Below are 67,999 nucleotides of genomic sequence, written 5' to 3' on the forward strand. Positions count from 1 at the left end.
CATTCCCATAAGTCTACCATTTTAACACCCCTAATAACCCGTATCTTGACATACCCAACCACAGCATAACCTGGGCGCAGCAGGGTTTGTCGCTTAATGAGAGCTGAAGCTTAGTATGTACCATAAACATTTACAACATAGTCTGACTTCAGGAATGCACAGTTGACGACATCTAGTGCATTGCAGAAATTTAGGGGCCTTCAAGAAGTAAATGTTGCAAACAATTCAAACACTACAAACTAATATTACGGTGGTACTGGACAGGGCAGTACAGTTCATAAGACCTGTTCACAAACAGAAGTTGCACGGAAACATATTTTGCCATTGGACATATTTGTCCCTTAATGAAAGATGAAGCTATAAGCACACACTAAAATTACGGCAGTGGGTTTTTATACATTCATGATTTATGGTCTATTCCTAAAATCGTATGAAAGTAATCGGGTGTTTTCTTTTTTTACGAGAACCTATCACTTCCCCAATGAGCGAAAAGGAGAATGCTTCTGCAACACCCCCAAGTTGCCCCAGCACAGAGTCATAATTTATTTGCTGTTGCTGCTGTTTCAAAAATGTATACTGAGGTAAATGAGCACTTCAAACACGGACAGACAGGGGACAGGACAAACACTGTGCTTCACAATAACCATTTTTTAAACAAAAAACAAAATGAAGAAATGCGGCAAGAGACACAGCCAGATCTCTAGATGGGTCCAGCGAACCAGAAATCCAGCAAACCGGTAGAATGTGGGAAGGGAGTTGCCTCAGGACAGAAGCCGCCGATATTTCGAACAGAGACTGTTCTTCTTCTGTTTCAGAAGAAGAAGAAGTTCAGAAGAAGAACAGTCTCTGTTCGAAATATCGGCGGCTTCTGTCCTGAGGCAACTCCCTTCCCAGCCAGATCTCTAGTAATCTATATTACGACACTACATGTAACTACTGATAATGACAACACACATGTTAGTTCAGCAACATAGTGTATTAAAGTTTAATATCAGAACAGCAGAAATCTTCCAAGCTTTATTTAGTCGGTCTCATAAGTGTTCGGCTGCAACCCCACATATTCGTCTTGGTCAAAACGAATAAAAACCATCTGACATTCGACATCATTATCCAAGTAAACACACTACCCTTCAGAGGCCGGAGGGTGGTCACACTTTTGAAGGTGTGCAACATGGCCTAGTCCAGAAGGCAGAATAAGCAAGCGTTTGCAGAGTAATGCTACCCTTTCAATCTGCTCACGAAACACAAAAATGTCCTTCACCTCACAACAGCTTCCATCAAGCATCCTCAAGTAGCAAGAGCAGGTTCTTTCAGTACGTGTGTACTGAGATGCATGTACTGTTATGCCATTAATGCATGCCCTGTGAAAGTGCTCCACCATCACCACCCTGCCAACCTTCTCAAAAAGCAGGCTGGCAGCTGCCTCAGATAGCTCTTTGTTACATACTGCAGCACCTAGTCCTCGACAAGTCATCTTTTGCTCTTTAATCTTGAACAGCTTCTCCGCACATGTCTCCAGGCGCCCAGCAAGTGGAAAGGCTTTGAGTATATCACGCAGTGGGTCACTCATGATTAGCCTCTCAGCGATCTGAAGGGGAACACCCTCGGCTGCTGTCACTAAGCTCACTATCCTTCCATTGCTGCCTTCAAACGGGAACATGGAAGTTGCCCAGAGCGGCCCAAGCATGGTTACACTTTTCGTAAGGTGCAGGAGTTGATGAATATTATATCTCACAGCACTATCTCCATAAAGCCTTGCAGTGTCGTACACAAATGCCTTAAATACACGCTCTGCCTCTTTGATGTCAGCTTCCGTAACAGTGGTCTAAAATAGCAGGAACAGCCCCTTTGCCAGTAGTGATGCATGCATAAAAAATGGTGACTGAAAATGCCATATAATGTAGGCAATATATAGTACAGAACCCAGTTCTTCCATTCTGACGCCTTCCACAGCGCATGCTCGGAGAGTGCACGTGTCAGCCTTGTAAAGCACACAGGAGGCCTTATACCGCACAAGCGCCTGTTCACAATGTGTATTTTTCGACCGATGTGGTATTCTTCTCCAGTGGATGTTAGCCAGAGCTCGGTTAGATGCTTTGCCACACCAAGCAGAACACAATGCATGTAATCGTGGGGTACACCCCACACTACATCCAGTCCTTTGAGCTTCACAACAAGACTTGGGCCCTTAAAGGGACTATGAAGTGATTTTTTCTCGTTTTCATCAGAAAGTAAACCTTTTTCCGAGTCTATAACCAAAATTTTACCTTCATCACGCGAGGAGTATTCTCGGGAGCGAATTTAAACGGAGCGGCGAAGGGAGGACAGCTGGCGCCGCGCCGTGGCGAGCTGCCGAGCGGAGACACAGCGGGCAACTTGACGGGACCACAGCCGGCTCGGCAACACGTCATCGTGACGTGTGGCCGAGCCGAAGGCTCCCGCCAAGAGCATGAGCCGTAGGATCCCGCGTATGCGTTCATCGGGAGTAGAAATCTCCATGGCGGCAGCTTCCGCGCGATGGTCGCAGTTTATCGCAGTCGCATCCTGTGGTTTTTGTCGACACGCCGAGACGGCGTTGGATAGTCGGTTGTCCTAATTTATGTCAATACTCGCCTGGTATCCAGTGTGTCATGCTTCCCAGTGACGAGACGGACAGCTTTTGATGCCACGAAGCAATCGGACCGCAAGAAGCATCGGAGTGGAAAGACGATGTGGTGCCATCGACTGCTCGTGTTTTTAGCGGACATTCGCATGATCGAATTTACGAAGGGTACGCTGAATCTCTTCAACGTACTGGATAACGAGCTCAGTGTCGTCTGAATCAAGGTGTAGCAACCTGCCCACACCGGGGAAAGAACATCCACTTAAACGGCGCAAAGGCGTGAGTATTTTTCGTTATTGGGGCTAACAAAGGTCTATCAGTCCGTGTGGTTCAAATGCTATAATATATTTCAGGATTGCGTGAATGGGTTAATTAACATCTGCGTGACTCTGAACCTTGCCGCCGCTTACGGCACAGAGAGAGTAAAAAAAAAAGAAAATAGAAGTTACCGAATCTAGTCTCTAAACTCAGGTGGTGCACTGTTGATAAAAGTACACTTCGTTTAGCATGATCTTAGAAACCATACTTCAACAGAATATTTATGTAATATGTTGAACATACGTATTCGTTCTTTTCTCTTCACTCAGCTACTTTTATGTTCACAGGTGACTTCCTCAGCGGAGCCGGAAACCCCTCAGATGAGACAGCATAATCATTGTAATCCACTATTCAGAGCAGACAAATGCCTGTGCACCCTCTTTCCAGATTCCTCTTTAATGCAGTGTCTTGACTACCATTCGGGCTCTGTATATTGTTCACAAGTTTTTTTAACCTTTTTTGTCATTTGATTTACAGTTTGCTTTATCATGTGCACAAATATGATATTGAGGGGGACATTTTCTTGTTCACACTCCTTATCTTATAACCATTGCTCAGTTAGATTACATCATTTCCATTCACCGGAACTGGCCCATGTGTATGGCAGCTGAAGTCCTTTCCTCCCACGACGGTAACATACCAGGACAACTCCAGCAAGTGCTCTGCAGGTCACCTCTAAATTAAAGGAACCTACCTTTGATGCACTATGTCCTCATGAGAGTTTGTTCCTGCTCTCTCTGCGCTTTGTTTCACATTACCAAAAAATAACCCTACCAACCATTATCATACCGGTGTACTGCTGTGTTCAACCAGTTCAACTTGCTCTGGGCATCCTGCAAGGCCGTGCAGGTACTTCAGCCCTTATTTGCTGGTAACACTGGTGCCAATACAGTTGTTAGATGAGGTGTGTGACAGTGTAAAATAGAACATATCCTGTGTTCTATTAAAAATAAAAATTATGCATGTATAGCATATAATGTGTATATGTAGATGTTAGGTCTTAGCTATTGTACTATTTGAGCTAAATGTCAACATTTCAGCTGTTTGAGCCTGATGCCCTCGTCCTTGAGGCACATACAAGTGTGCCCACACCCTCGGAGGAGCCTGCATAGCGAGGACTCTGTCCCAGTGGCAAATGGAACAGTTCTTTCACAAAGAAAGCAGATTTCCGCCAGAAGACCAACAAGCAGTTTTCTTGAAATAGTACCAATTACTTGTCGTTTTTCTAATTGCAAAATATTGGGCATGCTACGTCGGTACTGTTTTTTTTTTTTTTTTTGCTTCTTTCCAGTTACTGGTGACTTCAAGCTTACGTAACACAATAATATAAGAGGGCATGAAGCAGGCGAACTGGTGTCGTGAGATTGTGTCCCCCAGTCTTAGGGTATGTATTACACAGTATTGGAAACCTGGTTGAACAATAAATTTGTTAAACGACAAACACTTGTCAGATGTGCAGTGACGATGTGCAGAATACTCTTACACAATACGCTACAGCTGAGCTTTGTAGGCATGGTGGTTGGCAATGCTAAATGTTCATATTTATGACGTGCTCAACGTTGAATACAGAATACGTGACGTACTCATAAATAAATTCTTGCATGAAACATAATCTTAAGCAAACAAGAAGTGCTTCGACGGAAGGAAATACAGCCATCTGTAGAACAATAAATGCAGAGTAAATCAAAATCGCCTGAAGGCGCGAAGCTGCTTTGAATAACAACAGTAATGATGACGAAGAACAAGAGTTGAAACAAAGTAAAACAAAACATTAGACCACCCAGTCTTTGACGATAATTTGTGCAAACAAATCGAGCAACAAAGGGGGCATCTTCCAAATATCACAGTCGCATTTCACAACGCACTTCCTTTGTTGTCAGATTGTCAACACGTAAACATAACTGCAACTGACGTAAATATAGCTGCAACGCCAAGCAACCACCAGAGACCTTCAATTGGTGACGGCGATACAACCAGTACACGTTGCGGTGAATCGCTAGAGGCCCACGTAACTCGTCAGCAAAACTCTCAAAGACACAGAGGTACTTGAGTTCCTTGTTGTGAACGGCCGCAGAGCAGAGGTCGAATACATTCGATGAAAAAGTACAGCTCACATGTCATACTTGCCATCTCAACTGTAGCAAACGATTCACACGCAAAAAGCTGTTCATTATAGCGTGCTATCCGAACGCCTCCAGGCAAGAAAACGTAATGCTCCAACTACAACCCTCACACGCGACCAGAGACCTTGTGACCTTCTATGCGCAACTGGACGGCGCGAGCCACAGCGCATCATTACTTGACATTGCGCAACACCGGTGACGTAACGGGTAACAGAAGTGCGGTCCGTACAGTTACACCGTCGACGGGAGAATGTGCGCGGGAGAGGAGGAACGCGGAAGAGACATTTGGAGCGCGCGCTCCTCGCAGCGTGGAGCGATTTCGTCCGAAAAAAATTGTGGGATATTAGTTTCTCGGCGGGAAGAACAGTTTCCAGCGAAAAAAAGTATGGGGGTTCGGGAAATTTCATAGTCCCTTTAATCCCGTCAACGTCCTTGCCACGGACCACAGCAAGCTTCATCGCCCTAATGACCCCGTCATGTGTCCTCTCTATGAGAGACTCTCCTGCTGCTGCTGCATACTTCAGTGTGGCTACATAAGAATATGAGGTATCATGCCCTTAGCCATTACACATAAACAATAATATCAATTGATAAAACAGCATATATGCAGGTGAGCTGATGGAGAAAGTCCATAATGAAAAGAAAAGTCTGAGTTTGGACAGCACAGACAGGAAGCACAAAATGACTTCTGTGGCACTCAGGCTTATTTCAGTATGAAGAATATAAAGTTCTTTCAGCTTGTACTTAACATATATCTGTCAAAAAATCCATAACCATTTAAGTATCTTAATATAAGAAAAAAGAAAAACACACCCTAGGGTCAAAGTACCCAATCAGGTGTATTTTAATTTAGTTTTGGGGACTTTTGTGCAAGATGCAATGTCATGTGGTCCTGGTAACGATAACTTAGTCTCCGGATAATAATCCTGCCCTTCATGTCGACTGTTGGATGATCCTGAGCACTGCAGCACGTACTATACTCTGAGGCTTTGGCTCGAATGTTAACGCAGGGTGCAATATTCATAATGTAAATCTTAGCTCAAGCTACCAAGTAGCACCAAGGGCATAAGGCAGAGCCTGCAAACCACAAACGAATATAGAAAGAAGGAAAGCACGAGAAGTATAAGTTAAAAAGCACAGCTTACCATCCACCAATTCTCCTTTCTTTAGACACCATGAGCAAACGTAGAATCCATTGTATTGCTTCCTGTTCAGAATTGAAGCTCGGGCTGGAGCATCGGCAACGCAGCAGGTTGCATAAACGCATGAGGTAATCATCCCATTCTATGTCTTCCAGATAACCGGTCTCATGCTCATGAAGTGTTGCACAAACGCTGTCAAGAATAGGTGGACGGGAGGATGAACTTTTGAGAACCACAGGCTGCAAACAGTCATGTTCCTCCACCGTACCCTCACTGGCAGCTCGTTAATTGTGAACTGTATTGGCCACACTGAACAGTTGTTCGACTCAAACGCAGGTGATCCATCAGTACTGAAGCTGACAGTCAGGTCACACCATCTCACTCCGAGCTTTCAACGCACGTCTCTATACAGCAAACCGTCTGTAATGTCACTGTATGTTCCCTCTGCATCAGGACGTGAGGCAAGTGTGCGAAGACGGTCTATTAGAACCGTGCCAACATTCTGCAATAGCAACTGTAGCCGTTTCTTGATGTCCAAGATAATAAAACAGCTCTTAGAAGTGAGTAGCTTTTCCTGTGTGTAGTCAACATGGCAAAAAGGGCATGTGAATTTGCAACCCTTTGCATATCTTGCGCGATCACCAAGGAAGGCAAAGCAGTCGTTGCAGAAATAGTGAAGACGCAATAGGTGCCCCTGCCGCTTGTGCCATATTTTCCTGAACATGTATTTTGATCTTGGAAGGACATCGCTTCCAAACAGGACATTAATGACGTTCAAAAGACCATCCAGCTGCGTCCATGAAAGGCCGGCTGTTACCACATACGTAAGGATCAGCAATATGGCTTGCGCCTTTGTAGTAGTCCGATGCGGCAAAGTTTGTTTGTTGCAGTCCTGAAGGAAAACAAGGAATTCGTCTTCAGTGCCGTTGTCGTCATCATTCTCGCCATCGTCACTTGGTGTTTCTTCTGTGGTATCACTCATGATGGTATCGTTATCAAGAAGTTTACTTGGTACGTCGGAGTCACCATCAGCTTGCTGACACTCGGTCGCCTGAAGAGGTTCATCCAGATGCCCAAGGGGGGTTGAACTGCTCGTTGATGCAACACCTGGGACAATTCCCTGAAAGCGGCTACGACTACTTTTTAGTGTGTTATGTAATATCACAAAAATACTCCACATTCCGCAAATTACGGGAGTGAAACTCTCAGTCAAACACTCAAAAAGGTGAAATGCTAAAAAAGGCCAGGCTCAGGGCTGAACTCATTTGCCAAGAGTCGCTGAGTAGCCTAATGCATTGGCGTCCGACAAATGAGCTGATATGACCACACTTGTACTCATATGACATACTTACGTCTTGTTTTCGTTTGTTGTCGTTATGCTTAGTCTGCCGTGGAAGTTTTCGTTCTGAATGAGTGGTTTTCAAGTTGAGAAGTGGCGCTACGCATGCTGGGTCTTCGAACTTCCGGTCCGAATTTGCGCTCAATTGAAGCAAAGCAAAACTTATACCATCTGGCTTAAAAGACAGCCAAGATGAGGTTTCCTGGGAATGCCAGCACCTCAAAGAAGTAAGGTACTGTAGCAAATACTTCGCACGTACTTTTCTTGCGACAAAGATGATATTTCGTGACACATCGTGCATGTTTCGGTTTGGTTCGGCGTGCGCTTCAAAATCGCAATATTTTGCCGCGGGAAGTGTTCTGTTACAATGCGGTCAATTTGACGCTTTAAATAACAAAGATAACAGACAGCATTTCAGATATGGCACAACTAAATGTGCAGGCAGTATTTTACGCTGCAATCTTCGGCACTCTGACGATAGTACGCATGTAATCGTTTTCTGTTAGTCTGGGAAGAAGCTGTGGCTTTAGTAATATTCTATTCACATTATGAGTTGATAATCTTATCACAGCCACGCACAATTCAACGTGATAAGTACACAGCACGGCATTTGGTGACAAGTGCCTACACCCCCTAGTTCAATTTTCGTTTACGTTGACAACATTTTTCCAAAGGCGCAGGATCCAAGGGTATGCGATACATTATATGTCCCTTTTCCGCAGAATTAGTGCATTTACGCCCGGAACATTAGCTTATTTTTAGGTTGAAAATCGCACTTACTCTATAAGACTCCAGCAGAACTTCGGACCGGAAGCGTAAATCCACGTGACATTGCAACTTCCCTTACGTCATTTTGACAGGAAGTTGCAAACCACCCATTCGGTTCCATCCACTTTCGGTAAGGTCCTCAACGCCTCTTCTCTGGGAGCGAGCTCATACTTGTTTGTGCACTGATAACCGAAACCGTTTGAATGGACGAGTTGTGTTTCACTTTCTGAAAAAAGAAACACAACTACGCCGTTGTGGATCAACAAAGACAAGCTGCGCGCTCCATGTTTTCTTTTCAAGTTGCAGAGAGAGCCAAGCCGTAGAAGACGTAAGAAATACTGAAGCCAGCAGGTCAGCGTACAGTGCAGTGTGCTTACAAAAACCGAACAGACCGAACAGAATGATGTAAAAAGACTAGAAATTATTTTGTCACAGACATGGTATTTTGAAAGCCGAACCAACCGAACCCTACCCGCGCAATCCCACTTGCCGCGATTTATCCGCGTCTCTAAAATGCGTGACATTCGTGCGGCAACACTGTGCCATTGTTTTGACACTTTCGGCTGGTTGTGTTTTCCGCTGGTCAGTGTGCTCGGTGTTTGTAGCGTCGTCCCTGCTAGAAATGATCCCACTGAAAACATTATGAAAATCTCATTGGACTAGGTTGGAAATCACACATGAAAATCTAATTGAATGTCCACCAGAAAGTCCACTTCTTAATAGATGATTTGGAACAAATATTGTATTGAGAAACAGAGGCATTTCAATGGGTGTCAATGAGCCACCAGTTTCGAAATTAATGATGCCTAAAAGGAATTTGGACTAAAAAGCCCAATTGGTTGACACAGCAGTTTATCATTGGGGTAATGTGCCACAGCACAAAATTTTCTCATTGGCATCATCTTGTAATTCACATTGGCAATGTAGACTTCAAAACTGGTCTCCCATTAAACTATTGTACTTGTGCAACTTGTATCAATGATGTTTATGTATAGGAATGAATGAAACTCAATGTGACATGTGTATGAAAGTTTATTGGGAGAATATGCAAAGAATGCAGCATGTTTAAATAATGCATGACCAGCACTTGTAGCCAAAATACAATATAAAAATACTCACATAAAGCTTGCATTCAAGTATTACACTTCGCGTATGCCACAGTGCCACTTGCCTCTACGCCTGCTGAAATAGCATATCACAGTTATTTTGACTAGCTCTATATGCAATGCAGCATACCATATGAATAACGCTTGAAGACCGACAACACAGCATAAAAAACGTGTCTAAAATGTCTGAAGTTGGTCTTTGTAACATACTCTTAACATATATCACTCAGGCCCTCATATGGATAATGTATTACTATTACAGGTAGCTGTCAGCATATAGAGGACGAATAACAACCTGCATAGGCCAAGTAAAAGGATTATACAAAAATATCACATTTCACAAGTGTTGTGCCCGTTGTACTTCCACTTTCAACCTGATGTAAAAAAGTTACATCTAAACGTGATAACATAAATAACGTGATAACGTATAACATAAATATGATAAAGGAAACAAGAATCACATTGGGCTTGGTCTGTTGCATTTATCATGACAGTGCAAATGGGTACAAGGACCACACAAGACAAGCACATTCTAACAACTATGTTTACTCAAGGACACACCCAACATTTAAATCATCATAGGTAGGACAACAAGCGTCCCCCCACTGCTGGCATATCGCAGAACCAAAGACGGGATTTTATACATTCCTTAAGAATGGTAGCTCTCGCTAGAAGAGATCAGCATACGTTAACGTATCCAATGCACAGGACCTTGATTATATCCTGGCTTCTCTTAGTTTCGTGCCTGTCCTATATCTTGACCTCTGGAACTTGACATCTCACGAGCATCCCACGACATGGTTAGGCAAAGGCACATACTCGTTATTCAACAACGGGCTTGCATGGTCCCGTAATCTGTCATTTACACAACTGATTTGTCTGATGTGTAGATAGGGCCCTGTGTGTTAGTTGAACCCAGTAGAACCCGTTTTTACTGCAATTTATATCATCATCAATTAGACTAATATTCCTCAAAAACTAAATTGGTATATCACAAAGTCAACTACCACTACGGGCAATAGAGGACCCCAAGCACAGCGTGCTCACCGCAGTCAAGGTGCCTCACCATCACTGGGTATCACACAAGATTAAGAAAGCTGGTTGACACTTCACGTGGGGTGGTTTTCGCGTGTGAAAGTACGGTGTAAATGCTGTCCAATGCTGTAAACAAGATCAGCAAGCAACAGGTGGAGATGCATAGCAATACATATGTGGAATGCGGCCAGAAGTAATTTATAGTGTCGACCTTTCCTGCAGTAGTGTACACACCGGACAAACCAGATGGTGCGTGACAGATTAGGGCCTCATGCAAATTCGTTGGTAAGTAACGCAGATGCGGCTTTGGCTAGCCACGTCATGGGATGCACATGAGGCGTCAAGTTCCAAGAGGCAGAGATACTGAATAGGCACCAAGATATAAGGACGGGAGATAATCGAGGCTCTGTACTTTAAGAACAGTAATGCATACATAAGAAGGCCATCTACTGATCTCTCCGAGCGAGAGCTACGATTTTTAGGTGATGTATAAAATTCCATGTTGAGTTCAGGAATGTGCTAGCCGGGGGAGATGCTGTCCTATGTTGATTCAGACGTTGGTTGTCCTTAAGCAAAGTCAGTTGTTAGAAAGCACTTATTTTGTATAGTCTCTTGTCCCCATTCTCGCGGCCACAATGACTGAAACAGTATCAGTGATTTGCATTACCATATGCACTGTGCCTTAACATGCACATATGAGTAAAAACAGAAAAGAAAAACAGTCTCTACCGAAGCACCTCCCAGCGATGACAGGGCTGGCATCTGAAAATGCTCCTCGTACCCGCAAAGCTGGGCAAATCTTGGGATGCTCCTGGAGATGTGATCTGTAAGAGAGCACATCAAACCTTAAAGAAACAGTTAAGAATGCTACATTTGCAAGTTTTATGCAGGGTGTTGGCAAGGTAATTACATATAAGATTTTTAGACGCGTGTCATTATCATATACATACATCTCTATACATCATATACATCTCTACGCTCGCATATTAAAGCAATCCGCATTCGTCAACATTTGGTGATGCTTGAAATGTAAGTACTGGAATGTAAGGCCGTTATCTTCTTGGTCTGGTGCACAGCCTGCATTTCCCTTCCACTATAAGCCCGTATGAGACATGCAATACATAGTGCTTTTAGAATACATAGTGCATGACTGAACATGACAAATATTTGCCTGCGCACCTTTGTGGAAGTGCTGCGGCAAGCTCAGCATTCTCATCAACCTCCAAAAGCGATTACTGTTGCGAGTTGCTTTAAATGCGATTTCTTGCTCCTGCCATCAACTGAAAGAAATATCTAAGGCAGTGTAGCTTGAAACATTGTTCGGCTGGTACCAAATTAGTATTGCGACATAATCCTGATGGAGATGTGTGATAATATGCAAAATAAATCTGGAAGATTTCTTCTGAACCTTTTGTAAGTTATTTTCATCTGTGGCAGGATGGGGACCGCACAGGCATATTGCATTAATGAGAAGACTAGCTATTTATATGCTTTAACCTCACATCATAACATGAGTATCATAGCAGATGTTTGAACAATAGACGATATCAGAAAATGCCGCATGACGCCGCGTAGTGGCGTGGTGTGCGCAGCCTCGCAGCGCATCATGGGAGATGCACTCCGGGCGAACGAGCGGCTGTTTTGGTTTTCGCTTCGCCTTGGCAGTGTGTTTTCTTCGCTCGGTCTGAGCTTTCTTTGATTTGCTTCATCTACCGGACGTACTGGACGAAAACAGCTGATCGAAGGTAGGTGAATTGTGCTCTTTCCTCTATCGTGATGGTACGTGTGTGACTAGCGGAAATTTTGTCTCCGACTGTTAGCTAAAGGGGAGTCGACAGAGGAAGCTAAGCCTGACGACGAGTGGGCTTCGCGCGGAAGCTCGCCACACATAATTTGTGGGTTGTATGCCTCGCTCTTTGCATTTGCAATCCGTGGCTTGTAATGTCGGCATGAAGTTTGCAAACGGGAAATTGGCTTGGGATAGTTTGACTTGTTTGTGGTTGTCCTGATTCGGTTCGAAAGGCGAACGAGTGACGTATTCAGCACTTCGAAGACCACCTATCACGATGTCTTTCTGTTTTTTATTCCCTTTTTTGTCTGTTGCTGTACGAATAAGTATTCCTCGGCGCGTGTTGTGCACACTTTAACAGTTTAAAAAAAATATTTTTTCGTTCTCCTCAGAGATGACATCGATCCCTTCGCAAGGGACGAGCCCGTGCGTTGTACCCAGCTGCAATCATCGTACTGCGTACAACAAAAAAACTGTCGTGGCACTACTTTCCCAAGAAGGATCCCCTGCGCAAGCTCTGGATACAAGCCCTTATCCAGAACACTGTGCTACCGGAGTCCTGGGAGCCTAAACCAAAACAAAGGATCTGCGGCGCACACTTCAGCACTTCAGGAAGAAAGGAGTACATGGACAAGTTGCCACGCTACTTGACGCCTGGGACTTTCATCCAGTCAGGTATGGGAGCTATACCATGTTCGTCAACAGGACAAAAAGGGTGATATTTCTTTATCTCTGTTCATGGAAACCATTCAGCCATGCTAGATACCGCTGTGGAGGATACCGTGGAAACATCCTTTGACATATCCCAGTGTGAGCCAAGATGGGACTGGTGCAGTGGCATTCGATCACGGTAAGAGCATTTCTGTGCTCGGTTATTTCCCACCTCTACTTGCAGAGGTGAAAATAATTCCATATCTGATTCCAGCACCTACAGACAGTGCAGTGGTGGAAGCTGCACCTGAACATTCAAATGCAACAAATGGTACCAACCCCAGGCAGCTCGAAGATGTAAATGCAAAGCTCACTGAAGAATGTTCACGGCTACGAGAAGCAGTTTCGAGCCTTCATGAAAAGAATGCAACGCTGCAGAACGTGAACGTAGGGTTGGCACAGGTAAACAACGACCTGCGTCAGAGGAACCAGCAGCTTGAGTGCCGTATCACTGAACTCGAAACAGCTGCTGAACTACAAAGCCATGAACTGGAAAAGCTCCATATAACACTGGCCACAGCTGGTGAAAAGTTCTCCAAGTAACAGCAGGAGTTGAAGTCTTATGTTTGTGACTTGGAGATGAAACTAGAACGGAGCAGTTCCACTCAAGAGCTCGGTACCACGTGCACCCCGCCCGTGCTCTCTCCGACGATGAAAAGCTTCATTTTTACACTGGGTTTAATGGTCTGGAGCGCTTCAAAAGGTTTTGCAGCTTTGTTGAGGCAGGCTATGAAGACTACAAGAACGCTTGCACCGAGAGTCCATCAAACAGAGGTAGGAGTCGGGTGTTTTCTGTGGAGGAGCAGCTTATCATTGTTCTCATCAGACTCAGGGTGGGACTACTGGAACGGGACCTGGCATTTAGATATGATGTCAATTTAGGGTACGTTAGTGAACTGTGCTCATTTTGGACTGAATTCTTGAGCAACTACTTGGAACAGACACCGATATGGCCTTCCAGAGAGACCGTGAATGACTTTATGCCGGAAGTATTCAAGGAATCATACCCAACAACTAGAATCATCTTGGACTGCACAGAACTCTTCATTGAGACCCCGAGTGACCTGCGGGTTCAAAGTGATACTTACTCGTCATATAAGTCGCATAACACAGCAAAAGGTCTCATCGGTATTGCTCCAAATGGGTTTGTTACATTTGTAAGTGGCTTGGCACCTGGGAGGATCTTAGATAAGCCTCTGGTTAAACAGAGTGGACTGTATCAATTACTTGAACCAGGCGACAGTGTTATGGCAGACCGGGGATTTCTTATTGTTGACGACCTTGCTGCACTGAATATTGGCTTAAATATTCCCCCATTTTTAAATGGTGCTCCACAGCTGACCCTGGAAGATGAAATAACAACACGAAGGATCGCTAGAGTTCGCATTCATGTAGAATGTGTTCTTCGGAATGTGAAAACGTTCAGAATTTTGAAGTACGTTTTTTGTAACTCAATGTCAGGGTAGCTCAATTTTGTTTGGAAGACTTGTGGATTGTTGTGCAACTCCTTAGATGAACCACTGCTGACAAGGAAATAGCTTGAGGGGCTGCCACTCTGTGCGCAGCATCTGTGGAAGATGCGTGTGTGACGAGAGGGAAGAAGATGATGCCGGACTGTCTCGTGGTTTGGGGCAAAGAAAAGAGAATAAAGTTAGATGTGAACTGGGACAGACGTGGACTCGCTCTCTGGTCCAAGAATTGACCCGTGACGGTCTACAACGTCACAACTTGGCGCCCGAACGGGGACCAGGGAAGGCAGCGCTAACGACTACGTTTATGCCAGGTGAATGTGGGGACGAAGATCGTTAAAGCCAACGATTCTTCCACCTCTTCAGACTGAGCCACGTAGGCCTCGCCGGAACGTTCCATCAGCCATGACAGAAGACATGGAAGCGTTCCTTCACTTGGATGATGAAGGCAAAGCTACAGCGTACAAGAACGCATTGGACAACGTCTCTCTCTTGACAATTCAAGTTGAGGAACTCCATCAACGTTTGACTTCGTTGGAACAGTCACACGACAGAGAGCCTAGGCAACAGTCTGGGTCTTCCACTCAAGCTCAAGATCATGCGAACGGAGAGAACATCATTCAGGCAACGGAAACCCTTATTTCTTCACTCCTGGCTCCTTTGATCGGGAGAATTGACCACCTGGAGCAGCAAGTATCCCGTGAAAGCAGCCTCTGCGGCACCGATGAGGAGTCGGAGCCAAAGAAGAAACCTGCCCGAAAGCAGAAAGGGAAGGCAAAGGCAACCGACCAGATGAAGTTGCAGAATGAGGGTGCGGTTAAGGATCAGCGTCTAACGACAGCGGCAGTGAGCGCTGCGCCGACATTGACCAAAGATATCGTCGGCTGGTTCCATCAAGTGGATTTTTGGATGAAGATTTACCAAATCCCTGATGAAACAGCTGTTCCACTGCTTATTTCGAAGCTCCCTGCGAAGGATTTTGCGTGGATGCGCTACGAGCTTTTGAGAGAGAAGGTCCAGACTTGGGATGACATGAAGCGTCTTTTCCGTCGTCGTCATCACTTGGACAGCCCAGTCGAAAATCGGCAGAAGATGTTCGCACGCTGTCAGAAGCTTGGTGAATCCTGCACGGAGTACGCAGTTGAGAAGCTTCAGCTCTTAGAGGACTGCTCATTTGACGGCACAGAGGAAGAGAAATGCACGATAATTCTTTCCTCACTGGCAAGTCAACCCAAGCGCCATTACTTCGACAAGACCTTCAAGTCGCTGGATGAGATGATGTCATCTTTCCTGAAGTATGACCGGAATTTCGCACCCTCGGAGAAGCCGAAAGAGAAGGTTCTGCGAGTGGAGACTCAAGACAAGGGCAGGGCGATGCATCAGGACGAAGCACGCAAGCCTACGCACACAGCGAAAGGGAACGAAAGTCCGAAAGCACCGAAAGGACCACAAACCTCTAAAGCTAGGGCTTTTGTCAGATCTGATACCGCACGTTCGGACCGGTCCCAAAAGAAAGATGTGGAAAGGTTATGCCTGAACTGCAAGAAGATGGGTCATTTTGTCACCTGGTGTCCTGAACCTTTGTCTCAAGAGTACCTGGAGTGGCAGCGCCTGTTCTCACAAGCAGCAAGTGGTACTGTAGCGAGAAACGACCACGTGATGCCTCTACCACCTGCAGGGAGGTATCGCAAGTCCAGCGCATAACGTGCTCCAACTCTGCGGGTCTGAAACGTATCCCAATACGACTGGGTGGATACAGCTTTCCAGCTCTTCTGGACTCTGGATCGTCTCGCTGTTTGATCAGCGACAGGGTTCTACGGAGGCTACCCCTCGAAATGTTACCAACCACAGCTCACCTGATAGCGGCCAATGGACAACCCTTGGGCGTTGTCGGTGAAACGAAATGTGAAGTCGAAGTCGACGGTGAAAAGTTCACGCTGGCCTTCATTGTGGTTTCGGGGTTGGAAGACGACATTCTACTGGGAGACGACTTTCTGCGCTTGTCCAAAGCAGTTATCAACTGGGCCACGAACTCTTTCGGGGTTTTCGGCGAGCCGACACTGAGGGTCTACTCAGTTTCGCAACAAATCGTGCCTCCCTTGACAAGAAAGTACATACGGGTACGCGCCGACTTTCCTTCAGCGACTGGTGACCTCTACGAAATCAGCGGAACCGGAGCAGCCCTTCGTCGTCAACTACTAAGTGTACAGCCCGGTATCACAGAGAAAGATACGTTCCAGGTACTGATGATGAACACGTCCTTGCGTCCAGCAGTACTGATGGAAGACACAACTGTTGGCGTGGCTGAGAAGGTGACAGCTCTGGAAGAGGTTCCCCTCACTGAAGAAGACATGCAGGTCGTGCATAAAGTTGCATGCCCTCCACTGGGTGAAGAGAGAGAGGACCCTTCGATCGTCCGCTCGCGAACAAACGAAGTTGACATAAGTGGCATCATGTTCAACATCGGCATATCGTTGTCGCCGCAGGAGGAAGAAACCGTGAGGGCCTTACTCTCTCGTAACCAAGGAAACTTTGCCAAGGATTCTATGGACTTGGGATGCTGCGATCTGCATCACCACTCCATAAATACGGGGAACTCTGCTCCTATTTCCCAAAGACCACGGCGGTTGTCGCCGGCACAGCGGGATCTGACCATGGCTATGGTAACAGACCTTATGAAGGCAAAGATCATTAAGCCATCCCGTAGCCCATGGGCGTCACCCTTGGTATTGGTGAAGAAGAAAGACGGCTCCACAAGAATGTGTGTGGATTATAGAACTTTGAACTCTGTGACAGAAAACGACGTCTATCCCCTCCCACGCATTGATGATGCCCTTGCAGCTCTTAGTGGAAGCAAGTACTTTTCTACGCTCGATCTTCTCTCGGGATTCCACCAAATCAAGATGAATCCAGAAGACGCAGCGAAGACTGCTTTCATTACGCAGTGGGACCTCTACGAATACCTCAGAATGCCATTCGGGTTAAAAGGAGCTCCTGCGACATGCCAGCGCGTTGTTGACAATATCATCGCCGGCATCAAGTATAAGAGCGCCCTCGTATACATGGATGACTGCGTGGTATACAGCAAAACATTCGAAGACCATGTATCCGACCTGCAAGAGGTTTTCACACGGTTCGCTGAAGCCAACCTGAAGTTCAAACCAAAGAAGTGCTTCTTCTTCTGCGGTGCCGTTGCTTACCTGGGCCATATCGTTAGCCATGAAGCCATGAAGGTATATCCCCTGATCCGGAGAAGATGGCAGCAGTCTCAAAGTTCCCGACTCCGCGAAACCTGACCGAGCTTCAGTCGTTCTTGGGACTGACTTCATACTTCCGAAAGTTCATCCCCAATCACAGTATGATAGCTGCACCTCTCCGCAAGCTATTAAAAAAGGATGTACCATTCCAGTGGAATCAGGAGCAAGAGGAAGCACTTCAAGCTTTAAAGGCAGCGTTATGTGAGCCTCCTGTGCTGAAGCACTTCTCTGACGATGAAAAATATGGCGTTCAAGTACACACAGATGCCTCGCGACTTGGACTTGGAGCAATCCTAGTACAAGAGGATCGTTTTGGGGACTATCGTCCAATCGCGTACCTCAGTCGCTCTCTTCAGCCGGCGGAGGAGAATTACACATCCACTGAGTTGGAAGCCCTAGCAGTCAAGTGGGCAGTGGAACAGCTGCGACCATACCTAATGGGGAGGAAATTTCAGGTCGTGACTGACCACCATGCGCTGTGTTGGGTTTTACGTTACAAAGAAGGCAATCAAAGATTGTTACGCTGGTCCTTGATTCTCCAGGAGTTCGACTTTGAAGTGGTCTTCAAGTCTGGAGCGTCACACACAGGCCCGGACTGTCTTTCGAGGATTTCACCGCCACAGAGTGACCCAGTTGAAACTGTACTAGCAGTCTCCTGCCAGACTCTTCAGTTGGACCTGGTCAATATATCTGCAGAGCAGCAAAACGACGGATTTTGCAAGCAAATTACGGATATTCTGGAGATGAGATCGGGAACCAAAAAGCAGCAAAAGAGGATAGGAAATCGTTTCGTTATCTTCGACGGGGTACTGTACAAGAAGGAGTGCAAGGTCACGCAACAACGTTTCCTTCTGTGCCTGCCCGAAACGCAACAGCTCAGGGTTCTCGAGGAGTACCACGCAGGAAATTTTTTCGGCCACATGGGTATACGCAGAACATTCGAAAGAATTCACGAACGGTACTTTTGGCCGAATATGTACCGCCACGTCAAACGCTATGTCAAGGGATGTGACCTCTGTCAGCGGAGGAAGTCCGCGAGAGCTCCCTATGGGTTGTTGCAGCCGGTGCAAGCTGAAACAGCGTTTCACACGGTGGGTATCGACATCATTGGACCGTTCCCTTCTTCACGGAGATACAAGTATGTGATCGTAGCTATCGACTACCTCACAAAGTACGTCGAGGCTAAGCCTGTCACCAACATAGAAGCCTCAACGATACAGGCTTTCATTGAGTCCAGGCTCATCCTCAAACACGGGTGTCCTTCGTCCATTATCACGGACCGCGGCACACAGATGATGGCGAAGTCGACGGAGAAGTACCTCGAGCACCGAGGCATCCACCACTCCGCAACTACAGCATATCATCCTGCTGCGAATGGACTTGTGGAAAGAGCCAACAAGACCATCAAGCAGATGATCAGACTGTTGACAGCTACCGGAGAAAAGTGGCCGGACGTACTTCCTTACGCGATCTTCTGCTACAATACCGGCTATCAGGACACCACCAGGTACTCTCCGTTTTACTTGGTGCACGGGCGGGATGCCGTTCTGCCTCTCGACGTAGTGTACAACCGAAGACAGTTGGCCGAACTGCACGATGCGTCTAATTTTGCTGCGCAGGTTCGCGAAAACCTTGCAAAAGCGCGTCAGCTTGCAGGTTAGCACATAAAGCTAGCGCAAGAAAAACAGAAGCGCCTTTTCGACAAACGTCGGATCGACATATCTTTTGAGAAGGATCAACTGGTGCTACTCAAGACACCGCCAGTTGGTGTGAAGAAGAGAAGTGTCTACGAGGGTCCACACAGGATTGTTTCGAAGCTTTCCCCTGTGAACTACGAAATAGAGTTCGGCAGCAACGGTGGGCGAGAGATTGTACATGTGGATAAGCTGAAGCCTTACATTCAGCCTTTAGCTCAGCTACCGCAGACGTAATTCTGTGCTTGAACTTTGTGTAGGAACTGCGGTTTGAGAGTTCTGAGAAGAACTTACTGGGACAGTTTTTAATCATTATTGTCATTAGAACATGTCTAGTAATGTAAATATATTTTAGCTATTTTAACATCGGGTCGATGTCATTCAAGCCCCCGCCATGTGTGACGAGAGGGAAGAAGATGATGCCGGACTGTCTCGTGGTTTGGGGCAAAGAAAAGAGAATAAAGTTAGATGTGAACTGGGACAGACGTGGACTCGCTCTCTGGTCCAAGAATTGACCCGTGACGGTCTACAACGTCACAGCGTGTTTGCAATGTTCCACGTACGAAACAAGATCCATCTGTTCCTGTAAATTTGAACAATACTTGCAGCGCATTCACCTTTAATGCTGAAAAAGCACCTGCAGATTGTGTGTTTTAAATGTCGGGAGCTGTTACTTTGTCACGATTGAGCATATGATTCCTACACACTAAATCTGGTGACGCTTAAAATCACTACGTGTACGTGACGCCCTTTCAGCGTTAAAAAAAGGCACTTATTTTTTTAGAGCTAAAATGTTCCGGGTACCTTTGCTCCGTAGGGTAGCCTTTCCAGTAACAGAAGTTCGGATTCATTTGGAGGAACCGACATTCAGTGGAGAGAAACAGTCTTTGGCGTAAAATAAGTGCCTTTTTTTAACGCTGAAAGGGCGTCACGTAGTGATTGTAAGCGTCACCAGATTGTAGGAATCACACATCAACCAAGTGTGTAGGAATCATATGCTCAATCGTGACAAAGTAACAGCTCCCGACATTTAAAACACAGAATCTGCAGGTGCTTTTTCAGCATTAAAGATGAATGCGCTGCAAGTATTGTTCAAATTTACAAGATCAGATGGATCTTGTTTCGTACGTGGAACATTGCAAACACGCATCTTCCACAGATGCTGCGCACAGAGTGGCAGCCCCTCAAGCTATTTCCTTGTCAGCAGTGGTTCATCTAAGGAGTTGCACAACAATGCACAAGTCTTCCAAACAAAATTGAGCTACCCTGACATTGACTTACAAAAAACGTACTTCAAAATTCTGAACGTTTTCACATTCCGAATAACACGTTCTACATGAATGCGAACTCTAGCGATCCTTCGTGTTGTTATTTCATCTTCCAGGGTCAGCTGTGGAGCACCATTTACAAATGGGGGAATATTTAAGCCAACATTCAGTGCAGCAACGTCCTCAACAACAAGAAATCCCCGGTCTGCCATAACACTGTCGCCTGGTTCAAGTAATTGATACAGTCCACTCTGTTTAACCAGAGCCTAATCTGAGATCCTCCTAGGTGCCAAGTCACTTACAAATGTAACAAACCCATTTGGAGCAATACCGATGAGACCTTTTGCTGTGTTATGCGACTTATATGACGAGTAAGTATCACTTTGAACCCGCAGGTCACTCGGGGTCTCAATGAAGAGTTCTGTGCAGTCCAAGATGATTCTAGTTGTTGGGTATGATTCCTTGAATACTTCCGGCATAAAGTCATTCACGGTCTCTCTGGAAGGCCATATCGGTGTCTGTTCCAAGTAGTTGCTCAAGAATTCAGTCCAAAATGAGCACAGTTCACTCACGTACCCTAAATTGACATCATATCTAAATGCCAGGTCCCGTTCCAGTAGTCCCACCCTGAGTCTGATGAGAACAATGATAAGCTGCTCGTCCACAGAAAACACCCGACTCCTACCTCTGTTTGATGGACTCTCGGTGCAAGCGTTCTTGTAGTCTTCATAGCCTGCCTCAACAAAGCTGCAAAACCTTTTGAAGCGCTCCAGACCATTAAGCCCAGAGTAAAAATGAAGCTTTTCATCGTCGGAGAGAACACGGGCGGGGGTGCACCTGGTACCGAGCTCTTGAGTGGAACTGCTCCGTTCTAGTTTCATCTCCAAGTCACAAACATAAGACTTCAACTCCTGCTGTTACTTGGAGAACTTTTCACCAGCTGTGGCCAGTGTTATATGGAGCTTTTCCAGTTCATGGCTTTGTAGTTCAGCAGCTGTTTCGAGTTCAGTGATACGGCACTCAAGCTGCTGGTTCCTCTGACGCAGGTCGTTGTTTACCTGTGCCAACCCTACGTTCACGTTGTGCAGCGTTGCATTCTTTTCATGAAGGCTCGAAACTGCTTCTCGTAGCCGTGAACATTCTTCAGTGAGCTTTGCATTTACATCTTCGAGCTGCCTCGGCTTGGTACTATTTGTTGCATTTGAATGTTCATGTGCAGCTTCCACCATTGCACTGTCTGTAGGTGCTGGAATCAGATATGGAATTATTTTCGCTTCTGGAAGTAGAGGTGGGAAATAACCGAGCACAGAAATGCTCTTACCGTGATCGTATGCCACTGCACCAGTCCCATCTTGGCTCACACTGGGATATGTCAAAGGATGTTTCTACGGTATCCTCCACAGCGGTATCTAGCAATGCTCAATGGTTTCCATGAACAGAGATAAAGAAATATCACCCTTTTTGTCCTGTTGACGAACATGGTATAGCTCCCATACCTGACTGGATGAAAGTCCCAGGCGTCAAGTAGCGTGGCAACTTGTCCATGTACTCCTTTCTTCTTGAAGTGTTGAAGTGTGCGCCGCAGATCCTTTGTTTGGGTTTAGGCTCCCATGACTCCGGTAGCACAGTGTTCTGGATAAGGGCTTGTATCCAGAGCTTGCGCAGGGGATCCTTCTTGGGAAAGTAGTGCCACGACAGTTTTTTTGTTGTACGCAGTACGATGATTGCAGCTGGGTACAACGCACGGGCTCGTCCCTCGCGAAGGGATCGATGTCATCTCTGAGGAGAACGAAAAAAAATTTTTTTTTAAACTGTTAAAGTGTGCACAACACGCGCCGAGGAATACTTATTCGTACAGCAACACACAAAAAAGGGAATAATAAAACAGAAAGACATCGTGATAGGTGGTCTTCGAAGTACTGAATACGTCACTCCTTCGCCTTTCGAACCGAATCAGGACAACCACAAACAAGTCAAACTATCCCAAGCCAATCTGCCGTTTGTCAACTTCATGCCGACATTACAAGCCACGGATTGCAAATGCAAAGAGCGAGGCATACAACCCACAAATTATTTGTGGCGAGCTTCCGCGCGAAGCCCACTCGTCGTCAGGCTTAGCTTCCTCTGTCGACTCCCCTTTAGCTAACAGTCGGAGACAAAATTTCCGCTAGTCACACACGTACCATCACGATAGAGGAAAGAGCACCATTCACCTACCTTCGATCAGCTGTTTTCGTCCAGTACGTCCGGTAGATGAGGCAAATCAAAGAAAGCTCAGACCGATCGAAGAAAACACACTGCCAAGGCGAAGCGAAGACCAAAACAGCCGCTCGTTCGCCCGGAGTGCATCTCCCATGATGCGCTGCGAGGCTGCGCACAACACACCACTACGCGACGTCATGCGGCATTTTCTGAAATCGTCTATTGGATTGACAGCAAGCCTCTGAAACGTCAAACTCAGTTAGGTAGAAATGGCTGTCCAAGTCAAATAACACTGACGTACCACACAGATATTGTGTTCCTACATGGAATGACAAACCTACATTTAAAACATATCCTTGATTTGACACCTCAAAAAATACAACGGGGTGACTTCACGCCGATTCAGGCAGGGTGGTCAGGTCGACCTCTCCATTTTTTTCTTCTTTCAAACCTATTAAAGACTTGTCCCTCGGAGGCATATTGGCGCTGAAAGTAGTTGAAAATACTTGGTGGTTATTTTTTAAGGAATCATCATTCAGCTGTGGGTATTTCGACCATTGCACTTCCTACGAAGTTTGACATCACGTATCTTCATAACTATTTGACATATTCAGCTGAATTTGTTTTCACATATTGTCAGGGGTGGATAACATTGCATCCTAAGTTCTGAAGATTCTGAGGTTTGCCTTTCAGGAGATAAAAAATAGCAAATTTGCCTAATTTTCAAAATACAGTACATTTTGGGAACCTCACTACTCGTTTCCCAGTTGTGATACCCATAAGTAATCTGCATCATTGTGTTCGTCTCAAAATTGCTTTTTTTCTCATAGCAAGTACATCGTATAGTGATTTGGGGCAACGCACCCAGCGGTCTTTTTGTGAGGGGTGTGTACCGGATATACGTAAATGCGACAGCGCGTATCACATATATTCCCATCGTCACATCGTTCATTTCACTCACAAACGTTCATCATGACGACTTGGAACAGCACATAAAAAAATAATAAAAGAATACAATGTATTTGCTATAAGAAAGAAGGGCATTTCGAGACGAACACAATGTTGTAGATTAGTTTTGGGTATCGCAACTGGGAGACGACTAGTGAGGTTCCCTAGATGTACCATATATTCCAAATGAGACAACTTTGCGATTTTTTATCTCCTCAACGGCTAACCTCAGAACCTTCAGAAATTAGGATGGAATGCTACCCACTCCTGACAATACGTAAAAAAAGTTCAGCTGCATATGTCAATTAGTTATGAAGATACGTGATGTCAAACTTGGTGTCGTAGGAAGCGCAATGGTCGAAATGCCCACATCTGAATGATTAATTAAAAAATAACCACCAATTATTTTCAACTACTTTCAGTCTCAATATGCCTCGTAGGGACAAGGCTTTAGTATATGTTTGAAAGAAAAAACTTGCGGACGTCGACCGGACCATCCTGCCTGATCCGGTGTGAAATCCCACAACTCGGTTTTAATTTTTTTCGCACAGAAATTTAAATTCAGCCTTGATTTGATGAGGATTCCATTTAAATCAAGTTTCACATGAAATCTGGGATTTCTCAAGTAGGTAAGGGAACAGAAGGAATGGGTACAGACTTAAAAGTAGTGTGTTACCTGAGCTAGGGGTATCAATTATTCAACATCAGGGTACACCTTCTCAGCAGTTTTGTCCAGTGATGCACTGGCAAGGCCTCGAAGTTTTGGTGCCTTTGCTGCATCCCTCAGAGTGGCAATGAGGTGGCCCTTGAGAGAGCCAAGGCGCTCCTTTACGCAGGGGCCTGACGCTCCATGGACGACCAACCAGTCCTCAAAACAATCTAGAAGGCAGGTGCAACATAAATATACTAAAACAAAACAATTGTCAACACACCTTCCAGAACTGCGAGCGTCGATTTAATCGCATGCAAAGCAATACACATTTTGTGAGTGACGGCAACAACCAACTAGCAAAAGTGAAATACGAAATAAACAATGCCATTCATTGTCAGTACAAAACAGACAAGCAAGGAAAACCTATCTTTCGTTGTAGTAAATGCAAGCTTTGATGACCATACTGACATCTTTCCTTTCAATAAATATATATTCCCCCCCCCCCCTGACATCCGCGTAGCTGTTGGCTTTTCGGAGTATGACAAAATTTAATATATATATATATATATATATATATATATATATATATATATATATATATATATGTATGTATGTATTCAGTGATGGCCAGTAGTTAACTACATGTAACACAGGTAGTAGTTAAAAGTAGTTAAACATGTAACACAGGTAGCAGTAAATGTAGTTAAACTACTAGTTAAACTACCTAATTGTAGTTAAAAAGTAGTAATCAACTACTTGCAGAAATGTAGTGGAAACTACTAGTTAAACTACTATTTTGAGTAGTTAACTACAGTAGTTAGGTTACCGCAAGCTCCAACTACTTCCAATTTTGCCGCAAGCTTTACGGCACGATTGTGCTTCCGAGTTTTACTTTCAACTACTTGTTTGTGGAGAACGGAGGTGCAGAGCGATTGTGCCGTGCATGTGTACTAAACCTTCACTTTTAGTGCTTGTCTAGTGAAGCCTCATTTGCTGTGAAATTATTCTGCAACTCAGTTTATCGCCTAGGTACAGAAAGAATCCCGTCGCAAGCTTTGTATTTGACGATCGTAACGGCCTCCGTAATACCTTGGTTACCGTCCTGGTGTGCACATAACCATATAGGATGGCTATGTTATCGACCATCGTGGCTAAGAGAAAATATTTTACGGTCCACAGTGGCACAATTGGCACCCACCACAATATTTGTGCAAGGCGCATTGATCTGTGATGAAGGAGCATGAGTGTATATCTCATACAAGTGGAAAATAGTAGTTTGTCAGTGGCCTGTTTATCTTCACAACCGCTGTCTGACACGATGTCTACAACTTTTGGTGTCGGAATCCGCTTCTTTGCAATTTTCTGTTGAAGTTCCTCCTCCGACGCTGCAATATCGCGAAACACGTTAGTGTTTGAACGAAGAACACAAATAACAAACTGATATGCACATGTGCTACTACCTGCCAAAAGTAACACTTGTCCTTTGTAATAACCAGGCTCGCCAAGGTATTCGTCGTCCTCTTTCGGTTCTCACTATATCTTGTACAAGTGGCGTGCGTTGAGGTCCGCGGGGTGCTTTGGCTCGAAATCAAGTATCTGGGAAACGTCTACAACGTCACGTTCGCCACAATGGTGGTACTTGGCGTACGCAGCCGTCATCATCAAGCCCTGAAAAGACAGGCGTTCACTGAGCTCAAGACCCAGACGGGGGGTATCACGATATCCCAGAGTTAAGAAACCACATGTTCAAAATCTCGAATCAACAGTCTAATGCTGACACCGCCTACAATACGCGGAGAACTATTCAACGAGCCTGAACTTACCTTGCTCTCATTAGAGCACTACACATGACGCTTGCGAACTTGAATTAACCAACGTTCCTTCGTTTTGGGTTGCTCCAGCCCGTCCGCCCTGCTAAGCCTGACCGCCGCGAAAATATGCATTTCGTTCGCTACACTGATTTCCATCAACATAGTAAACACACGAAGCTGGCACATTGCTCGAAGTATGCTCATAACTCGGGCATGTAAGCTTTGGCTCTGCAACTTTCGATGTGTAGTGCATTTTGAGATGAATCTGATATTGCAAACAAAGAGTAGGCCTAACAAAGAAATTTGCACTGCATCGAAACAGAACATATTATAAAGCGAACTTACCGTGTTTTTCTTCATAGTTGGTTCACTTATGTGCGTGAGAAGCTTGAGGTCTTTAACTCGAGTCCAGTCTCCAGCGCTTGCTTGCTTCGCCAGAATAAAAACAAAGGCTTCGAGGTACAACAGGCGCTGCGCGGCAGGCAGCGACTTACAAATATGACCCTGTTGGCCGCTGACAGCTCCGAATCGGATTCAATTGGCTTCTAGTTAGCCAGTTCGCTTTCCGGTTCATAGCCATAGCCGGTACCTATACTTCCGCGTCCCAGTTGGAATGGTGTCATTGTGACTTGTGTGTTGAAGGAAGAAATAACCGAGAGACGCGGGACACGAAGACAAGCACAAGAGTTCTCAGACACATAATGATTTAATAACATTTAATTTAATTTGATTTAATAACTGAGAACTCTTGTGCTTGTCTTCGTGTCCCGTGTCTCTCTCCCAGGGAACACAAGGTAGTCTACTAGACGTCCAGACCAGTTCTAACCCTAGGCTTTAGGGCCAGTGCCCAAACTAGACGTTGACTAGACGTCTAAAAGTCTTACTATTATTTAGACGTCTAAAATTAGTGGTTTACTAGACATCTGGTAGACATTTAGTAATTGACGTCTTGTAGCTGGCCTTGTATATACCACATATTAGAAATCATCAAGATTTTGTCTTATTAGGTTTTTAAGAGGTGTGAACACATTCACACATCAAATAGAGTCACTAAATTATAAGAGGTGGTTCTAAGCTTAGACTTCAGGCTTACAAAACTGAAGTTCAATTGTTACAAAACATATGAAGGAAACTGAATTACTTGATGGCAGAGTTAACATAATTGTGTTGTTCAAGTTGTCCAGGAACTGGCCTTGGTGGCTGAGTCTGTAGTGTGTTCACCTTCTGATCCCGAGATCGCCGGTTCGAACACGGCCAAAAACACCAGCAACTTAGTGCCAGGATACAAGTTGCTTAGACATGCCATCTTCCACAAGGGACATTAAATACGGTGTGTTGTGTGGTGAGCTTTCATTGCACATTTAAGGACACTCAGGTGGGCAATCCACAGACCGACTGCTGTGGTGTCGCTCATGATCTCAGTTGTCTCGCAATGTAAACCCCAATTATTATGAAGTCTTCCATGCTGGTATCTGTCCACAAGAGTCGTCACAAGAAATCTAAAAAATGTAGCCTAATGCAGAAAGAGAACTGGAATTAGGAGGGTCATCCAAAAATAAGTTTCCCGATATTTGTCATTGAAAGGAAACACCACTAGGACAAACTGAATGGTGTAGTAGTTGGGTGTGACATCCCGGCACTGCAGATGTTGGTTAATGGAGTGCCGTTCACCTATGTGTGAGGCATTCAAGCATGGATGTAATATTACCGAGTACGTCTGACTGTCCTAGTAAGTAAGAGTTATTGTACTTTTCATTAAAGAAAGAAGGGTGCTTTAGAGAATATCCACTGACAGTTAACACCTGTTTATACAAAACACCTTACAGGCATTGAAATGGTGTGTCCTCTATACAGGGTCGTGAAAATCTGCACTATGAACAGTACAGTGGGAGATCAGCTATAACACCACGAAACAACGTTTCTTTTCTGAAATTCCGAGAATTGTTAACGGAGACTGGTGGGTCACTGGTACTGCACTCTGCTACTAATGGGAACAAATTTCCCTCAGCTTGGTCAACGAAAGTTATGCGAGGTGGGGGCCACATTTGCTCGGTAACGTTTGTAAAGAGCAACGAATGAATGCAGCTTGCATTTTCCTTGAATGGTATCAAGACGGTCAAGATGAATTTCTTAGAACAATTATTATTAATGAAACGTGGGTGCATTATGCAAGTGCTGAGACAAAATACCGTAGGAACTCATGGTGGATGCCCAGTGAAAGCATTCTGAAGGAGGTCAAACTCGCGTTTTCGTCTGGAAAGGCTATGCTGACAATGTTTTAGGACTATCGTTGTGTGCAACTTGTAGATTATCTCACACGCACAATCACAGTAAAAGCGGATGTACTGCGAGGTCCTGGGAAATCTTCAAACTACAATGAAACAAAGACGCACAGGACTTGGAAGGGTGTAGCGTACCACGTCAACGCTGTCTGCACTCGTCTTGAAAGACTCCAGAAAGGGATTTGTTCCAGAAATTCATTTGGAATTTTGCCAAAGAGAGAAAAAGTACACGAGCGAGCTGGTACAACGTTGAAGTAGGAAGCATCACCTTGAGCATGAGGAGAATGAAGTGTACAGGAGACACACAAACGTGAGTTTCCTTTTCTTGAGCTTCCTGTATACTTCGTTCTCCTCATGCTCAAGGTGATGATTCCTACTTCAATGAAAATTTGCCCAGTTTGCTGTTCCATCTTCCTCTCAAAGCGCTCCTCGGCAGTCACCAATTCGCAAGTGATCATGAAACACAAATTGATCAGGTGAAATGCAAAGAGAATGCCTCACTTTGTAAACAGGACATAGCATGGCACATACAATACAGTATTGAATACTTGATATCGCAGTACCGAAAATGTTCAGCTAAATAAAGTGCCTATATTAGGCAGTAACGTTGAGCTCTAATCTGTACGTAAATTTTTTTTCAATGTTATGCTATAGATTTATTATTTTGTTCACAGCAGAGGAACTTTTGTTGGATGATCCTCATACATGAAGGAAATTCCTTATTCTGTTACTTTCCTTCACACATGTGTGAAGCAGCAAGTACATGAAGAATGATGAAAGATGAAAGTCACTGAAAAGGTTAGCCAGCTGTAGGGATCGAACCCACATCTTCTAGATTGCCGGTCCAGGGCTCTACCAATTGAGCTAAGCTAACACGCCTCTCCAGCGACTTTCGGGGTGCGTCATCTGAAGGGACGACAAACCAGCCACTCACTCTCACTCACCCTCCTTTCACTCTTACATTTTTGCTCACTCATACACACATTCATACGACGGAAATCAACGCAGACGGAAATCGACTCTTGTTCAGCAAGTACAATCTGTTTGCAAATGATCATACTGAGGTAATAAAAATGGACTCTGTAACAACTTTCAGAAACTATGCACGAACGGACCACATTAACTTTGTCAAATTATATTATGACCAAATGGATAGTATGTAGTCTTTCATGCTATGTGAGTTGTATGCCCATATATCGTAACAAAAGATCAGTGAGATGAAGGCAGTCTGACTGAGGTACTAGATAATTTAAATAATGTCCATACATACGATGATCCGAGTTTTTTTTGGCTCACTGACGTGCATTTATATAGCATCCACAACTAGAAGACATTACCAGAATCTAAGTGCTGTGAAGTAATATTTTATTTTACTGAATATATATCTGTTTTCTTAACGAAAGCCCGCATTTGTTCGAGGCAATGTTTCTTGAACTAGCGTTCCTGATGGCGTTACCGTTGCTGGTAAATGTAAATATTGTACGTCAGTAACTCCCCTGCAGAATACTACGCTATACCAACTCAGTCATCAGCAACTAAATTATCGAATCACTTAAATGTCAATAAAAAAGTCGACGACTCCGACGAATCGTTCAGCGCAGCACTATAAACACCATTGTTCCATAAACACAGAAGCACTTTGCACGTACTGTGGGCAGCAGATGGCAGATGTTTGTTTACTGCACATAACATTTCCCCACAAGCTACACAGCTGCAGCAGTAAAATGGAATCTGACGTGACTCAGGGATTTCAGGACCCTTCAAAAAATCTTGAAACTGCCCATGGTATCTCTTTGAAACCGCTGAACAGGCAATACGCTACATATTAGGCACACCCGTAGCTCAGTAGCAAAGGCACCGATAAAATGTTTGCAAAAAGAACAGCGATTTTCAACACACACAGCACCAAAATACACACGACACTCGACACTGCAACAACGATGGCGATGGCATAATGATGATGATGTTCGTGTCACTTCCGCTCGATTGGCATATGTGTTATTTAACATTTAACCTCCGCCACCCAATTATAATGAACGGCCACGGAAATTAAAGAATATTACAAACAATAAGTACTCAATAAGCACGACCTAAAGCAATGGCAATGACGTCTGCCCGTCTACCCAATCACCATCCATCGTCCATCCATCCAACCAGTTCGAACCTGTTCAGTTTCAACAACCGTTGAAACTTCAAACGCAACGGGCGGCAACGGGTAACAGTTGGGTCTTGGCGGCTGCACTCCACTGGTTGTTATACGAAAATATTTCTAAGTTCTAATCTCCCGCACGTTGTGTCTTGCAATTTTTGAGCATAGCGAGAACGTACGCCGTGCTGTCCAGTGATAAAAACTGTCTCCCAGAGCTCCCAGAGTACGCTGTGGTGGACAGTGTTTCTTTGTTCTCTTGCTTTCAAGTTTAACGGGTGAGTTCACTCTTCATTAAAAGTATGTGCCTGTTTCTGTGCACCAAATCACATGTAGTAGAGATGCGTGGCATAATATCGGAATATCGTTTCCTTTATTTATTTCGGCTTCCTATCACCGATTGAAGCACATTGGAAGTGTGGGTTGAGCTGACTGCACTTGCATTCGAAGTAGTGATTAACGTTGTATGTTCGGCAGTACAACGTTTCAGTAAGTGCCTTGGTTCGTCTTGGTACTAAAACAAATACGGTATCACTAATTAACCATCGAGATTCACGAGTTTTCGATGACTGTTGAAGTCTTGAGTAAACGAATGTCGACAGTCACGGTTTGCTGGGCGGACACGCCGGAACATAAATGCTGGTTAGTTCATTGTCATGTCAGCCCGACTTCGCTTGTTGCATTTTTCGCTGGTAGTGAAACTTCTGTACTTTTGTACAAGTACTTTTGTTTGCATATCATGGTTTCATAGCAACTGCATTTTTCTTGGCACTTGGACTATCTTGCATCGGTGGATATGAAAATAGTGGTAACCTACCCTACGAAACATCTATTTGCACATAAGCTTAACAGTTCCCTGTGAGGTGAGGGGAAGCAGTTGTCTCTGACGTGTGACTATGTTGTCCTCCAATGTACCTGATGTTCGATGTGTCCCCTAATCTTACCCTAGAGGGAGCCTCTTTAAATTAAAATTAAAATTTTTTTGTCAACAAAGTATTGCAAATAGAGTTGGTGGAAGGCTCTAACTGCTTTCCATTTACATGGTTGTCGTGTGGTTAACGAAATCGAACTTTTTTTCAGATGCTGTGAAAGTCAGTGGGGAAGTGCGATGTAGAAGAAAAGACTGCCAGAAGCTTGCTAAAGAACCGCACAACATGTATGGGCAGCAGACAAAATATTCATCCAACGGTACAAAACTAGTATTTCTGTTGTCGGTTCTCTAGTCGTTTTGAAACATCATTGGCATTGTATGGAGAACAGCGTGACTATGTCATTCCGTCTTACTTCACCCAAACAGCTATCTGGCAGTAGTGCAAGATTTGAGTTCCTAAAAGGTTTGTTCACTGAAGTCACCTCAACGCCATGCTACAGGTCCCTCAATGTGAAGTCCTTGCATTTGTTCGCTGCATTATGCTTTTTATGTGACGATTAACACCAAAAACATGAAAATTGCTTGGATATTCTACAAATCACAGAGCAACAAGTTTTAAACACCAGATATACCGTGAATATAATATGGGTAACAGCTTGACTGAAATCTACAATAGGGCCGAGATCTACAAAGGCCGATGGCAGCAAATCTGCCTGCTAGCGACAGTGGCGGTCTCCTGCGGATGACGTCATGTGATTAAACCTTATAATATTTCACGTGGTGATACAGCTCTTGCTGTGTATTGTCTTTTATAATATACACAGTGTTTATTTTTATCCTGTACAGAATTTTTGCACCAAAGTTATGAGAGAAGCACAGATGTTGTTTTAGCGTAATGCAGTGATGGAAGTGCTGCGCCAATCATGGAGTGCTTCGCAACAGCCTGCTCGACCAGGTAAGGTCGTGTGTCACGAGAAAACACCTGTCACATTGATGTACTTTCACAGCGACATCTGTTACATCCTCATTTCCCTGAGATCCTGGCAGCATCCGCTAGAGCCCTGCGGGGATAAGATTTTTAGCATCCGACCCGCATCCGCGCACACGTTATCCGCATCCGATCCGCACCGCTGCCTACACAACCGTTTACATCCGCATCCGATCCGCAAGTTTCGAAGGACGCGTAAACACCGCCGGAAGAATGTTGGTATAATTTCGGATGCCTCCATGCTCTCACGGAAGGACTCACGACAACAAGCAAAGGTAAACCTTTCAACAAACGCAATATGGAGAGACTTCTGAAACGCATGGAACGCTACTTCGCCGGTGCTCGTGTGGACGCCAGAATGCCTTCTCTCCCGTCTTGGTTGTGCATGATCAAAGGTGAACCCGGGCATGCGCTCGCTGTCGGCGCACAATACAAATAAATTGCTAGTAGAAAAATTACAGCATGCGGTATATCCGCATCCGACCTGCTACCCTCTCATCCGACCTCGAGCCATCTGATCCGCACACCGCAGAAAGTGATAAATTTTCATCCAAATCCGCAAGTATCTTGCGGATAACCGCTTCCATCCGCGGATGGTCCAGGGCTCTAGCGTCCACATCAGGTAGTCACACACAAACAGATTTTCAGCTGTTGCTGCAATTCGTGTTGTGTAGCTGTAACAGTTCTGTGATTTTTGTACGTGCAGCTTCTTTTCTTTATGTGTCTCTCAGATCAGTGTTGATACAGTTTTTGCTCTTATGTGGCCAGTCAAGCATCCCCTGAAAGAGTGTGCATAGCCACTAAACAAACTAGTTAGAACTAGCAGGCTACATAATGCTTTCTGACATGTTTTGTTCTATTTTCTAGCCACAGTGAGTCATTGGAGGCAGTGTTGCAGCACCAACAATCACTCATGGAAGAAAGGAATGAGGTGGCCATCAACACCCTGCTGCCAGTTCAACACTCATCAGTCAAAACACAAGACGCCTGCTTGGTGGCAAAGTCAATCCAGTTTTAGACTTGAGTTTTGTACCGTAGTCTTCCTGTGTGGTTTACTGTGAATACATGTTTATGCTGAGATCCGTGTTGCTATCAATTATATCGCATTTCTGCATGCATGCATGCCAGGACTGTAGCAGGACTAGTCATGGTCTAAAGTAGGTCTAAGGGTAGCTAATGTAAGGTACAGGAAATGTATAACCCTAGACCTGTCGCCTGAATGGAGGGATAAAATTGGTCTAGCTGTAGACGTCATGTCTAATACATGGTTAAGTGTCTGACCCTGTTCCAGACATCTAGGTCAAAAGAATGTCTAAATCTCGGCTAGTTACATAGACATCGGATGTCTAGGGCTAGATGGCTAGGTGGCGTAACGTTAGACGTGTTATTTGACGTCTGGTGGACGGTTACTTGACATTTGTTCTAGTGCCTATAGACATTCTATAGACATTCCTTATCTCTTTTTTTAGACGTCATTTAGACGTCTACTAGCCCACCATGTGCTCCCTGGGTCTGTTATTTGGTCCTTCAACATCATGCACCAGTAGTGTGCGCCCTATCCCTTTTATCGAGTTGTGTGTGTTCGCGTCGTTCGACATCGTTAGCTACATCTAATTGTCTCGTTTGTACATGCCCCTGAATCTGTTTCGCATTCAGCTATTTGTGCTCGTGACTGTGTACCTGGCCTCTGTTATGTACGTGTAATTCGTGAGCTCGGAGCTTCGTAAGAGTTTCGGAAGCTTCAACAAATTTAACCACAAGTAGGACGATGAATAGGAAAGGCCACCACAAACGCTACCCAGGGCCGTCGACGAAGAAACGAGAGTCGCCCCGTACGACATACTATCGACGGTTTCGAAAGAAAACAGTCAGTATTACCGTGTTCTATGACTTCTCGTGCTTACATGGTGTTTCTCGAGTGCTAACTTTGCGTGTCATATCAATGTACTTAAGTGCGAATTCTGACCAGTGTTGTGAGCAATACACATGTGTGTGTTTCAGCATCCTAATTGTTACGCTTGCGTGCTACGTTAATTTTTGTGGTTAGTGAGTTGGTCATGGTACTTTATTCCAGCGTGACTGCGACCCAGGCCATGCCAGCCACCATGCTGTGCAACCTGCTCACACGGATTGAGAGGAGGTGAGTGGTCTTAGCCATGCCTCAGCAATTGACAGACTGAAGAACAAAAGCATCCTGCGCACTGAACTGTTTGGAATTGTGTGCATTTTCCTGTTTCATGCTGGTCCTGATTTCATGTTTCACTTCAGCATCGCAGTGCAGACGTGCAGCATGGGAGACCACAGGCTGCATCTCCTGCGGTATCTTCTTCAGAGGAAGAGAGTATACTGATGGCAGAAAAATCTGTGCATATCTAGTTTAGGTCCGCCACTCGATTTGAACCTTAAAATCTACATACTTGGACGTAATTATGGAAGGTGCATCGTAATCCATTATAAATATGCAGCACTCGATTCCACAAATTCCTCTAGAGCATTGTGTTTCACGGAAAGTTTTGGCAGCAGCAGCCATGCCTACCTACACATGCCATCGCACACCTCACCCTCTTCCCTGCATTCTCTTCGTATTGTTCTCACTCGCCCGTCGCTAGGGATGCGTACCACTCCCGCTGGCAGACAGCAGACACACTTGCCATGAAAGTGCATTTGACGCTTGCATTTGACTCAGAGTGGCCACAGATAGCCATTTTACAGTGTTCTGAAGCGTCTGCCACGATAGCACGCATTCTCTTATAAACATCTGTGTTCTTGTTGTCCCTGTAAGGCGTTCAGCCCCCTTGCACTCGTGCATTTGTTGTCAAGTATAGTGGTTCCGTCATTATTTCTTCACAAGGTCAATGAAAACGCAGATATCTATAGGAGAATGCGCTTCACAAAATCCTGCGGCCACTCTGAGTCAAATAAAAGCGTAAAATGCACTTTCATAGCAAGTGTGGCTGCTGTCTGCTAGCGAAGTGCTATGTGGTCCTAACGATGGATGAGTGAGAACAGATGAAAAGAATGCCGGGAAGAGGGTGAGTTGTGCGAAGGCACTCGTAGGTAAACAATGGGTGCATGGAGAAGGCACGGCCGCTGCTGCCAAAACTTTCCGTGAAACACAGTTCTCTAGAGGAATTTGTGGAACCCAGCACCGCATATTAATAACAGATTATGATGCACCTTGCATAATTACATCCAGGTATGGAGATTTCAAGGTACAAATCGAGTGGCAGATCTAAACTAAACATGGAGCTAAAAATCCGAGCAAAGGCTCTGTACTATTCTGGAGTTCATGCACTTCCTTGCTCTGTGGTTCCTCCAATACTTTGATTACACTTCAGCTCGACTGTGAACATGAACTGCATGCGAGCCATCATGTTCAGAAGTCTGCTGACACAGTGAGTAATCTCATGGCACTCTTCAGTGAGTGAATGACAGATGCACAATGACGTCTTGCACTCTGAGATGTTTGGAACGCTGTATGCTTTCCTGTTTCATGCTGGTCCTGATTTCATGTTTCACTTGAGCATTGCAGTGTAGATGAACAGCATGAAAGCCCACACCTTGCCCTTTCTATAGAAACTTCTTCTGAAGAGGTGAGTAGTGCCCCCTTCCCTCTCTCTACCCTGACCTTTCTTTGTCAGAGGGTGTGTAAAACACGTTGATGACCGAAGGACGAACGCTCTGAGCATTTTCACTTGTATAGGACTGCATGTATCTTATTGCTATGGGGGGCTCTAAATTTTCTGATTATACTCTAGCTTGATTGCGATCTGGATCAAGGCCATGCCTGCCATCATGTGTTGCAGCCTGCTGACACGGGATCAGAGGAGATGAGTGATCTCGAAGTCGTGCTTCAGTGGGTGTACGGCAGAAGCACAAAAGCTCCTTGCACGGTGAGCTGCTTGGCATTGCATGTTTTTTTCCTATGGCTGATTTCACATTTCACCTCAGCATTTCAGTCTGGACGAACAGCATAGAAGCCGACAGCTTGCCCTGCCTGATGAAACTTCTTTGGAGGACGTAAGTAACGCTTCTTTGTGCAGATGGCGAAGAAACAAAAGCTTTGCTCCACTCGCAATTGGTTAAGACAGCACGGCCAGTAATGATCCCAATTTTTGGTCACACATTAGGTAGGCAGCGAACAGGAACCTTGTCCCACCCATCACGTTGCTCTTCCTGCCGAAATGCATTTAGAGGAGGTAGCCAACACTGAGCTCTGCTGGATATGATTTCATAACTAATGACATTTATTCCTGTCACAGGTTTATTCATGTTCAAGCAGTGAAGAAGCAAGCTGTGCTGACCAAGGTGCTCATAATTCTCCTTCTTCAACCAGTGATGCGGAACAGTATTTATCAGATGATGGAACCCATGAGGAAAGCCACCCTTTTGACATTGTAGCCTGAATGTGAAGGTGTGCAACTGTGTGTCAACAACTATTGCGGATGTGTTGGTGTTAGCCCTAGCATACGTCAGTAGACACAAGCCGACGACAGCTGCACTGCTTGACCTTTTACTGCTTATCAACACCACCTTCCAGAGCAGCATCTTGCCAACAACGCAGTATTTATTCAGGAAAGTGTTCCCCATAGAAGCCGAGCAAGTATCACATCACTTATATGGTCCAGAGTGTTCACTTAATCTTCGACGTTAGACCAGCACCACACGTAAAAAGATCAAGTGCAATAACTGCAACACCCGATGGAAATTGAATGATATACCTTCACTGATCATGCTGCCTCTAGGTCCCCAGATTCGATTTCTTTCGGAGAACAATCCCTCAATACAGCAGCATTTGAGCTACAGAACAGACCGAACAAAAAGTAAAAAGACCAGCTTTGATGATATCCTGGATGGTGCAAAGTACAAAAGGCTGTCTCAGCCCGGACAGTTCTTGTCGTCTCCTAATAACTTTTCGTACACCTTTAACACTGATGGGGCACAGATGTTTAAGCCTGCGAAAACCTCCGCCTGGCCCATTCATGTCATGATAAACGAGTTGCCTCCCCGTGTTAGGCAAAAGCATATGCTTTTAGCAGGGCTCTCGTGTGGAAAAGGAAAGCCAGATATGAACACGTTTCTTGGGCTCTTTGTCAATGATGCCAAACAGATATTTGATAGTGTGAAGTGGAAAAACAACTCTGGAACTGTAGTTAGGAGCAGATTTGTTGGGCTGTGCTGCTGTGTCGATTCTGTTGCAAGAGCACCCATGCAGAACCATGTTGGATTTCATGGCTACTTCGGCTGGTGCTGGTGTTATTATAAAGGTGAATACCACGCTTCGGCAATGAGGTTCCCCATCACCATCCCCACCACCCCAGGCGCGTCGCCTATGGAGCGAACAGATGACATGGCTATAAGAGAAATGCAGCAGTCACTCAAAGAGAAGCGGCATCCTGTATGTGGTTTTAAATGTCCAGCAGCGTTAGTTAACATGCCAGCATTGAACATGTTGTCCATGTAATTCATCCCTGTCAGGAGTAAAATGAATCACTGTAGGAAGCAGTACAGCATTTGCATGTTATTGGTGTGTTTCTGACATTGGGGCCAATTACGTACTACAGCCCACTAAATAAAGTATTTGGAAATGAGATGCTTCTTCACAGCAAACCAGTGTGTATTATCTTATGATTTTTATACCTGTTCATCTTATTTTATGTCGATGCAGCACAAATAACATTGCCTGAAGTGGTCTTCATTTTACCTATATTGCATCAGTTGGTTCTTCATATACTTTAATTAAAGGCAAAGTCATCATTTCTCATTTGTCCCCATTTGACGAACTGTTGCAATTGATGTTTAAGTCACATTCGTTTAAGTAGAAATCATTTTGATCATTTGTTCTCATTACACCCACTACACCAATTGGTTGTGTATACACATTGCATGAATTTGAAATTGCCATTCCTCATTGACACTCATTAGACCAAATGACTCAGTTCGTCCTGTATTCACATCAAACCAATTGGAAAGCACTCATTCCTGTTCGTTCGCTTTAGACCCATTGCTTTAATTGGGTGACTGGCTCCCGTAAGCTAACTTCCTTACACAGCATGTTGAAGAGTGTCTCCGTAAAGGTTCCTTCCTTGCACGACACCCCATTACCTCAATGAGAAATTCACACTCTGAGCACAGTGCACGAAGTGGGTGTAATTTTTCACATTGAATCTCATTCAAGACGATAGAAGGGTTCAGTGAGAACATGCTTGCTATTTCCAGCAGGGGTGGTCACTGTAATTCGTCTTTCAACGATGTTTTTCGTGTACGTAAAGTTTGTCTTCGACGGCAAGACGCAGATAACTACCTGTGATTACGTGAAGAACTTCTCTCCGGAAGACGTACAAGGTATATCTAAACTGGTAGCGAAAACTAGCGAAAATACCAAATCAGACCCATCGGCAAGGCCACCAGCAAGAGGCGCGAGCGATCCTGGGTGTTGACAGTAGAGGTACGGTTGTAAACAGAAAAACTTTGCAACATGGGCGTCGCTTGTGTGTGTACTAATAGGTTATTCATAATTTCAATGTAGAAAAAACTTTCTGTTGCCCCGCTCGTGCACATATACGAGATCATCTACCACTCAGTACATTTCCGTATCCTGCTCCTTTGCGCATGTGTCACAGTTGGGTGTGTTTATTCGTGCGTCTCTGTATCCGTACCGTGTGTCCGTGCATTGTAATACGGAGTTCTTACACTCTTTGGGTCAAACAGGAAGCGACGTTCACATCTCCGTGCTGTAGACCAAGATTAACACGTGTGAACAGGTGAATACAATGCATCCCTGTTGCTGGGCCCGCGAAAAAAAAAAAGATTTCGTCATGGGACGAGCGGCCATGATAGTGTGAGGAATGTGTTAGCAGGAATCAACTGTGCACCAACGATGTCGTGTTTTGTTTTAATGGACCTATAACGGCCACTCATTGAATAAATGCAAATGTCTAATCACTAGGTGTACGTATGGCTCTGGGTGAGAAATGGGCCTTATGTGAGCCTTCCTAATTTCTGTATGGTCATCACGATGCCTTTCTGTTTGGAGTTGTCAAAATCTGTGATAACCGTATGTATTTGGAATTGATATGATTCATTAAACCTGATATGCTTTATTTTTCTGTGTTCTCGTCTGGTATTGTTGATTGGGCGCGGAAAAGGGAATACAGAGCAAGCGAAGTGGGCCAATGTAAACGTGCATGGCTAATTATGCACTAATTATTATTCATACTAGTGACGTCATCTCTGACGTCATTTATTTACAATCGTAGAAGTCCGCGCAACGGATGGATGGCGCTGACCGTCTTAATCATGGCGTCATTCTGAAGACACAGGGGCCTATGGGAGTTGCGCTACCTGTTTAAATATACCTTGAAACGTATTCGACTTTGATCGCTCCGTTTCATATTCGGTTTATTGGGCCGGCGATGACAGGACTGCTGGAGACTATTACTTTGCCAAAATTCTCCACATGACAGGTAAACTGCGCACTGCTGTTTGTTTCCGACATGCGGGGGTTATGTATGTGCTAAACGTTGGTACTTGGGTACAACGCGAAGTATAAGTGCGGAATGTACTGTGCGTGTTTTACACACGTGGCGTACGAATCCATGTGCGTCGTAAAATGAAGCTTTCGTTCGTTTTCTTTTTATTGTAGGAGTGTTTACTGAATTTACTGTTTGTACCGCTTCAGAAACTAAGGAAGAAATGGATCTCTATGTGCAAAAAAGGTCGAAAACAGTTGGCCGCCACACCGCCCCAACAGGAAGGGCAAAGGTAACGTCTTTCTTCAGTAAATCTACTGAGATTGTTGTGGAGCTATCCACACTAGTTTGTACGCATACTATTTTTCGCTTTGCAGGTTGCTAACCAGCATGGTAGGATTACCTAGCATATATAAGCGTAAACATTTCGTGACGTTGTATGAGCAGCGTGCTCAAACGATTTTTTTTGTTGAACTAATTCTTCTGCCTCCTTGTTTTATTCCCAGGTTACAAAAGACAAGCGCCCAGATCAAAAAAGCAAAGAAAAGCAGTAAAGCATTGCGAGGAGCTTCGACTTCTAGAATCCATTGATTCATCTGAAGATGATGAGCTTGTATCTAAAAAGGAGCTTGGTGAAGTAAGGGAAAGATACGAAAATGTTCTGAGTGAGAACCGAAGGTTACGGAAGGCCAACCTCCAACTACAAAGTGCGCTCTGCTCTAAAATTTTTGAAATCGGTATGTACATAATAAGACAGTTTACGATCCATGTTTCTTTTAATACTTCTACCTATTTTTAACTGACTATTATTATATTCAACCTATTATGACTGATAACTTTTCTTTGACTGCTCCAGAAAATGCTGGGGGCCATGTGACATCACCCCATGCCATCCTGAAGCATAACCTGAGTAAGTTCAGCGTACCTCAGGGGCCTAACTTCAGTGTCAGACTGTACCGTTGTGCATTTTGAGCCATGTAATTGGTATGAGTACACTTGTGGAGTTACCGTAATTTCATGAGTATAAGCCGCAGGACCCGTTTTTAGGAACATTTAAAAAAATTCTGGCAGATAAGCCGCACTCGCAGATAGGTCGCGTGCAATACGGGACGACTGATTTGTGCGACAAAGGAGACCATAGAGGAAAGCCGTAAACCCTGCTGCGAAAACAGTGACCGAGTGGGCAGAGTTTTGCGTCGAAGTTGACGTTAATGACATAGGAAGAAAGAGCGTGGCTCTAACATTCTGACAATATCAGTTGCTTCCGTCGTGATCCATTTTCGGCCTGCGAGACAGCTGCTTTTTGCTGCTATGTCTTACAAATTTGCACCTTGCTAAGGGCAGCTTTTGCACAAGCTGGAAGGGCCAAAAAAGTTCCACGTATTCTGGACCTTCCATACTTCAAAATCACATGTTTGGAAGACCGAGCACGAAATACTTTTTGCCACATTTAATCCGAAATGTCATACTTTTGGCAAAGCTGGCCGTTTTCAACGCCATTTTCGAAAAGTAAGCAGTCGGCCATGGACAATTAAAATGGGTGGAAATGACATATCAACATCTATTCCCACATGTATAAAAACAATAAGAACGTACTTTTAGATAAGTGCCAGAAAATATTTTTTATGTCCCCCATTCTAAACATTGCTTGGGCGCACACGACTGGGTCGTGAGGCTTGGTTTGGCGAGCAACGTTTTTTCGCATGATGGGGGGGGGGGGGGGGAGTTTTCCTATCTAAAAGTACATTATTAATTTTTTGATATACGTGGGTATAAATGTTGATATGTCATTTCCACCCATTTTAATTGTGCTTGGCCGACCGCTTCGTTTTCGAAAATGGCGTTGAAAACGGCCAACTTTGCCAAAAGTATGACATTTCGGATTAAATGTGGCAAAAAGTATTTCGTGCTCGGTCTTCGAAACATGTGATTTTTAAGTATGGAAGGTCCAGAATACGTGTAACTTTTTTGGCCCTTTCAGCCTTTGGCCCTTGGCTTGGGTGATTTGGCCTGGAATGACCCTGCTGTCGTTCCACAACAGGTCTGTTTTGTTAAATTTGGTTAACGAACAATCATGTGCTACGGGTGCTCGACAAGGAGGGAGTATTTTTGGTAGAGGGGCTCAATTTCAGTTCTTGTTATGAGAGCAGCTGTCCCTAGATATGCCACAGTCCTTAGCAATTGGGACCGAGCACATACACAGCAATACTTTTACTGAAAATCCTGTAACTAGTTACCCCAAATTGTACTCAAATATACATACATTTTTCTACATGGTATATTCAAATGTAGTGGCACATATATTTGTATTTTTGATGGTATATTGTTGCCATCATTTTTGTGATTATACTTTGTCCATCTGTCTGCATTTATTGTTAACTGAACTATTTCTTCTCTGTAGCTCAAACCCACTTGGCTCCATCTCCAAAGCTTCACTCATCCGAGCCCCACCACGAGGATGAAGATACTGTTCGTGAAATGGTGTCGTCTCAAAGTAAGTCACATTGTTTCATGTACTCCTGATTATGCAACTGGCCTGTACTATATTTTGTATGCCTTCTAGTATTTCAGCCAAGTGCCTTAAGCATGCCCAGTGGTGATCAGCCTAGCGGACCACATCCAACGATGCACTTTCCAAAGATAACACAGAAGGTAACAACAGTTATCAGAGCATGAAAGAGCATCAATCATGTGGAACACTTTTCCATTTCTTCTCAATGCACGATCCTTCAGGAAAGACCATAGCAAATCTTTTTTGTGGGTTCAAGATGCATATATTATGCATACCACCATATGTTTTGACGATCAGAGAGGCCTTTTAGGGTTTGCCTTGGTGCTGTTGAGCATTCATTGTCTCTGTTGCTGATCTTTGATCCTTTTACCACTTTCCTTTTCATAGCTGTCACCCTGTACACACACAAGGACTGCACTATTCCGGAGGGCAGTCTGCCTATAGGGGCAGAAGCTGCAGATGGTCAGGTATGACGGTAGCTAGCAGTGTACAGTACAATACTGTTTGCATGCACACCTAAGTGGGGATACGGGGGCATGCACCAGGCTTGAGGTGCTAGTTGAGGCTCCCACAGAGGTAAACAGCACCCATGAAGCTTCCCATGAGAGGCACTTGCTGTACAACCAACATACTCTTCCATGATAGTGCCACGAATCATCATCGCGAAACTTCCAGGGCAGGCACGAAACGGTACATCTCTTCCCGGCACATGCTGAGGAAGAAGCAAGAAGCTTCCAGACACATCGCCTGCTCTCTGGCAAACGCATGTGCTGTTTCTAGACTTTTCGGCGCGACGCTTAAATGCTTGTGCGCTCCAAGTTGGAGCATTCATTCTTTGGACTCAGTTGTGTTCAGACTGCTATCACTCTTGTGTTTTGCTACCAAGTAGTCTAATAAACCTTTCGCTGTTTATTCGACGAGTCGCCGACCCATTTCGCTTCGTGACATTTCTGGTGGAGGTGCGGGGCATTCCTTGTCCAACGGCCTGCAAGACCAATTGTGACAAAGCCAACGACAGCTTGGTCTGCCTGCAGAATTCGGTCCATTAGAAACCCCTAAACGCAAGAAGAAGATGACTGCGGAGACCAGTACCCAAGTGGCGCAACCTGTTGCCACGCCCATAGCCCCTGCACGGTCGCCGAAGACATTCAGCGGGGAGTATTACGACGACGTGGACGATTGGGTCGACCACTATGAGCGGATCGCCAAGTTCAACAACTGGAGTGACGACCAGAAGCTCGTCAACGTCTATTTCTCCCTGGAAGGCACCGCGAAGACATGGTTCGAGAACCGGGAGACTTCGCTCACGTCCTGGGACGTCTTCAAAAGCAAACTCCGCGAGGCGTTCGCTTTTCAACAACGAGCTGAACGCGCTGAACATCTGCTCCAGAGACGGATCCAGCTGCCAAACGAAAGCGTTACAGGCTTCGTCGAAGATGTGTTGCGGCTCTTCCGGCGAGCTGACCCCAAAGCATCCGAGGAGAAGAAGGTTCAGCGACTCATGAGGGGCGTAAAAGAAGAAATTTTTCGCGCCCTGTCCCGGGATCCACCCGCCACGACCGACACTTTTCTGGACGAAGCCGTCCGCATTGAGAGGACCCTGCTCTCTCGCGCTACCGTCAACGAACGACCCCAGGGCTACGAGGCTTTCTCCACGACCGCTGGCCTCGACGTCGGATCGCTCATACAGCTGATTCGAGAGGTGGTACGCGTAGAAGTACGAGCTCTCCTCTGTCCTGAGAAGGCTCAAGACCCTTTGCCTTCGATCGGTGCGATAATCAAGGACGAGGTTCAGCAGGCAATCCAGACATCGTCAACCGCCAACCCCGACGCCGAAGTACCGAGACCAACCTACGCCGCCGCTGTGAGACTGGTGCCACCTACTCGTCCGTCGTACTACGGAAACCGTTGGACGCCTCCTCGGCCTGTCCAACCTACTCCGAGCGTCCCGCCACACTCTCAGCCGTTTCGCAAAAGAGACGTTTGGCGGACTCCCGACTTCAGACCACTCTGCTACCACTGCGGAGAGGCCAACCACATCTATCGCCGATGTCCCTACCGACGACTTGGCCTTCCCGGTTTTTCACCCGACGCCCCCCGCCCCCAGCGCGGTAGTCGCCCCGTCGCAATTGAAGACTATCTACGGCAGCAGAATGCTTCTGCTGGCTCGCGACGCGACATGTCCCCGAGCGTCCCCCACCGCAGCAGATAGCCAGGAAGAGCACGTTCACCGTCACCGGCAAGACGACCTGTGTGGCGGAGCCCTAACCGGGAAAACTGAAGACTGCAGCTCCGGGAGGTGAAGCTGCGGACCGACGACAAGTTACAATTCCTCCAACTCGACCAACAGCAACGCAGCACCAACACAACGCTCGAAAAATTACCAGTAACCTGAAAATACTCATCGACGGCCATGATATGATTGCGTTAATCGATACCGGAGCCGACGACTCTGTTATAAGTGGTAGGTTGGCTAAGAAGCTTCGCAAGGTACAAACGAAGTGGGATGAGCATAACATCGGCACTGCTGGTGGACACGTCGTAATACCGACCGGCCGATGCACAGCAGTCATACAAGTGCGTGACATCCAGTACGTCGTCAGCTTGGCCGTCTTGCCGAACTGCCCACGGGATGTAATACTCAGAATGGACTTTCTAGTCGAAAACGAAGCAATCATCGACTTCACAAATGGAGTTATCTCTTTTAAAACGCCGGAAACAGCAGAAGACAAGTGGTGGGCACGAATAACCCCGGAGAAACGCGCAAACACGGACGTAACCGCCGTGACGACTCAGCACGTGAACCTGCCTCCCTTGTCGTCAGTCCTTGTGACCGCTACGTGCGAGAGAGCACCGACTGGCTGTTTGTTGGCTGAAGGCAACACGCAACTTCTCCTCGAACGAGGAATTGGGATAGCAAGAGGAATTGTGCGCGTAAGAAACGGAATATTCGAACTCCTGGTCACAAATTTTCGCCCGCAGCCACAACACCTGGCGAACGGCACGAAGATAGCCGTCATCGTAGACCAATTGTCCACCACGGATGTTTGCCTGATGGACACTGCTCGCATCGCGGTCGCCACGGAACACGAGGCCGAACATTTCGACGAAGTGCCTCAATACAACTCAATACAACTCAAAAGCAAACCCGTCTCCAGGTGCTCAACGATTTCAGTGACTGCTTCGCTGCATCGTCGAAAGTAAGGCAAACGCCCATTGCGAAGCACCGCATCACCGTCGACGAAAAGGCCCGTCCAATTCACCGCATGCCGTACCGGGTCTCCTGCAAAGAGCGAGAAACGATCCGAACGCAAGTAGAAGAGATGCTAAGAGATGGCATTATCCAGCCGTCGACCAGTCCGTGGGCATCGCCGGTGGTACTAGTGAAGAAGAAGGACGGAACACTCAGGTTCTGGGTCGACTACCGGAAACTCAATGAGATAACGAAGAAGGACGTCTACCCGTTACCGCGCATCGACGACACGCTCGATCGCCTTCAAAACGCAAAATTTTTCTCTTCCATGGACCTCAAGACGGGGTACTGGCAAATTGAAGTCGATGAACGGGACCGTGAGAAGACTGCCTTCGTCACTCCGGATGGACTTTACGAATTCAAGGTTATGCCTTTCGGCCTTTGCACAGCACCAGCGACGTTCCAGCGTGTTATGGATACAGTTCTCGCCGGGTTGAAGGGGCAAACCTGCCTGGTGTACCTCGACGATGTTGTCGTCTTCGCAAGAACATTCGAAGAACATGTTGAACGGCTAAAGCAAGTCCTCGAGGCTCTCAGAACTGCAGGGCTGACGTTGAAGCCTCAGAAGTGTCGATTCGGCTACGAGGAACTCAGATTTCTCGGCCATCTCGTGAGCAACGACGGCGTACGCCCCGACCCCGGGAAGACGACGGCCATCGCAAATTACCGTGTTCCTTCTAACGTGAAAGACGTTCGAAGCTTTCTTGGCCTTTGCGCCTACTACCGACGGTTCATTCCAAACTGTTCAGGAATTCCGTCACCCATGAATGCCCTCACGAAGGACGGATCGACGTTTATCTGGAGTGAAGCCCAGCAACAGGCGTTTGATGAATTGAAGACGCGTCTACAGACCGCACCCGTGCTTACCCACTTCGATCCAAACGTCGAAACAGAGATACACACCGACGCAAGCAACGATAGTCTAGGAGCCGTGCTCGTTCAACTTCACGACGGCGTCGAACGTGTCATCGCTTACGCAAGCAGAACGCTAACCAAGGCAGAGAAGAACTATTCGACGACCGAAAAAGAGTGCCTTGCACTCATATGGGCCATCACAAAATTGCGCCCCTACCTGTACGGACGGCCGTTCAAGGTGGTAACAGACCACCATTCTCTGTGCTGGCTGGCTGGTTTAAGAGACCCCTCAGGACGCCTAGCCAGATGGAGCCTCCGATTACAGGTGTATCACGTAACCGTCACTTACAAGTCAGGAAGAAAACACAACGACGCCGACTGCCTGTCCCGAGCACCACTCCAGCGACAGGACAACAGTCTCGAGGACGACGACGCCTTCCTCGGTCTAATGAGCGCGACTACCATGTCTACCAAGCAGTATAACGACCCCGAATTGAAGACACTCGTCGACTATCTGCAGGACCGCGCCGACAATGTTCCTCCCATCTTCAGAAGATCACTTCCAAGTTTTTCCCTACGTACTGGTGTCCTCTACAAAGAAAACCATGCACCACAAGGCGCTACGTGGCTTCTAGTTGTGCCTGGAGACATGCGCATCGAGATTCTTGAATCCTGCCACGACGAACCGTCATCAGGTCATTTGGGATACAGCCGGACACTGGCCCGTATAAGGGAAAAGTACTACTGGCCAAAACTGGCCAAGACCGTACACCACTACGTAAGGACGTGCCGGGAATGCCAACGACGAAAAACGCCGCTAGTACGACCTTCTGGGTACCTTCAGCCAATCGCACCGCCGTCGGCACCGTTCGAGCAGATTGGGATGGATCTACTCGGGCCCTTCACACGTTCGTCTTCCGGAAATCGTTGGATAATCGTCGCCACCGACTACCTGACACGCTATGCTGAGACTAAGGCACTTCCACAGGGCACAGCAACAGAAGTGGCGAAGTTCTTCATCGAGAACATCGTACTACGGCACGGAGCTCCGACCGCCTTAATCACCGATAATCACGAAGGGCATTTACAAGCAGGCTAACACAAGAAATCCTTCGACTCAGCCACACCGCTCACCGGAGGACAACGGCGTACCATCCGCAGACGAACGGGCTCACCGAACGCCTAAACAAAACCCTTGCCGACATGATTTCGATGTAAGTCGACGTCGAGCACAAGACATGGGACGAAATACTGCCTTACAGTCTAAACTTTTTCACACCTTTAAAGGTGTGCGCTATGCACATTCAATCTGGTTGCGTAACATTGCATCTCCAGGATGATATTTTACAAAATTCGGAAAGCATTACTAAAGATCAAGTGTCAGTGCAAATCTTGCTTTCATTATGTCTTGGATATCGTAGGTACGAGCCAATGCATATATGCATCGCTATCGATAATCGAGCACGCGCAAGTGTCTACAATACTGTTGAACAATGTTGAGACGTTGCAAGAATGAATTTTTGGAGGACAGACAACACTCGAGTAAAGAAAATTTGTGCGAAACCGTGCTCCATTATGATGCTACCAAAATTACACCTAAAAAGGCGTGCGCCATGCACGCTATTACACCTTTAAAGGTGTGAAAAGATTTAGAGTGTACATCACGTTCGCCTATAACGCGGCTGTGCAGGAAACAACGGGATTCACACCGTTCCGCCTTGCGCACGGCCATGACGCATCGACTATGCTGGACGCGATGCTGCCCGACGAACCCAGTGATGTGGAAAACGACGCTCTGGACTTCACACAGCGAGCAGAAGAAGCCCGCCAGCTGGCCAGACTACGGATTGGTCAACAACAACGCGTCGATGAAAGAAGATACAATTTGCGCCGACGAGAAGTAGGCTTCATTCCAGGCGACTTGGTATGGGTTTGGACGCCGATTCGACGACGTGGCCTGAGCGAGAAGCTACTGAAGCGGAACTTCGGTCCCTACAAAGTACTTCGACGCATTGGAGACCTGGATTACGAAGTGGTACCTGAGGGCAGCGTTCCCTCTCGACGTCCCCCGAGGACTGAAATAGTTCACGTCGTTCGACTCAAGCCGTGCTACAGCAGGTAGCGCTGAAGACTGGCTGGAAGGAAACAACATGAAAAAAAAAAGGAGAAGAAACGGCATCGAGACGATGCCCCGTCTACGGAGGGGGCAATGCCACGAATCATTATCGCGAAACTTCCAGGGCAGGCACGAAACGGTACATCTCTTCCCGGCGCATGCTGAGGAAGAAGCAAGAAGCTTCCAGACACATCGCCTGCTCTCTGGCAAACGCACGTGCTGTTTCTAGAGTTTTCGGCGCAACGCTTAAATGCTCGTGCGCTCCAAGCTGGAGCATTCATTATTTGGACTCAGTTGTGTTCAGAGTGCTATCACTCTTGTGTTTTGCTACCAAGTAGTCTAATAAACCTTTCGCTGTTTATTCGCCCACTCGCCGACCCATTTGGCTTCGTGACAATTGGCAAGCCTGAGCTATGAGCAAGACACGTGAACAAACACAAACACGAAGGCTCAAATTTGGCTCAAAAGGCTTTTGAGCCTTCGTGTTTGTGTTTGTTCACGTGTCTTGCCCATCGCTCAGGCTTGCCGATCATGGAATTTATCCATCAGCTAGCCTGCATTTACGCCATTTTGTCAACATAATTTTCCTCTATAACTTGGCTGAACCGTTTAAACTAGTTCACATGTGTGTGATAAGAGGACTGTTCGCATCCAACAGAGGTGATGCTCAAATCGATGCCTGGCAATGGATGTCCATTCAAACTTGTGCTCCAAGGTTGTAAGGTCTTAGAGCCTTGGAGCACTCCTCCTATCATGCACATATTGTCTAGTATAAGCAGGTCAGCCAAGTTATGGAGGAACTGCGTGTTGGTTGTACGGTGCCTCACATCAGAAAGTTCATAAGTCCGCTGTTTCTGGAAAGTACTTATATCGTAGATATGTGCCCGTGATGAGCAGAGTAGCGGGATGCACGTGAGCTGCAGAGCTGGACATTACGGCAGCAATTTTAAACTTGCTGGTTGTGAGCCATCATGTAACATTGTGCTTCCATGTTTCTTAAGTTGAAAGGTTTATACCTACAATGAATGTTCTCCTCATTCAATTTTTTCTCTTACACCGACATCTTACCCTCGCAGTAAAGAGGAGTCAAAAACGATGATAAACAGTTAAAAAAATAAAAGATGAATGAGAAGTTGTACTCCAATATTTTATCCCAAGCTTGACAACTTTTCACAGGAAGGAAGGAAGGCTAAACAGTTTTTCGGAGAACTCCCCTCTTTCCCATTTGCTACGTTGCCAACTGTGGTACAGATAGGCTCCTCAGTTGTCTTTGCCTGTGATATTTCGCCAATACTAAGCATAGTTCAAAACGCAGCGCTTTTGTAAAATAATGTAATGATTCGCTAGTTCCCAGAAATAATAAAAATATAACTGTTGTACCTGCATAATGGTGCAGAAAAATCGGCCCTTAATTAACGACACAGACATCATTTGCGAATAACATTCTGTTTCTTTCTATAGCTCGATGTAAGACAAACGAGTGACATTCACTGGGAATGCCATTCGGTTTCCCGTGTGGCAGGGGTATAAGAATATGCTCGTGTTTTTAGTAGTCAAGCAGTTTGTACGACTCTGTGTTTTTGCACATTTGTTCTTTGCACTCGTGACGTTTGTCCAACTTGTGCAGGTGCATGCAGGCTCAGATCTGTGGCTACCAAAAGCTGTGCAGGACAAGATACACAGCTACACAGAAGACTCAATGTTTGTGAAGCAGACCGCTCTGGCCATTTGGTCAGCGCCAGTCCTCGCACGAAAGAGTGTGACGGGCACGCTTTCAAACCGTGCCAAAGCCGATGGAGTTCAGCAGGCCCAGGAACCGCTCACTCCTCACAAGCTAGAAGCCCTTTATGGTGAGCGTTCCTGGACCACTGCTACTTTAATATGCTTCTTTGCTTTTTCAGTTGCAAGAATTCTTTGTGCAGGTGTGCTTACACCATGTTGATTTTTCAGGCATGTTTGAAAGGCGCCATGGTGATCCTGGTGCAGACAAGGAGAACGAGCGACGACGCAAAGTGCGCTATTTCCTATCGCAGAAGATGCGCGATCTTCGAAGAAAAAAATAAAAGGTCGGGCACAAAAGCATAGTTTGGTATGTGTCTTTTGTCTTCACACACACACACACACACACATCCACTTACTGAGACCACAAACACACACACAAGTGTGCACGGAAGCCCTACTGCTTGACCACCAGGACCTCAAGTGGTCCACCAAACCAGGACTGCTGCTGGTCCATGAGGATTCTTGGTGGACCACCAAACCACCAGGAAACAGGACGGGCCACCAGACATTCTGGTGGCCCACCGTCCCAAATTACGGGCTGGTGGACCACCAGGCCACCAGCTTGGTGGAATTTTTGATAGGGAAGCATTCACGTGGCTCACTCTTTGGTGTTTTACGTCGTTTGAAGTGCAGATTGTTGCACCCACCACTAGCGCCACATTCGCGTTCACCTAACATTGCTCCTCTGTTGAACTGTCCTTGTCGGCTCGCATGGCCGCGGCCACGAAATCGGCAATCAGTTGTTCTCGTTTTCTGGAGTGTACACCAAACTGTTCACAGTTCAAGGTACGGGTACTTAATCCGAGTGGGAAAGCCTTGGCGGTCTTCCTGTGGATTCGTGGGTGCATCAACGAAGATGGGCATAGTTTTCGGGATGGCTGTGTGTGCGACAGCTGATATCTTTTCTCGTCTGTGCATGTGTGCGCCCTGACACATATACAATAATATAAATGTTATATTACTGTGCGCAAGTGACGTATGTTGTAGGTTAGGGGGTCTCGTCATGATAATAGAAGAAATAATGCGACGGACCTGACGAAAAGCACGTTAGCTCGGTTCTCGAGTGTTTGTGCGCTGAAATGAACTTCTATTTTTTAAAAACAACTTCAATATATTGCAGTTGTAGCGAGATAGTTTCCTTGGTTTTGTCGCATATTGCGTTCACTTCATCTGCTTTCTCATTTCGCCAAGTGGTGTAACCCCCGCTTTGACTATTGCGGCCTCCCTAAGGTTTATGTGTCAGTTTTGCAAATACTGATGTTGTTACATGTGACACATTGTAGTGTACTGCAGGAAGCTTCACTGTTTGACTGATAATTTGCACGGTTACTTCTTTAATATTATTTGAATAACTTTTATCTGATACTGTACCATTAAATAGGATAGGAATCCATTATGGTTTAGAATTATTTTTCCTTTGCGATGTTCCCACACTAATCTTGGTGACAAGTTGTCTCTCATTAAATTCCTTTTGAGTTATATTTCACACTGCTTAGAGCATAATGTGAGAATCAGAAAATGTATGCTTCACATGTTCTCAGCATTCTCTACAGCAACTGCTCTTGGGCTTAAAATCCACCCAAGCAGCACGCCAATATTGGTCCAATATTGGACCCATATGGGCTGCCAAGATTGCCAATATTGGCCCAATATGGGCTGCCAATATTGGACCAATATGGGGAGTGCAACCAGGCTCCATATTGGACCAATATGGGCTGCCCATATTGGCAAGCCCATTTTGCGCCAATATTGACAATATTTCTGTGATAACACCTACGGGGAGCCCGTGTAATAATAAAGCATTATGCTGTATAATATTCACTACTTTTGTATGATTTTTGCTTTTTTATTTCTGCGGATCTAATTGATCCACGTTCACATCACTGCAAAAAAAAACGAAGAAAAGGAAAGAAACACGGCATTGCCCAAACACACAAAAAAACGAAGAACAGGTGCTACCAGGCTCCCACAGCTCCCCATAGAGCCCATAGTTTGAGATAATTCAGGCAACACTGGACATGCAACCAATGAAAATGAACTATGATGCCTACCTTTCGGCCAATCAGGAGTCTCTCAGTTTGGCTCGCCTTTCGGCCCGGTACTGGCCAGTACTGGCTACCATCGGCTTTTAGTTTTACTGGTTTTCATGCCCGACGCTTGTTATTCCGTATTCCAGAACAACTAGGCAATTTTTTGGCAAAATACACATTTATTTGAAACATCGTACTGATTCAATAGTCTGACACAAATATTCACCGTGCCTACAGAGTTCAAATCGTTGCGTTCGTTGACCAAGTTCGAACTCGAAAAACACACACACACTCTACTCCCAGAAGTGAGCGACGCTCACACGAGTGCACGCGATTTCACGGTTAGCATCTCCTTTCGTTGGTTGCAGTGAGAAGGTTTCAACGAAGCGGGCAATGCTTGTCGCACGGACACCGAATCCTGTCTCCGTTGTGACTGCATTTGAAAATGCGACGGCGCTCACAAGTGTTCCTCAGACGTGAGCTCACCACTGCATTCCAGTTCTGAACTCGAGAGACTGTTCGTACGTAGGACACTTGTGTCGGGAAACATCACAACATGCGCTGGGTCACTTTGACACAAGAACAAATCTGGGACTTCTCTTTGAACAATGCCATCATACCGTGGTGTCAACTGACATCGTCGAGACGCGAGACCGCCGCTGCCACTTCTCTCCCTTCTCTTCTCGTAACTGCTCGCCAGACAGGCAGCCCGCGAAAGAATGCTGTTTTGAAACTTTGCCAACCAATAGCGGAGCGCGCAATGTCCTTCGGCCAATGGGTATCTACTATGATGCCTGACGGAGTAATACCACGTGTTTATGACGTGCAAACATTTTTTTAGAGCCGCGAAGAGGGGGAGCCAGGCTCCAACAGCTTCCCATAGAGCCCATAGTTTGAGATAATTCACACAACACTGGGCACACGACCAATGAGAGTGCAACGTTGTAGAAATTATGCAATGCCAGTCGGCCAATCAGGAGCCTTAACTTTGGCTGACCTTTCGACCGGTTCTGGCTACCATCGACTTCTACCGGATTTCACGCCTACCGCCGTTACCCGATATTCAAAATAACTGAAGCTTCTTTTGGCTAAAAGAAATATTTATTTGACACAAAGCACTGATTCAAAGATCTGATACATGGATGCACTGTGAATACAAAGTCCACTGCGTTGCTGACGCACTGTAACTAAGTTCGAACTTGAAGCAAAACAAACAGCTCTCCAAATCCGACGGGGCCCGCGCTTGTTCTTCACGCTCCAACTCACGAAGCATTCCAGTTCCGGAGCTGATAGACTGTTCGTGGGATAATAGTCGTGTCCAGGAACAGCACAACACACGTTGAATCACGTCGACGCATGAATAAACCAGCGAACACTTCTACAAACTGTTCTGCCGATTGACATTACCGAAACACGGAACACAAGAGGACGCCTTGCCGGCCGATTTTATGATGAGCATCTTCTTTTGTTGTTTGCAGAGCGGAAAAGGCGCTTGTGTGGCACGTAATCGTAATCCTGTCTTTGTTGTCAGGCCTTAAAATCCGACGGCGCCCGAACGCGTTCTTCACGCTCCAACCGCACCAGCCCACGAAGCATTCCAGTTCCGGAGCTGATAGACTGTTCGTGGGATAATAGTCGTGTCCAGGGACAGCACAACACGCGTAGAATCACAAACTGTTCTGCCGATTGACATCACCGAAACACGGAACACAAGAGGACGGACGCCGTGCCGACCGATGCGAGCTATTTCGAAACTATGCTGAAACTGCTGAAACGGCCGCCGGGACGCTGCACACACATACGCGCGTACAAAATGCGATTTCAAAACATTGTCGACCAATCGGAGCGCGCACGCAGTCTGGGCCAATGAGCTTGCAACGTTGTAGATTGGCGCAGTGGTACATACTCTACAGCCGCATCCTCGGTTACCTGAGGAGGACTGGGGGAGCTGTGGGGGCCTGGGTGCTACGCCCGCGCTGAAGATCACAAGCAGTCCCACAGAACTGCCAATACCTAAGATCCCTCAGAAGCCTTCATTGGGATCGCAATATTCTGTGGACTATCAGTTTCCACACCCGCTCCGAGAATACAAAGCAGCGAAACACTTTCGTGGCGGTGACGGACACACGCCAGAGCAATTTACACTGCTTGCAGCAACTTGAAATCACCTAACTTTACAGAATAGCCATCCCTTCTTATCAAACATTGTGTTTTTTACTTGACCTGCCGCAATTTCGTTACCATTACAGCACCCAGCGACATTTTAGCCCTATGAAACGTCCGTTCGGGCTGTCGCGCATGCGCATTAGTTGTAGGACGCGTGATTACGCTCAAACAACTCGCTTGCTCACAGTCGGCTCGACCGATTGGCATTGGCATCGCGAAGGAAGATGGCGGCGACTTTCAAGACGTGGAATGTTGAGGTGTCGAACTCTAGCGAACTTTACGTTGGGAATGCCAAGTACGTTGACTGTTTCGAACAATGTGTATCATCTGCGGGAAGTTGTTGAATGTAACGATGTAGTGAATAGGGTATTTCACACGCTTCAACGTTCAATCTTGCCGTGCTGCTTGGGCATTTGTGCAACACGGCTACGTACCCTGTTCAGTCAATATGGGGTGTACGCGTGCAATATGGGGCCCATATTCCCAAGATTTTCCCAATATTGGCTTAAAGTGGGCAATATGGGGCCCATATTGCCAGGATTTTCCCCATATTGGCTGAAACTGGGCAATATGGGGCCCATATTGCCCATTTTCAGCCAATATGGGGAAAATCTTGGCGAAACGGGTCCCATATTGGACCCGTATCGCCAATGACCAGCCAATATGGGTCCAATATTGTGTGCTGCTTGGGCAGAGACTACACACGAAAAAAAAAAAAACTGTAGAACAGACGACACAGCAAAAAGGACACGACAAAATGATTGGGACTGTGTTATGCTGTATTGTTTGTTTGTGTGTGTGTCTCTCTGGTTCTGCATTTTTGTGAACATGAGCCATGTTGCCGGCACCCTTGTCCTCGTGTCACAAAAACAGCCTCAGATATAAAAATGCAGACAAAAAAGTAGAGAACTCCAACTTAACAAAACAAGAGAGAACAATAATAATTAATAATTGGGTGTTTACGTCGCGAGACAACTGAGATCATGAGCGACGCCACAGCGGTCGGTCTGTGGATTGCTTTTGCCCACCTGAGGGTTCTTTAACGTGCAATGAAAGCTCATCACACGGCACCCCGTATTTAACGTCCCTCGCGGAAGACGGCGTGTCTAAGTAACTTGTACCCTGCCACCAAGTTGCTGGCGTCCTCGAACCCGCGATCCTGGGTTCGAACCCGCGATCTCAGGATCACAAGGCGAACACGCTACTAACTGAGCCGCCGAGGCCGGTCCAACAAGAGAGAACAAAGATGGGGACACAGGAAGCTTCTAGCGTCTCGGCACATACGCGGTTACCCCTCGGTTTGTAACAAAAACCGTGGCCCTTCCCCTAACAATACTCCCATCTCCTTAAATAGCGACCGGTTGTGGAATCTCTCACTCAGTTTGGTACTGATGATGTCCGTCGCATGACGGACGAAACGTCTGAGTAAACCTTGTTATTTTGTTATGTTAAGTCTGAGTTCTCTACTTTCTTTTTTTTCTCTAGTTATGTCGTCTCCCGGCTTTTGGAGTATTTTTGCATAAAGATGCAGGTTGTGAGAGGCACATAAACACTGCTTACATTGCTAACCTGTCTATCACAAGACATGTGAAAGGATTGCCAAATGAAAATTTAATAATACACAAATGATTCTGAAATACATAATTCCAATAGAAGGGAGAGTAAACATTGGAATAGCAGGTAAATGTAAAGCACTGAAGTGTTGGCATTCTTCTGATGTGTATGAGGTACTGCTCTATTTAACCCATGACATATATGTTGTCAACTTCTTGCATTCAACATCAAGGTGCTATACCTATTCCATCTAAGCGACTCGTCTTTACACGGACACGTGGCACACCATTTTGACACAAAGATTTGATATCTCTTCTTGTTAGACATATCAAGCAAATAGTGTGCCAAAATTGTGTTACCTACATGACATACTGCATCTGCTGAGATATGTTACGGGAGAAATACTTCTGAAGCGATTAAAGGAAGTGCATACGCGTACATATGCTTTGCGAACAAGTTGTTCCAAAGTATAATTATGTTCGTGTTGAATTGGCAAAGCATTAGTCATCTCATAACAAAGTGATGAAAGAAAGAAAGAAATATATAAAAACAGCGGTTCAATTTCACAGCGTGTGGCAAAGGAACGGAGAACTCTCGCTTCCCTAAGGAGAAGAGTACTTGAAGTATATTCGTGTTTTGCGATTCCTTTTTCCTCTCTCTACGTTCCAGACACATAGAGTTTCTGAGCCAAGACAATATAGTTGTGAGCCCAGTTGACAAAGAGAAGTATATACAGATCCCGTACCGGTGAAGACCATCACCCCAAACGCGGTTGCCACGGTTTCGGTTTTGGCCCATTTGCATGTCAAAATTCAGGGATGGATATTTTAATACGCGTGCGTGTTTAAAAAAATGTAAACGTCGTGTGGCTTTTAAGTAGGACAGTCTCTCATACCGGTATCTGGCTTTTCTTCAAGACGTCCTAATTAAAAAGTTAATTAATGAATTTAGGAAATGGCGCGTAGTCATTATAGTCTTTCTTGGAAAAGGTATGCGGCTGACGGTAGAACTCAACTGTGAAAATGACGTGCCCTCGTGGCTTTTTTATAAATAATTGTCCAAGCTGAAATACACGCACACACAAAATAAACAGGAACGTGCCACAAAGGCATACTTCGTGGTCGTAGGCCTTTTTAATACAGATTTTTTGTAATAAAACAACTAGAACTATTTGTACATTAGTTTCGCATTTAGGCGTATGAGGGTGGAGGAAGACTTTATCCGCAAGGTATTTTGGACGTTCTAATTTCCAAAATTCACTAAGATGCATTTTTTTAATGAAGACGTTTTTCTTTCTTTCGAACAGAAAGAGCAGAATTACTGATAATCTTTCTTCATGTTCATTTTAGATATGAGATGAATTGCATGCTTCAGATTATTACCCACAGAGGTAATATTCGTTTGAGAAAAAAACAAGTTCAAGCAAACGTACCTCTTTTTGTAGTGTTACCGCTTCAGGTTTTCCATTGCGGAGACACCTCGCTCGCACTATTCTACTTTCTTTATCTGTAGGGGCGTCGGAAGTCCTTCACTGCAAGAGGGAGCGGGCCCTAACCCAACCCAACCCAACCCAACCTAACCTTAATTTTAACCTTAACCCTAACCCTAACCCGACCCGACCCGACCCAACGTAACCCAACGTAACGTAACCTCACCTCACCTCACCTGACCTGACCTGACCTGACCTGGAGAAGAGCACTGCGGCACATGGAGTTCGAGATTGAGAAGTGCGGCATATACAAAATAGGATCCACTAGCAATGACTCGTCCAAGTGATCTGATGACGGTGGACGTTGTAAGGCAGATGGGGAAGGCCATCTCGCATTCTTGATTACCTTGAGGCGAAAAAACCCGCACTAGAGCAGCAGAAACTGAAATGATTGTTGACGGTTTCACTAAGGGCGGACAGACAAATTTATACAAGAGCAGCATTCCGGGACAACCCCTCTGAAACCCGGCTTGGCTTGACCTGATAGCAGAGGACTACGGAAGGAAGGTAAGTTTACAGGGTGGTGCATGAGTACGTGAGGAGGAACAGATTTGGGCAGGGAGAGGAGAATACACCTGAGGCGAGCAATTCCCTTTTCGCACTCGACCTGATAACAACACCGATAACACGCCCGGGAGCTTTCGCGTAAGATAAAGAATAAGACGTGATGTATAACTGTGAGAACGAGCATGAGGCTTTCCAGATATCGGGAGATTGCGGGATGAAATTGGCAGGTTGGTGCCTGTGATAGCGTTCTGGACGACAAATTGACTAAATGCGGGTTCTAAGGGTGCAACAAGGACAACAGCTACGGTCCGCATAAGATACACAGACTACGTAATTTTATAGTGATACCGTCAGTATCAAGTCGGTATCAAGAGTTATTACGAGCTAAAATAGAGGAAACCGACAATTTGGCACCAGTGAGTGCCACTTGGGCGACGATTTGGCAAAATGTCTGAAGTATATAGATTGGGCTGGCTGGTTGGTGTAAATCCACAAGCGATCAAAGAGCAATCATGAAACAACAACAGAGCGACTTGGGTGTGATCTTGTCTCCTGTTTGTTTTTTGGTCCCTTGAAAATGATCGATTTGACCAAACGCTACTTCGCAGGCTGTAGCAAGGGAAACAGGTATGGGCCGCGGACTCATAGCTATTAAGCATGAATATACAGGCTACGTAATTGAAAGATGTCATATTCGATATCACGTTTATATCCAGAGTTATTAGTAAATGAAATGGAAGATACGGACAATTTGGCATCTGCGAGTGCTGTGGCGATGCGAGTTTTGGTGTGTGCGAGTGGCAATGATTTGATCAAACGCCACTTCGTTGGACCAGAGATTTTGGTGCAGAACTAAATACATTCAGAATCGAAGGCGTGCATATTCCCTTATCCCAGCAGTGGATAGGAATGCAGAAGGTCACCGACACACGAGGCAGTGAAGAAGTAGAGAACACTGAGTGAATTTTATTTTATTGTCTTTACAATACTGTTTACCCATACTTGTGTGTATAGTCGCAGGTGAATAGGACACACTGAAATTTACAACAACAAAAGAACAGACAATTACAACAGACGTTGCAGTTTCTAACTTAAAGTCCCATGTCAGAATTTGCCTTCTGCAGGTAGGAAAATTTAATTGGCTGAAGTATTGGAAAGGAAAATCAATGACGAAACCAAAATAACATGAAAATGAGCTTTTTCATGGGGTATCATCTTGAAAAGTGTTAGGTGGTGTGTTATCGCATCTCTGAATGACAATGCACGCCTGCCGCAACCCAACCCACCCAACCTAACCTTAACCTTAACCCTAACCTTAACCCTAACCCGACCCAACACCACCCAACCCAACCTAACATAACATAACCCAACCCATCCCAACCTAACCTAACCTAACCTAGCCTAACCCAACCTAACCTAACCTAACCCAACCCAACCCAACCCAACACAACCTAACCCAACCCAACCTAACCCAACCTAACCTAACCTAACCCAACCTAACCCAACCTAACCCAACCTAACCTAACCTAACCCAACCTAACCTAACCTAACCTAACCTAACCCAACCCACCCCAACCTAACCTAACCTAACCTAACCTAACCTGGAGGAGAGCACTGCGGCACATGGAGTTCGAGATTGAGAAGTGCGGCATATACAAAATAGGATCCACTAGCAATGACTCGTCCAAGTGATCTGATGACGGTGGACGTTGTAAGGCAGATGGGGAAGGCCATCTCGCGTTCTTGATTACCTTGAGGCGAAAAAACCCGCACTAGAGCAGCAGAAACTGAAATGATTGTTGACGGTTTCACTAAGGGCGGACAGACAAATTTATACAAGAGCAGCATTCCGGGACAACCCCTCTGAAACCCGGCTTGGCTTGACCTGATAGCAGAGGACTACGGAAGGAAGGTAAGTTTACAGGGTGGTGCATGAGTACGTGAGGAGGAACAGATTTGGGCAGGGAGAGGAGAATACACCTGAGGCGAGCAATTCCCTTTTCGCACTCGACCTGATAACAACACCGATAACACGCCCGGGTGCTTTCGCGTAAGATAAAGAATAAGACGTGATGTATAACTGTGAGAACGAGCATGAGGCTTTCCAGATATCGGGAGATTGCGGGATGAAATTGGCAGGTTGGTGCCTGTGATAGCGTTCTGGACGACAAATTGACTAAATGCGGGTTCTAAGGGTGCAACAAGGACAACAGCTACGGTCCGCAGAAGATACACAGACTACGTAATTTTATAGTGATACCGTCAGTATCAAGTCGGTATCAAGAGTTATTACGAGCTAAAATAGAGGAAACCGACAATTTGGCACCAGTGAGTGCCACTTGGGCGACGATTTGGCAAATGTCTGAAGTATATAGATTGGGCTGGCAGGTTGGTGTAAATCCACAAGCGATCAAAGAGCAATCATGAAACAACAACAGAGCGACTTGGGTGTGATCTTGTCTCCTGTTTGTTTTTTGGTCCCTTGAAAATGATCGATTTGACCAAACGCTACTTCTCAGGCTGTAGCAAGGGAAACATGTATGGGCCGCGGACTCATAGCTATTAAGCATGAATATACAGGCTACGTAATTGAAAGATGTCATATTCGATATCACGTTTATATCCAGAGTTATTAGTAAATGAAATGGAAGATACGGACAATTTGGCATCTGCGAGTGCTGTGGCGATGCGAGTTTTGGCGTGTGCGAGTGGCAATGATTTGATCAAACGCCACTTCGTTGGACCAGAGATTTTGGTTCAGAACTAAATACATTCAGAATCGAAGGCGTGCATATTCCCTTATCCCAGCAGTGGATAGGAATACAGAAGGTCACCGACACACGAGGCAGTGAAGAAGTAGAGAACACTGAGTGAATTTTATTTTATTGTCTTTACAATACTGTTTACCCATACTTGTGTGTATAGTCGCAGGTGGATAGGACACACTGAAATTTACAACAACAAAAGAACAGACAATTACAACAGACGTTGCAGTTTCTAACTTAAAGTCCCATGTCAGAATTTGCCTTCTGCAGGTAGGAAAATTTAATTGGCTGAAGTATTGGAAAGGAAAATCAATGACGAAACCAAAATAACATGAAAATGAGCTTTTTCATGGGGTATCATCTTGAAAAGTGTTAGGTGGTGTGTTATCGCATCTCTGAATGACAATGCACGCCTGCCGCAACCCAACCCAACCCAACCCAACCTAACCCGACCCGACCCGACCCCACTAAACCCGACCCGACCCCACTAAACCCAACCCAACCCAGCCCAACCTAATCTAACATAACCTCACCCAACCCAACCTAACCCAACCCAACACAACACAACCTAACCCAACCCAACCTAACCCAACCTAACCTAACCCAACCTAACCTAACCCAACCTAACCTAACCTAACCTAACCCAACCCAACCTAACCCAACCGAACCTATCCCAACCTAACCCAACCTAACCTAACCCAACCCAACCTAACCCAACCCAACCCAACCCAACCCAACCTAACCCAACCTAACCTAACCCAACCTAACCTAACCTAACCCAACCTAACCCAACCACACCCAACCTAACCTAACCTAACCTAACCCAACCCAACCCAACCTAACCTAACCTAACCTTGAGGAGAGCACTGCGGCACATGGAGTTCGAGATTGAGAAGTGCGGCATATACAAAATAGGATCCACTAGCAATGACTCGTCCAAGTGATCTGATGATGGTGGACGTTGTAAGGCAGATGGGTAAGGCCATCTCGCGTTCTTGATTACCTTGAGGCGAAAAAACCCGCACTAGAGCAGCAGAAACTGAAATAATTGTTGACGGTTTCACTAAGGGCGGACAGACAAATTTATACAAGAGCAGCATTCCGGGACAACCCCTCTGAAACCCGGCTTGGCTTGACCTGATAGCAGAGGACTACGGAAGGAAGGTAAGTTTACAGGGTGGTGCATGAGTACGTGAGGAGGAACAGATTTGGGCAGGGAGAGGAGGACACACCTGAGGCGAACAATTCCCTTTTCGCACTCGACCTGATAACAACACCGATAACACGCCCGGGAGCTTTCGCGTAAGATAAAGAATAAGACGTGATGTATAACTGTGAGAACGAGCATGAGGCTTTCCAGATATCGGGAGACTGCGGGATGAAATTGGCAGGTTGGTGCCTGTGATAGCGTTCTGGACGACAAATTGACTAAATGCGGGTTCTAAGGGTGCAACAAGGACAACAGCTACGATCCGCAGAAGATACACAGACTACGTAATTTTATAGTGATACCGTCAGTATCAAGTCGGTATCAAGAGTTATTACGAGCCGTTTAAACCGACAATTTGGCACCAGTGAGTGCCACTTGGGCGACGATTTGGCAAAATGTCTGAAGTATATAGATTGGGCTGGCAGGTTGGTGTAAATCCACAAGCGATCAAAGAGCAATCATGAAACAACAACAGAGCGACTTGGGTGTGATCTTGTCTCCTGTTTGTTTTTTGGTCCCTTGAAAATGATCGATTTGACCAAACGCTACTTCTCAGGCTGTAGCAAGGGAAACATGTATGGGCCGCGGACTCATAGCTATTAAGCATGAATATACAGGCTACGTAATTGAAAGATGTCATATTCGATATCACGTTTATATCCAGAGCTATTAGTAAATGAAATGGAAGATACGGACAATTTGGCATCTGCGAGTGCTGTGGCGATGCGAGTTTTGGCGTGTGCGAGTGGCAATGATTTGATCAAACGCCACTTCGTTGGACCAGAGATTTTGGTGCAGAACTAAATACATTCAGAATCGAAGGCGTGCATATTTCCTTATCCCAGCAGTGGATAGGAATACAGAAGGTCACCGACACACGAGGCAGTGAAGAAGTAGAGAACACTGAGTGAATTTTATTTTATTGTCTTTACAATACTGTTTACCCATACTTGTGTGTATAGTCGCAGGTGGATAGGACACACTGAAATTTACAACAACAAAAGAACAGACAATTACAACAGACGTTGCAGTTTCTAACTTAGTCCCATGTCAGAATTTGCCTTCTGCAGGTAGGAAAATTTAATTGGCTGAAGTATTGGAAAGGAAAATCAATGACGAAACCAAAATAACATGAAGATGAGCTTTTTCATGGGGTATCATCTTGAAAAGTGTTAGGTGGTGTGTTATCGCATCTCTGAATGACAATGCACGCCTGCCGCAACCCAACCCAACCTAACCTTAACCTTAACCCTAACCCGACCGGACCCGACCCCACTAAACCCAACCCAACCCAACCTAACCTAACATAACCTCACCTAACCCAACCCATCCCAACCTAACCTAACCCAACCTAACCTAACCTAACCCAACCTAACCTAACCTAACCTAACCCAACCCAACCTAACCCAACCCAACCGAACCCAACCGAACCCAACCCAACCCAACCTAACCCAACCCAACCCAACCTAACCTAACCTAACCCAACCCAACCTAACCCAACCCAACCTAACCCAACCTAACCCAACCTAACCTAATCCAACCCAACCCAACCTTAACCCTAACCCGACCCCACCCAACCCCACCCAACCTAACATAACATAACCCAACCCATCCCAACCTAACCTAACCTAACCCAACCTAACCTAGCCTAACCCAACCTAACCTAACCTAACCTAACCTAACCCAACCTAACCTAACCTAACCCAACCTAACCTAACCCAACCCAACCTAACCTAACCCAACCCAACCTAACCCAACCCAACCTAACCTAACCCAACCTAACGTAACCCAACCCAACCTAACCTAACCCAACCCAACCTAACCCAACCTAACCCAACCTAACCCAACCACACCCAACCTAACCTAACCTAACCCAACCCAACCCAACCTAACCTAACCTAACCTGGAGGAGAGCACTGCGGCACATGGAGTTCGAGATTGAGAAGTGCGGCATATACAAAATAGGATCCACTAGCAATGACTCGTCCAAGTGATCTGATGACGGTGGACGTTGTAAGGCAGATGGGGAAGGCCATCTCGCGTTCTTGATTACCTTGAGGCGAAAAAAACCCGCACTAGAGCAGCAGAAACTGAAATGATTGTTGACGGTTTCACTAAGGGCGGACAGACAAATTTATACAAGAGCAGCATTCCGGGACAACCCCTCTGAAACCCGGCTTGGCTTGACCTGATAGCAGAGGACTACGGAAGGAAGGTAAGTTTACAGGGTGGTGCATGAGTACGTGAGGAGGAACAGATTTGGGCAGGGAGAGGAGGACACACCTGAGGCGAACAATTCCCTTTTCGCACTCGACCTGATAACAACACCGATAACACGCCCGGGAGCTTTCGCGTAAGATAAAGAATAAGACGTGATGTATAACTGTGAGAACGAGCATGAGGCTTTCCAGATATCGGGAGATTGCGGGATGAAATTGGCAGGTTGGTGCCTGTGATAGCGTTCTGGACGACAAATTGACTAAATGCGGGTTCTAAGGGTGCAACAAGGACAACAGCTACGATCCGCAGAAGATACACAGACTACGTAATTTTATAGTGATACCGTCAGTATCAAGTCGGTATCAAGAGTTATTACGAGCTAAAATAGAGGAAACCGACAATTTGGCACCAGTGAGTGCCACTTGGGCGACGATTTGGCAAAATGTCTGAAGTATATAGATTGGGCTGGCAGGTTGGTGTAAATCCACAAGCGATCAAAGAGCAATCATGAAACAACAACAGAGCGACTTGGGTGTGATCTTGTCTCCTGTTTGTTTTTTGGTCCCTTGAAAATGATCGATTTGACCAAACGCTACTTCTCAGGCTGTAGCAAGGGAAACATGTATGGGCCGCGGACTCATAGCTATTAAGCATGAATATACAGGCTACGTAATTGAAAGATGTCATATTCGATATCACGTTTATATCCAGAGTTATTAGTAAATGAAATGGAGATACGGACAATTTGGCATCTGCGAGTGCTGTGGCGATGCGAGTTTTGGCGTGTGCGAGTGGCAATGATTTGATCAAACGCCACTTCGTTGGACCAGAGATTTTGGTTCAGAACTAAATACATTCAGAATCGAAGGCGTGCATACTCCCTTATCCCAGCAGTGGATAGGAATACAGAAGGTCACCGACACACGAGGCAGTGAAGAAGTAGAGAACACTGAGTGAATTTTATTTTATTGTCTTTACAATACTGTTTACCCATACTTGTGTGTATAGTCGCAGGTGGATAGGACACACTGAAATTTACAACAACAAAAGAACAGACAATTACAACAGACGTTGCAGTTTCTAACTTAAAGTCCCATGTCAGAATTTGCCTTCTGTAGGTAGGAAAATTTAATTGGCTGAAGTATTGGAAAGGAAAATCAATGACAAAACCAAAATAACATGAAAATGAGCTTTTTCATGGGGTATCATCTTGAAAAGTGTTAGGTGGTGTGTTATCGCATCTCTGAATGACAATGCACGCCTGCCGCAACCCAACCCAACCTAACCTTAACCTTAACCCTAACCCGACCCGACCCCACCCAACCCAACCCAACCTAACATAACATAACCCAACCCATCCCAACCTAACCTAACCTAACCTAACCTAACCCAACCCAACCTAACCCAACCCAACCCAACACAACCTAACCCAACCCAACCTAACCCAACCTAACCTAACCCAAACTAACCTAACCCAACCACACCCAACCTAACCTAACCCAACCCAACCTAACCTAATCTAACCCACCCCACCCCACCCCAACCCAACCCAACCCGACCCAACCTAACCTAACCTAACCTAACCTAACCTGGAGGAGAGCACTGCGGCACATGGAGTTCGAGATTGAGAAGTGCGGCATATACAAAATAGGATCCACTAGCAATGACTCGTCCAAGTGATCTGATGACGGTGGACGTTGTAAGGCAGATGGGGAAGGCCATCTCGCGTTCTTGATTACCTTGAGGCGAAAAAACCAGCACTAGAGCAGCAGAAACCGAAATGATTGTTGACGGTTTCACTAAGGGCGGACAGACAAATTTATACAAGAGCAGCATTCCGGGACAACCCCTCTGAAACCCGGCTTGGCTTGACCTGATAGCAGAGGACTACGGAAGGAAGGTAAGTTTACAGGGTGGTGCATGAGTACGTGAGGAGGAACAGATTTGGGCAGGGAGAGGAGGACACACCTGAGGCGAGCAATTCCCTTTTCGCACTCGACCTGATAACAACACCGATAACACGCCCGGGAGCTTTCGCGTACGATAAAGAATAAGACGTGATGTATAACTGTGAGAACGAGCATGAGGCTTTCCAGATATCGGGAGATTGCGGGATGAAATTGGCAGGTTGGTGCCTGTGATAGCGTTCTGGACGACAAATTGACTAAGTGCGGGTTCTAAGGGTGCAACAAGGACAACAGCTACGGTCCGCAGAAGATACACAGACTACGTAATTTTATAGTGATACCGTCAGTATCAAGTCGGTATCAAGAGTTATTACGAGCTAAAATAGAGGAAACCGACAATTTGGCACCAGTGAGTGCCACTTGGGCGACGATTTGGCAAAATGTCTGAAGTATATAGATTGGGCTGGCTGGTTGGTGTAAATCCACAAGCGATCAAAGAGCAATCATGAAACAACAACAGAGCGACTTGGGTGTGATCTTGTCTCCTGTTTGTTTTTTGGTCCCTTGAAAATGATCGATTTGACCAAACGCTACTTCGCAGGCTGTAGCAAGGGAAACATGTATGGGCCGCGGACTCATAGCTATTAAGCATGAATATACAGGCTACGTAATTGAAAGATGTCATATTCGATATCACGTTTATATCCAGAGTTATTAGTAAATGAAATGGAAGATACGGACAATTTGGCATCTGCGAGTGCTGTGGCGATGCGAGTTTTGGCTGTGTGCGAGTGGCAATGATTTGATCAAACGCCACTTCGTTGGACCAGAGATTTTGGTGCAGAACTAAATACATTCAGAATCGAAGGCGTGCATATTCCCTTATCCCAGCAGTGGATAGGAATGCAGAAGGTCACCGACACACGAGGCAGTGAAGAAGTAGAGAACACTGAGTGAATTTTATTTTATTGTCTTTACAATACTGTTTACCCATACTTGTGTGTATAGTCGCAGGTGAATAGGACACACTGAAATTTACAACAACAAAAGAACAGACAATTACAACAGACGTTGCAGTTTCTAACTTAAAGTCCCATGTCAGAATTTGCCTTCTGCAGGTAGGAAAATTTAATTGGCTGAAGTATTGGAAAGGAAAATCAATGACGAAACCAAAATAACATGAAAATGAGCTTTTTCATGGGGTATCATCTTGAAAAGTGTTAGGTGGTGTGTTATCGCATCTCTGAATGACAATGCACGCCTGCCGCAACCCAACCCAACCCAACCTAACCTTAACCCTAACCTTAACCCTAACCCGACCCAACACCACCCAACCCAACCCAACCTAACATAACATAACCCAACCCATCCCAACCTAACCTAACCTAACCTAGCCTAACCCAACCTAACCTAACCTAACCCAACCCAACCTAACCCAACCCAACACAACCTAACCCATCCCAACCTAACCCAACCTAACCTAACCTAACCCAACCTAACCCAACCCAACCTAACCCAACCTAACCTAACCTAACCTAACCTAACCCAACCTAACCTAACCTAACCTAACCTAACCTAACCCAACCCACCCCACCCCAACCCAACCCAACCCAACCTAACCTAAGCTAACCTAACCTAAC

General features: G+C 45.7%; 1 protein-coding gene and 2 long non-coding RNA genes across 3 annotated transcripts; 1 reads left to right on the plus strand and 2 right to left on the minus strand.

The window, feature by feature from the left end:
* Window positions 1-20,887: 20,887 nt before the first annotated feature.
* On the minus strand, window positions 20,888-21,502 carry LOC135376835 (uncharacterized). Its single transcript, XM_064609287.1, has one exon. It carries the CDS (start codon window positions 21,500-21,502, stop codon window positions 20,888-20,890), a length of 615 nt encoding a protein of 204 aa, XP_064465357.1.
* Window positions 21,503-25,704: 4,202 nt separating this feature from the next.
* On the minus strand, window positions 25,705-26,724 carry LOC135376836 (uncharacterized). The gene is made up of 3 exons (XR_010417885.1): window positions 26,580-26,724; window positions 25,884-26,091; window positions 25,705-25,808 (listed from the first exon to the last, which is right to left on the minus strand). It is a non-coding gene; the product is annotated as an uncharacterized LOC135376836 (long non-coding RNA).
* A 9,741-nt stretch (window positions 26,725-36,465) lies between these two features.
* Window positions 36,466-36,913, plus strand: LOC135376837 (uncharacterized). Its single transcript, XR_010417886.1, has 3 exons — window positions 36,466-36,541; window positions 36,652-36,720; window positions 36,784-36,913. It is a non-coding gene; the product is annotated as an uncharacterized LOC135376837 (long non-coding RNA).
* Window positions 36,914-67,999: the final 31,086 nt, after the last annotated feature.

This window comes from Ornithodoros turicata, unplaced genomic scaffold, assembly GCF_037126465.1.
Source record: "Ornithodoros turicata isolate Travis unplaced genomic scaffold, ASM3712646v1 ctg00001336.1, whole genome shotgun sequence".
Lineage (NCBI taxonomy): Eukaryota > Metazoa > Arthropoda > Arachnida > Ixodida > Argasidae > Ornithodoros > Ornithodoros turicata.

Bases quoted from the DNA above. Each gene is read 5' to 3' on its own strand.
- LOC135376835 (XM_064609287.1), bottom strand. From the start codon at position 21,502: ATGAAACTAGAACGGAGCAGTTCCACTCAAGAGCTCGGTACCAGGTGC.